The sequence below is a fragment of the Caretta caretta genome, chromosome 1, assembly GCF_965140235.1.
Source record: "Caretta caretta isolate rCarCar2 chromosome 1, rCarCar1.hap1, whole genome shotgun sequence".
NCBI classification, from domain to species: Eukaryota; Metazoa; Chordata; order Testudines; family Cheloniidae; genus Caretta; species Caretta caretta.
Genome location: NC_134206.1, coordinates 58,735,920 through 58,808,008, shown reverse-complemented (window position 1 = coordinate 58,808,008; position 72,089 = coordinate 58,735,920). Strand labels below are relative to the sequence as shown.

Sequence of the window (72,089 nt, the reverse complement as noted above, 5' to 3'; positions counted from 1 at the left end):
AGCAGAGGCGGAGTGGAGGTGAGGTGAGCTGGGGCCGGGTGCGCAGTGCGGAGCTGCCAGTGGGTGCTCTGCACCCATTAAATTTTCCCTGTGGCTGCTCCAGCCCCAGAGCACCCACAGAGTTGGCGTCTAAGGCACCACTTTTGATGTGATCAGCCGCTCCCCCCACTATGCTCCCCCACCCCTAGGAGCCAGAGGGACCTGCCAGATGCTTCCTGGGAGCTGCCCCAGGTAAGCACCGCTGGGACTCCCCAGCTTGCCCCCCGGCAGGTCCCTCTGGCTCTTAGGGGTGGGGTGGGCACCCTCTATGGTGGCCCATGAGACCCTTCTGCCCGGTTCTGGTGGCAGTCAGGGGACAGGGGAGGGGGATGGGTGGGGCAGGGGTCCTGGGGCGGGGGCGTCAAGGAACACTGGGGGTTGGATGGGGCAGGAGTCCCGGGGGACAGGGGTGGGCAATCGGCTCCATGTCACTTTGGCACCTCCTCCAGGGGATTGGTATGCCGCCCTCAACTTAAAAGGTGCATACTTCCACATAGCAGTCTTTCAAGGTCATAGAAGATCCCTGAGGTTCGTGGCGAACCAAGGACATTACCAGTTTGCAGCCCTACCATTTGGCCTCTTGGCAGCCCTGAGAGTCTTCACCAAATGTATGCCAGCGATAGCGGCCTTTCTCAGGAGAAAAGGAGTTCATATATTCCTTTACCTCGATGACTGGCTCATCAAGGGCAGGTCTCAAGTGGAAGTGCAGTTGGACATCGCCCTCTTCCAGTCAACCTTCCGAGCATTCAGAAATTGGCCCTGATACCCAATGAGAGAATAGAATTAATTGGGGTGGTCCTCGACTCCCAGCTGGTGAAAGCTCTTTTCCAAGTGATTACAGAGTCAATACATCACGTTCAGTATCAACCAATCACCACAGTCAGGTGAACACAGGTGAATAGGCTCTGCTTGAGCCTTCTTGGCCATATGGCTTTGTGCAAGTATGTTGTTTGTCACACAAGGCTGAGACTCAGACCTCTCCAAGCCTGTCTGGCTATGGTATATTCCCCTTCAAGGCACCACCTGGACAAGGCCGTCACAGTGCATCCTCATATCCTCGGTTCCCTGTCATGGTGGTTGGATTTCCAAGTGGTCTGTGAAGGGATTCTCTTCACAAAACCTCAGCCAGCAGCACACTTGGTCTCCGACGCCTCAGAACTGGACTGGGGAGTCCACCTAGTGATGCTCAAGAGCCAGGGTCATTGGTCCGCAGAGGACTTATCGCCAGTGTTTCCTCTAATTTTTCCCATGCGTGTGCGGAATGAATTTTGTTATGTGCACCAATATGGAGGTGATGTGTGCCATAAACTGATGGAGAGACAGATGAATCCTGGAGGTGAACGCCTGGCTGCGAGGATGGTGTCGCCAGGAGGGCCTCGGCTTCTTTGACCACGGGATGCTGTTCCAGGAAGGAGGACTGCTAAACAGAGATGGGGTCCACCTATCAAGGAAGGGGAAGAGCATATTTGGCTACAGACTGCTTAACATAGTGAGGAGGGCTTTACCGGGTTCAATGGGGGCAGGTGACCAAAGCCCACAGGTAAGTCAAAAACATGGAGACCAGGGAGAAGGGTTGGAATCTGCGGGGAGCATGGGCTGTTATAGCAGGAATAAGGGAGAGATCAGACAGAACTGTGTGTGTCGGGGGATGTTTAATCAGTATCTTGATGTCTATATACTGATGCAAGAAGTATGGGGAATAAGCAAGAAGAACTCAAAATGCTTGGTCTGAGGTTGAGATACAAATAAGAGACTTATTGAAAGTCTCTGGGTAAGGATAAAAGGGGTAAAACAAAGGTGATGTCATGGTAGGGGTCTACCACAGACCAACTAACCAAGAAGAAGAGGTGGATGAGGCTTTTTTTAAACAACTAACAAAATCATCCAAAGCACAGGACTCGGTGGTGATTGGGGAATTCAACTACCCAGACATCTGTTGGAAAAGTAACACAGCAGGGCATAGATTATCCAACAAGTTTTTTGAAATGTATTGGAAATATTTTTTTATTTCAGAAGGTGGAGAAAGCTACTAGGTGGGAGGCTGTTCTAGATTTGATTTTGACAAATAGGGAGGAACTGGTTGAGAATTTGAAAGTTGAAGGCAACTTGGGTGAAAGTGATCATGAAATGGTAGAGTTCATGATTCTAAGGAATGGTAGGAGGGAGAACAGCAAAATAAAGACAATGGATTTCAAGAAGACAGACTTTAGCAAACTCGGGGAGTTGGTAGGTAAAATCCTATGGGAAGCAAGTGTAAGGGGAAAAACAACTGAAGACTGTTGGAGTTTTTCAAAGAGACATATTAAGAGCACAAGAGCAAACTATCCCACTGCACAGGAAAGATAGGAAGTATGGCAAGAGACCACCCTGGCTTAACCAGGAGATCTTCAATGATCTAAAAATTAAAAAAGAGCCCCACAAAAAGTGGAAACTCAGTCAAATTACAAAGGATGAATATAAACAAATAACACAAGTATGTAGGTCCAAAATTTGAAAAGCCAAGGCACAAAACGAGATCAAACTAGCCAGGGGCATAAAAGGAAACAAGAAAACATTCTACAAATACGTTAGAAGCAAGAGAAAAACCAAGGACAGCGTAGGTCTGTTACTCAATGAGGGGGATGCAGTTTCGCATGACCCTCTCATAAACAAACTAGGGAAATACAACCTAGATGGAGCTACTATAAGGTGGGTGCATAACTGGTTGGAAAATCATTCCCAGAGAATAGTTACCGTGGTTCACAGTCATACTGGAAGGGCATAATGAGTGGGGTCCCACAGGGATTGGTTCTGGGTCCGGTTCTGTTCAATATCTTCATCAATGATACAGATAATGGTATAGAGAATACACTTAAAGTTTACGGATGATACCAAGCTGGGAGGGGTTGCAAGTGCTTTGGAGGATAGGATTAAAATTCAAAATGATCTGGAGAAACTAGAGAAATGGTCTGAAGTAAATAGGATGAAATTCAATACGGATAAATGCAAAGTATTTCACATCGGAAGGAACAATCAGTTAAGGTATGTCTACACTACGAAATTAGGTCAAATTTATAGAAGTCGGTTTTGTAGAAAGCGTTTTTGTACAGTCAATTGTGTGTGTCCGCACACAAATGCTCTAACCGCATGTAGTCAGCGGAGTGTGTCCACAGTACTGAGGCAACCGTCGACTTCCAGAGCGTTGCACTATGGGTAGCTATCCCACAGTTCTCGCAGTCTCTGCCACCCATCTGAATTCTGGGTAGAAATCCCAGTGCCTGATGGGGTAAAACATTGTCGCGGGTGGTTCTGGGTACATATCGTCAGGCCCCCCTTCCCTCCCTCCTTCCATGAAAGCAAGGGCAGACAATCGTTTTGCACCTTTTTTCTTGAGTTACCTGTGCAGACGCCATACTACGGCAAACATGGAGCCCGCTCAGCTAACCGTCACCGTATGTCTCCTGGGTGCTGGCAGACGTGGTACTGCATTGCTACAAAGCAGCAGTTAATTGCCTTTTGGCAGCAGACAGTGCAGTATAACTGGTAGCCGACGTCGACATAGTCCTGGGTGCTCTTTTAACCAACCTCGATGAGGTCAGGGGCGCCTGGGCAAACATGGGCGTGACTCAGCCAGGTCATTTCCCTTTTAAATTTCGTCTCATGGCGATTGAGTCCTACCGGCAGTGCACTGTCTTTTAATCAGCAGCCAGCAGAAGATGCTGGCCAGCAGTCATACTGCACCGTCTTCTGTCGAGCACCCAGAAGATGATGATGGCTAGCGGTCATACTTCACAGTCTGCTGCCAGCAAGATGTATAAAGATAGATGAAGTGGCTCAAAACAAGAAATAGACGAGATTTGTTTTGTATTCATTTTCTCCTCCCTCCCTCCGTGAAATCAATGGCCTGCTAAACACAGTTTTGAGTTCTATCCTTGAGATTTTGAGTTCTATCCTTGAGGGGGCCATTCAGTTTCTCGCAAAGCCACCCCCTTTGTTGATTTTAATTCCCTGTAAGCCAACCCTGTAAGCCATGTCGTCAGTCGCCCCTCCCTCCGTCAGGGCAATGGCAGACAATTGTTCCGCGCCTTTTTTCTGTGCAGACGCCATACCACGGCAAGCGTGGAGCCCACTCAGATCAGTTTGGCAATTAGGAGCACATTAAACACCACACGCATTATCCAGCAGTATATGCAGCACCAGAACCTGGCAAAGCAAAACCGGGCAAGTAGGCGACGTCAGCATGGTGACGAGAGTGATGAGGACATGGACACAGACTTCTCTCAAAGCACGGGACCTGGCAATGTGGGCATCATGGTGCTAATGGGGTAGGTTCATGCGGTGGAACGCCAATTCTGGGATCGGCAAACAAGCACAGACTGGTGGGACGGCATAGTGTTGCAGGTCTGGGACAATTCCCAGTGGCTGCAAAACTTTCGCATGCATAAGGGCACTTTCATGGAACTTTGTGACTTGCTTTCCCCTGCCCTGAGGTGCAAGAATACCAAGATGAGAGCAGCCCGCACAGTTGAGAAGCAAGTGGCAATAGCCCTGTGGAAGCTTGCAACGCCAGACAGCTATCGGTCAGTCAGGAATCAATTTGGAGTGGGCAAATCTACTGTGGGGGCTGCTGTGATGCAAGTAGCCCACGCAATCAAAGATCTGCTGATATCAAGGGTAGTGACCCTGGGAAATGTGCAGGTCATAGTGGATGGCTTTGCTGCAATGGGATTCCCTAACTGTGGTGGGGCCATAGACCGAATCCATATCCCTATCTTGGCACCAGAGCACCAAGCCAGCGAGTATATAAACCGCAAGGGGTACTTTTCAATAGTGCTGCAAGCTCTGGTGGATCACAAGGGATGTTTCACCAGATCAATGTGGGATGGCCGGGAAAGATACATGACGCTCGCATCTTCAGGAACTCTGGTCTGTTTCAAAAGCTGCAGGAAGGGACTTTATTCCCAGACCAGAAAATAACCATTGGGGATTTTGAAATGCCTGTAGTAATCCTTGGGGACCCAGCCTACCCCTTAATGCCATGGCTCATGAAGCCATACACAGGCAGCCTGGACAGTAGTCAGGAGCTGTTCAACTACAGGCTGAGCAAGTGCAGAATGGTGGTAGAATGTGCATTTGGACTTTAAAAGCACGTTGGTGCAGTTTACTGACTCGGTTAGACCTCAACAAAACCAGTATTCCCACTGTTATTACTGCTTGCTGTGCGCTCCACAATATCTGTGAGAGTAACGGGGAGGCATTTATGGCGGGGTGGGAGGTTGAGGCAAATCGCCTGGCTGCTGGTTACATACAGCCAGACACCAGGGCGGTTAGAAGAGCACAGGAGGGCGCGGTACGCATCAGAGAAGCTTTGAAAACCAGTTTCAGGAATGGCCAGGCTATGGTGTGAAAGTTCTGTTTGTTTCTCCTTGATGAAACCCCCCGCCCCTTGGTTCACTCTACTTCCCTGTAAGCTAATCACCCTCCCCTCCTCCCTTCGATCACCGCTTGCAGAGGCAATAAAGTCACTGTTGCTTCACATTCATGCATTCTTTATTAATTCATCACACAAATAGGGGGATAACTACCAAGGTAGCCCGGGAGGGGTGGTGGAGGAGGGAAGGACAAGGCCACACAGCACTTTAAAAGTTTAAAACTTATTGAATGCCAGCCTTCTGTTTTTTGGGCAATCCTCTGGGGTGGAGTGGCTGGGTGGCCAGAGGGACCCCCCCCATTCTTGGGCGTCTGGGTGAGGAGGCTATGGACCTTGGAGGGAGGAGGGCGGTTGATTACACAGAGGCTGTAGGGGTGATCTGTGCTCCTGCTGCCTTTCCTGCAACTCAACCATATGTTGGAGCATATTAGTTTGATCCTCCAGCAGCCTCAGCATTGAATCCTGCCTCCTCTCATCACGCTGCCGCCATCTTTCAGCTTCAGCCCTCTCTTCAGCCCACCACCTCTCCTCCCGGTCATTTTGTGCTTTCCTACACTCTGATATTGTCTGCCTCCCCGCATTCGTCTGTGCTTTGTCAGTGTGGGAGGACAGCATGAGCTCAGAGAACATTTCATGGCGAGTGTGGTTTTTTTTCACCTTCTAATCTTCGCTAGCCTCTGGGAAGGAGAAGATTCTGTGATCCTCGAAACACATGCAGCTGGTGGAGAAAAAAAAAGACACATTTTATAGAACAATGGGTACACTCTTTCACGGTAAACCTTGCTGTTAACATTACATACATAGCACATGTGCTTTCGTTACAAGGTCGCATTTTGCCTCCCCACAGCGCGTGGCTAGCCCCTCCACCCTCCCCCCTCCCCGTGGCTAACAGTAGGGAACATTTCTGTTCAGCCACAGGCAAACAGCCCAGCAGGAATGGGCACCTCTGAATGTCCCTTTAAGAAAAGCACCCTATTTCAACCAGATGACCATGAATGATATCACTCTCCTGAGGATAACACAGAGAGATAAAGAATGGATGATGTTTGAATGCCAGCAAACATACACTGCAATGCTTTGTTCTACAATGATTCCTGAGTATATGCTACTGGCCTGGAGTGGTAAAGTGTCCTACCATGGTGGATGGAATAAGGCTGCCCTCCCCAGAAACCTTTTGCAAAGGCTTTGGGAGTACATTCAGAAGAGCCGCGAATGCCAGGGCAAATTAATCATTAAACATGCTTGCTTTTAAATCATGTATAGTATTTTAAAAGGTACGCTCACCAGAAGTCCCTTCTCTGCCTGGCGGATCCGGGAGGCAGCCTTGGGTGGGTTCAGGGGATACTGGCTCCAGGTCCAGGGTGAGAAACAGTTCCTGGCTGTCAGGAAAACCGGTTTCTCTGCTTGCTTGCTGTGAGCTACAACTTCATCATCATCATCTTCCTTGTCCCCAAAACCTGCTTTCGTGTTGCCTCCATCTCCATTGAAGAAGATTGCCTTCTATGATGAGATTACTGGTTCTGTGGATGAAGGGAAAGCAGTGGATGTATTGTTTCTTGACTTTAGCAAAGCTTTTGACACGGTCTCCCACAGTATTCTTGTCAGCAAGTTAAGGAAGTATGGGCTGGATGAATGCACTACAAGGTGGGTAGAAAGCTGGCTAGATTGTCGGGCTCAACGGGTAGTTATCAATGGCTCCATGTCTAGTTGGCAGCCGGTATCAAGTGGAGTGCCCCAAGGGTCGGTCCTGGGGCCGGTTTTGTTCAATATCTTCATAAATGATCTGGAGGATGGTGTGGATTGCACTCTCAGCAAATTTGCGGATGATACTAAACTGGGAGGAGTGGTAGATACACTGGAGGGGAGGGATAGGATACAGAAGGACCTAGACAAATTGGAGGATTGGGCCAAAAGAAATCTGATGAGGTTCAATAAGGATAAGTGCAGGGTCCTGCACTTAGGACGGAAGAACCCAATGCACAGCTACAGACTAGGGACCGAATGGCTAGGCAGCAGTTCTGCGGAAAAGGACCTAGGGGTGACAGTGGACGAGAAGCTGGATATGAGTCAGCAGTGTGCCCTTGTTGCCAAGAAGGCCAATGGCATTTTGGGATGTATAAGTAGGGGCATAGCGAGCAGATCGAGGGACGTGATCGTTCCCCCTCTATTCGACATTAGTGAGGCCTCATCTGGAGTACTGTGTCCAGTTTTGAGCCCCACACTTCAAGAAGGATGTGGATAAATTGGAGAGAGTCCAGCGAAGGGCAACAAAAATGATTAGGGGTCTGGAACACATGAGTTATGAGGAGAGGCTGAGGGAGCTGGGATTGTTTAGCTTGCAGAAAAGAAGAATGAGGGGGGATTTGATAGCTGCTTTCAACTACCTGAAAGGGGGTTCCAAAGAATCATAGAATCATAGAATATAAGGGTTGGAAGGGACCCCAGAAGGTCATCTAGTCCAACCCCCTGCTCAAAGCAGGACCAATTCCCAGTTAAATCATCCCAGCCAGGGCTTTGTCAAGCCTGACCTTAAAAACCTCTAAGGAAGGAGATTCTACCACCTCCCTAGGTAACGCATTCCAGTGTTTCACCACCCTCATAGTGAAAAAGTTTTTCCTAATATCCAATCTAAACCTCCCCCACTGTAACTTGAGACCATTACTCCTCGTTCTGTCATCTGATACCATTGAGAACAGTCTAGAGCCATCCTCTTTGGAACCCCCTTTCAGGTAGTTGAAAACAGCTATCAAATCCCCCCTCATTCTTCTCTTCTGCAGGCTAAACAATCCCAGCTCCCTCAGCCTCTCCTCATAACTCATATGTTCCAGACCCCTAATCATTTTTGTTGCCCTTCGCTGGACTCTCTCCAAATTATCCACATCCTTCTTGAAGTGTGGGGCCCAAAACTGGACACAGTACTCCAGATGAGGCCTCACCAATGTCGAATAGAGGGGAACGATCACGTCCCTCGATCTGCTCGCTATGCCCCTACTTATACATCCCAAAATGCCATTGGCCTTCTTGGCAACAAGGGCACACTGCTGACTCATATCCAGCTTCTCGTCCACTGTCACCCCTAGGTCCTTTTCCGCAGAACTGCTGCCTAGCCATTCGGTCCCTAGTCTGTAGCTGTGCATTGGGTTCTTCCGTCCTAAGTGCAGGACCCTGCACTTATCCTTATTGAACCTCATCAGATTTCTTTTGGCCCAATCCTCCAATTTGTCTAGGTCCTTCTGTATCCTATCCCTCCCCTCCAGTGTATCTACCACTCCTCCCAGTTTAGTATCATCCGCAAATTTGCTGAGAGTGCAATCCACACCATCCTCCAGATCATTTATGAAGATATTGAACAAAACCGGCCCCAGGACCGACCCTTGGGGCACTCCACTTGATACCGGCTGCCAACTAGACATGGAGCCATTGATCACTACCCGTTGAGCCCGACAATCTAGCCAGCTTTCTACCCACCTTGTAGTGCATTCATCCAGCCCATACTTCCTCAACTTGCTGACAAGAATACTGTGGGAGACCGTGTCAAAAGCTTTGCTAAAGTCAAGAAACAATACATCCATTGCTTTCCCTTCATCCACAGAACCAGTAATCTCATCATAGAAGGCGATTAGATTAGTCAGGCGTGACCTTCCCTTGGTGAATCCATGCTGGCTGTTCCTGATCACTTTCCTCTCATGCAAGTGCTTCAGGATTGATTCTTTGAGGACCTGCTCCATGATTTTTCCAGGGACTGAAGTGAGGCTGACTGGCCTGTAGTTCCCAGGATCCTCCTTCTTCCCTTTTTTAAAGATTGGCACTACATTAGCCTTTTTCCAGTCATCCGGGACTTCCCCGGTTCGCCACGAGTTTTCAAAGATAATGGCCAATGGCTCTGCAATCACAGCCGCCAGTTCCTTCAGCACTCTCGGATGCAACTCGTCCGGCCCCATGGACTTGTGCACGTCCAGCTTTTCTAAAAAGTCCCTAACCACCTCTATCTCCACAGAGGGCTGGCCATCTCTTCCCCATTTTGTGATGCCCAGCGTAGCAGTCTGGGAGCTGACCTTGTTAGTGAAAACAGAGGCAAAAAAAGCATTGAGTACATTAGCTTTTTCCACATCCTCTGTCACTAGTTTGCCTCCCTCATTCAGTAAGGGGCCCACACATTCCTTGGCTTTCTTCTTGTTGCCAACATACCTGAAGAAACCCTTCTTGTTACTCTTGACATCTCTGGCTAGCTGCAGCTCCAGGTGCGATTTGGCCCTCCTGATAACATTCCTACATGCCCTAGCAATATTTTTATACTCTTCCCTGGTCATATGTCCAACCTTCCACTTCTTGTAAGCTTCTTTTTTATGTTTAAGATCCGCTAAGATTTCACCATTAAGCCAAGCTGGTCGCCTGCCATATTTACTATTCTTTCGACTCATCGGGATGGTTTGTCCCTGTAACCTCAACAGGGATTCCTTGAAATACAGCCAGCTCTCCTGGACTCCTTTCCCCTTCAAGTTAGTCCCCCAGGGGGTCCTGGCCATCCGTTCCCTGAGGGAGTCGAAGTCTGCTTTCCTGAAGTCCAGGGTCCGTATCGTGCTGCTTACCTTTCTTCCCTGGGTCAGGATCCTGAACTCAACCAACTCATGGTCACTGCCCCCCAGATTCCCATCCACTTTTGCTTCCCCCACTAATTCTACCCGGTTTGTGAGCAGCAGGTCAAGAAAAGCGCCCCCCCCCTAGTTGGCTCCTCGAGCACTTGCGCCAGGAAATTGTCCCCTACGCTTTCCAAAAACTTCCTGGATTGTCTATGCACCGCTGTATTGCTCTCCCAGCAGATATCAGGAAAATTAAAGTCACCCATGGGATGATGGCTCTAGACTGTTCTCAATGGTATCAGATGACAGAACGAGGAGTAATGGTCTCAAGCTGCAGTGGGGGAGGTTTAGATTGGATATTAGGAAAAACTTTTTCACTAAGAGGGTGGTGAAACACTGGAATGCGTTACCTAGGGAGGTGGTAGAATCTCCTTCCTTAGACGTTTTTAAGGTCAGGCTTGACAAAGCCCTGGCTGGGATGATTTAACTGGGAATTGGTCCTGCTTCGAGCAGGGGGTTGGACTAGATGACCTTCTGGGGTCCCTTCCAACCCTTATATTCTATGATTCTATGAGTGAAACAACACAGCTGGGGTAGTGGTGGCTGAACCCCCTAAAATGGCTTGCAGCTCATCATAGAAGCGGCATGTTTTGGGCTCTGACCTGGAGCAGCCATTCACCTCTCTGGTGTTCTGGTAGGCTTGCCTCAGCTTCGTAAGTTTCACGTGGTGCTGCTTCAGGTCCCTGTTATGGCCTCTGTCCTTCATGCCCTGGGAGATTTTGACAAATGTTTTGGCATTTTGAAAACTGGAACATAGTTCTGATAGCACGGATTCCTCTCCCCATACAGCGATCAGATCCCGTACCTCCCGTTCAGTCCATGCTGGAGCTCTTTTGCGATTCTGGGACTCCATCACGATTACCTCTGCTGATGAGCTCTGCATGGTCACTTGCAGCTTGTCATGCTGGCCAAACAGGAAATTGAAATTCAAAAGTTCGCGGGCCTTTTCCTGTCTACCTGGCCAGTGCATCTGAGTTGAGAGTGCTGTCCGCAGTCACAATGGAGCACTCTGGGATAGCTCCCAGAGGCCAATACCTTCTAATTGTGTCCACAGTACCCCAAATTCGACCCAGCAAGGCCGATTTCGGCGCTAATCCCCTTGTCGGAGGTGGAGTAAGGAAATAGATTTTAAGAGCCCTTTAAGTCGAAAAAAAGGGCTTCGTCGTGTGGACGGGTGCAGGGTTAAATCGATTTAACGCTGCTAAATTCGACCTCAACTCTTAGTGTAGACCAGGGCTAACATACATACAAAACGGGAAATGACTGCCTAGGAAGGAGTACTGTGGAAAGGGATCTGGGGCTCAGTGGATCACAAATATGAGTCAAGCTAAATATGAGTCAAGAGTGTAACACTGTTGCAAGAAAAGCAAACATTCTGGGATGGATTAGCAGGAGTATTGTAAGCAAGACATGAGAAGTAATTCTTCTGCTGTACTCCGCACTGATTAGGCCTCAACTGGAGTATTGTGTCTAGTTTTGGGTGCCATAATTCAGGAAAGATGTGGACAAATTGGAGAAAGTCCAGAGAAGAGCAACAAAAATGATTAAAGTTCTAAAAAACATGACCTATGAGGGAAGATTGAAAAAATTGAGTTTGTTTAGCCTGGAGAAGGGAAGACTGAGAGGGGACATAACAGTTTTCAAGTACATAAAAGGTCGTTACAAGGAGGAGGGAGAAAAATGGTTCTTCTTAACCTCTGAGGATATTACAAGAAGCAATGGGCTTAAGTTGTACCAAAGGAGGTTTAGGTTGGACATTAGGAAAAACTTCCTAACTGTCAGAGTGGTTAAGCACTGGAATAAATTGCCTAGGGAGGTTGTGAAATCTCCATCATTGGGGATTTTTAAGAGCAGGTTGGACAAACACCTGTCAGGGATGGTCTAGATAATACTTAGTCCTGACTTGAGTGCAGGGGACTGGACTAGATGACCTCTCGAGGTCCCTCCCAGTTCTATAATTCTATATTGCTGCACATAACAAAATTCATGTGGAAGGGATGGGGATGAGGGGTTCAGAGTGTAGGAGGGGGCTCAGGGCTGGGGCAGAGTGTTTGGGTGTGGAGGGGGTGAGGGTTCTGGCTAGGCGCGGGCTCTGGGGTGGGGCCGGGATGAGCGGTTTGGGGTTCAGGCTGCCCTGGGTTACAGCAGGGAGAGAGGGGACCCCCCAGCTTTATCTCCCCGCGGCAGCTCCAGGATTGGGGCATGCCTCTCCCTCAGCAGGTCTGGGTTGGGGGCGGGGGAGGGGCACCTCTCCCTACCGCCGCAGCCACGCAGCTTAGAGGGAACGTATCTTATTGCTCCATTTCAACATCAGGGAGCTCAGGTCAGTCCAATTGACATGTCAGGCATTCTACTCCACATTGCGAAAACAACACTCTCAGTCCTCATGGACAATATATCTGCCATGCACTACATCAATAGACAGGGAGGGGCTCATCCTCCACCCCCGTGTCGAGAAGCAGTCCATCTATAGGAATTCTGCACTGCACACTCGATCGAGATTGAGGCCTCATACCTGCCAGGGGTGCAGAAGCAGCTCACGGGTTGGCTCAGCTGGTCCTTCTCAACTCATCATGAGTGGTCCCTATGCCTGAATATCACGATGAACATCTTCCACAGGTGGGGCTTTTCCCGCATACACCTGTTCACCACACGGTCCAACAGGAAGTGCCAGCAGTTCTGCTCCCTGAGGGGTCACAGACCCGGCTCCATGACAGATGCCTTTCTGCTGAAGTGGTCTCATCACCTGTTCTCACCTTCCCTCCCATCCCATTAATCCATAAGGTGCTGACAAAGATCAAGATCAATACTTTAATAAAATATGTGTACTGCTTTCTCTCTCTATTAACATGTATGTAGATGTATAAAGTATGTTTCATCATTGGGCAACAACCAGTGAGATTTACAGTGAGCAACTACTCACTTCCTTGTCACTAGGCAACTTTAATGGTTGTTTAGTTTTAGAATGATATATATCGGTGAACGTAATTGTTGAGCAACTTTGGCTGGGAAAATAAGGAGAATGTAATAAAAAAGAGAGGGGTATGTGAGGAATGGGTAAACCAGTTTTGTTAATGTCCAGTGTGGGCTGTGAAATCAGTGTTCCAAGTAAATGCCACTTTGTGACAATGGCACAGTGAATTTGGTTCTACAAAGGGGTCTTTGTATGGGAAGGCTCGGAGGCCATGTTTCAGTTATTGGCCATTGAATAGGGGATTGTGGCTGCATAGGAGTTGTTGATATTTATGATAAAAATATTGTTAGGGATTCTTGCCTGGTCTGGTATGTTGTAAAAGGCAGCAAAGGAGGATAAGGGTGGAAAGATTGCTGTTTGACTATTGGTTTAAAGATTTATTTGGAGAACCAGACCAGCAGGATATTATCACTGTTCAGGCTGAACCTTTGAAATACAGTAAGCACAAACCACAAAACTTTGTGGGTAGGTGAATTACTGAGAATCCACGTACAAGTGTCAATATGTACAAGCATGTGAGGTTCCCACCCTGTTGCTCTAATATCCTGGAATCGACAGGCTACACTTCACTGCATACAATATATACAAGAAGTAGAGCTGGCCTACTAGTTTGCAGTGCCTACACATGCACCGCCTCTAGGAAATAGCTTAGATTTCCCGTTAGATCTCACAGATTCTGTGTATTAGTCGTCATCTTGATTTGCCGTTGTTCCTACAGCCCTAACCAGAAGTGAAGGGATAAATTCCAAACCCATTCAATGAACATAAGAAGGGGAAAACACACAATATATTGACAGGTTTCAGAGGAGCAGCGTGTTAGTCTGTATTCGCAAAAAGAAAAGGAGTACTTGTGGCACCTTAGAGACTAACCAATTTATTTGAGCATGAGCTTTCGTGAGCTACAGCTCACTTCATCGGATGCATACCGTGGAAACTGCAGAAGACATTATATACACAGAGACCATGAAACAATACCTCCTCCCACCCCACTCTCCTGCTGGTAATAGCTTATCTAAAGTGATCACTCTCCTTACAATGTGTATGATAATCAAGTTGGGCCATTTCCAGCACAAATCCAGGTTCTCTCACCCCCCCCCCTTTTTATTTTTTGTTTTTGGCGGGTGGGGGTGAGAAAACCTGGATTTGTGCTGGAAATGGCCCACCTTGATTTTCATACACATTGTAAGGAGAGTGGTCACTTTGGATGGGCTATTACCAGCAGGAGAGTGAGTTTGTGTGTGTGTGTGGGGGGGGGGGGGCAGAGGGTGAGAAAACCTGGATTTGTGCTGGAAATGGCCCACCTTGATTTTCATACACATTGTAAGGAGAGTGGTCACTTTGGATGGGCTATTACCAGCAGGAGAGTGAGTTTGTGTGTGTGTGGGGGGGGGGGGGCAGAGGGTGAGAAAACCTGGATTTGTGCTGGAAATGGCCCACCTGATGATCACTTTAGATAAGCTATTACAGCAGGAAAGTGGGGTGGGAGGAGGTATTGTTTCATGGTCTCTGTGTATATAATGTCTTCTGCAGTTTCCACAGTATGCATCCGATGAAGTGAGCTGTAGCTCACGAAAGCTTACGCTCATATACAATATATTAAAACTCTTATTGCCCATCTTGTGAAGACAAACTTTTATCTTTACATATAGGTGACTGATCTATTACTTTATTTACAATGCATAATAGTAACCCATGATAACTGTGCTAATATTAGCTTTGTAGGAGAAAATAACTTCTAAAACCAAACAGCAGGGAACAACTGCTTATCTACTTAATTTAATCTGAGTAAAAGCAAGGTATTATACAAACAATATGTCACAGGTGATAGTGTGAGTGTGTAACAATAATAATAAACTTGGTAAAATATCTGCCATTCAAATGTTTCATAGAAAATAGTGGTTGCAGTATTAGATAATACAATTATTTAAAATACTTAATGCAGATACAAAGGCAAGTTGACACTAAGATGTTAGGTGCCTCAGAAATAGATAGGCAGAAGAAAATTTTAAAAGGATAGGCAAGAAAAAAGATAGAATTTTAATAAAAATACCTGTCATATTGCCATGATTGCTGGTGTTACAGGCTGATATGCTTTTAATTAGTTAAACATGTTCTTTTTTATAAGGATCAGTTTTTGAGACAATGTTATTTACGCTGTGATCTAAAGCCTACTGAAGTTAATGGGAATCTTTCCATGGACTTCAATGAGCTTTAGAAGAGGGCCGTAAAGAGTGTTTGAAATATAAAAAGACAGATAGGCAATTTGTTCAGTGTTCACTCACTCACAACTTCCTGTAAAATTTTCCTTTTGGTTTGAATTTATTCTATATTTGGGCTCTTCAGAAGGTGATGAATTTTTTTTGAAAGTTTGAGGAAAATCATCTCCAACCCTTTCTGCGTTCTGCAAAGCTGAAAAAAATTGCATGCTTTCCTCTGTATATTATTATACAGCACCCCTTAGTTTAACTCAAATTAGAAACAGCCGAACTTTGAAATTTGTCATGTAAACTGGTTATTTTGGACTGCATACACAACTAAATTTAATAAACAGCTGGAAGGATAATCAAATTATGATTTATCAGCTGTTAATAATGCTTCTGAGCATGCTCAGTAGGCATCCACTAAGACTGATTTATTTCTAAACACAGCTGAAGAAGCCACTTTCCCACGTTTGAGACAGCACAATGCATATATTCTCTCTGCCTGGCATAACAGGGCTGATGCTCACATGTGCTGCTCACACAAATTAATTGAAGGAGATTCTAAGGTTTAGCCTACACAAGCTTTTGTAGCAGTATGAGTTGTGGTTAGGAGTATGATTTTTTTTTTAACTGAAATATTTATATTAATATATCCCCAGTGTGTGTGAAGTTATACTGGTATAAACATGCCTTATAAGAGTATAACGATTCCCATTCAGGAAGGAGAATAAATTACACTGATAAAAGGCACCTTTATACTGGTATAACTGCATCCTTACTAGGGATTTACTAATATAACTATTTTGGTTGAAAAGAAAAGTCACAGAGGGGCGATTGTATCACCTTCAATAGCATGAAACCTATTGAGGGGGTATAAAGAAAGTGGACACAGATTCACAATGTAAACTATCTAGGCAGCAGAGATATAGTGTAATGAAGACATCCTCCAAAAATGCTCATTAAAATAAAATTTGATCAAATAAAAAAAAATTCAGTTTGCTGAGTTTGTGTATTTTACAGCAGTTTTGTTGGTCAATTCCAGTGTTTTAACCACTATAGACCCAATTCACAGCTGCCCTGCACCTTGTATAGTTATTTACAAGGTAGAGTTAGTAACATTTTAACATACTTCGCACTGGTAGTATGAATAACTACACAAGAGGCCTGATACTCACTTATTCCATTCCTGCGCTTGTGGCTTTAACTCATGTTTCCATTCTCTGTATTCTGGGGTGTGGCAGATAGCCACCTCCTGGGCTGCTGCTAATTGCTGTGCTATTGAGGACTGAGATAAGAAGGCTGCATGAAAAGACAGCTGCCAGGTAGGCTGAGAACTTGTGAGGGGATTCAGAGTAACATCCCTGTTAGTCTGTATTCGCAAAAAGAAAAGGAGTACTTGTGGCACCTTAGAGACTAACCAATTTATTTGAGCGTACGCTTTCGTGAGCTGTAGCTCACTTCATCAGATGCATACTGTGGAAACTGCAGTTTCCACAGTATGCATCCGATGAAGTGAGCTGTAGCTCATGAAAGCTTATGCTCAAATAAATTGGTTAGTCTCTAAGGTGCCACAAGTCCTCCTTTCCTTCTTGTGAGGGGTGTTTCTCAGCAGCACATTGGTAGGAAGCTGCACAAGGAGCTTGCCTTCCCCTGAGAGAGTACTGGCGGAGGTAGTCCTGGGAAAGGACTGTGGACAGGTGGAGATAGAAAGCAACCCAGGGAAGCAGCAAGGAATTGTAAGGAGCAGGTTTTAGCTTCTTAAACACAGAATCCCTGGATTCTGCCAGAAGAGAAGGCAGGTGTGTGTTCTCCTACCCACCTGAGAAAAAGAGATATGAAAGCCTCTCTGAGGAAAAGGGGGCAAGAACTATAAAACTTAGCTTGGGACTGATGACCTGATATAGGGTCACTGGGCTTTTGCCCTGTGGGATTATTCTTTATTACCTGAGGAGGGGTGAGATTATAAATGACCTGTCCGGTGTTGTGAGAAGAAGCTGACTGTCACAGGGACAGACTGCTGGCTGGTGGGGAAACTGAGGTGGAGTCACTGCAACACCATGCCTGGCCATGAGAGAACATGTTGGCAGGTAAGTGACCTGTGACATGGAACCGTGAAGGAGCCTGCCCAACCCCTGAAGTGACTAGGGTTACCAGTTTTGGTTGGATGTTAGTGTTGCCAACTCTAGCTGAAGCTATTCTGGGAGTGACTTGGAGCAGTTTCAGAGCTGTTCCAACTTACATACTGCTTCCAAGGGGCCTTGGAAGTAGAGAATTCCTAGTTATGTCCCCAAATTCCACCCCTTACATGGAGATCTATGAACTGTGTTCACAGGGCCACTACACAGGGAGTATTCTCCAAGGGCCACTCCTGTCCACTCTAAAGCCCACTTCTGGTGCCAGAGCACTGTAATGGAGCCTTAGTAAATGAGAATCAACAACTATGCTACTAGGTAACAGAGAAGAGGGCCACAGCTAGGATTGCCAACATTGTATTTCAAATATAAGGGACTGTTTTTTAGCACCCCCACCCGTCTTTCTAATATCATTATTAATAATAATAAGCAGTACGCCCCCACATTCGCCAGAGGTATTTCATGCTGCTTTTTTGCAGCACTCAGCAACTCCTAATCTTGTTGTACAGGGATGAAGAAATCAGGGCTATCCCTTGTAATAAGGGACTGTTGGCAACCCTATATACAGCACTGAGATTTAAAAGGAGCCTAACAGAGTTAGGTGCTCATCTCCCATTGACATTCAATGGCAATTGGGCACCCCACTCCTTATGGCACCTTTGATAACGCCAGACTAGAACTGTAAGCCAAGCTAGGTGACGCGGTACCAGTGGCAACAGACAGGCCAGCTACATTAGCGCTCTCAGTATTGCTGACACGAGTGGAGCTCATCCCATTTGTCAAAAGTCAAAAGATTTGAAAACCTTCCCTAATATAGACGGTACTGAAATATCCATTTACATTTCCCGAGAACGGTTTCTAATGACTGCCAGTCTAACGTTTCAGACATGTTTGATTACTGAAAGCCCATATTTAGAAATGTGAGTGGCTGGGAGTTGCTGAACCACAGAGCTTTATTCAGCACTTTGTGTGAGAGATGAGATGGAATGCAACGTGAGAACAAATCCCAGTTCCTGAACTGACAAAATATTGTTAAGAAAATAAAAGCTGTACTATTTTGCTTACTTCCTCTTTCTTGCTGTTGGTTTTGTGTAAATGTTTCTGTTTTGTTTTCACCCTCGCTAGCAAGCTGCAAGTTTTGGATAGCTAAAAGCAGAAGAAGGAAGTGTCTTACTGAATTAACTGAAAGGAACAAGAACTGAGGTAGGACAAAGTTAAATTTATATATATATATAAATATATATTACTTTAGTCCTTTCCTTAAAAGTAGATCAAGACTATTCAAAATAAGAGTAGGAGGAATTTTAGTTATCGCCTGTTTCTTGCATGAAGTTTTGTAGTTGCTAGAAAAATTAAGCATCTACTCGATTCACGTATGTTAAAGCTAGTCTAAGGAGTTTTCCTTGAGAAGGGATATCCATGTAAGATTTTGTAATTAAAAATATTTTGGAAGATGAAAGATAATGAACTAATGAGAGATCTGACAAAGTGAATATCCTTTGCTTTGTACTAGCAACCAACTGCAGATTTTGTCAACTGTAATCTTGACAAATGTCCAATTTAATTCAGTACAATGTTAATTACAAATGAAATATAAATGAGTATGTTTTCGTAGTTCTGATCCTGAAAAGATACGTAGTAGGCCAGTGAATGGTGACTTGGTTGGCTGTTTAATGTTATTACATTGGGTTTTCTGACAATGCAATGGCTAATGCAAGTTATATAACGTTAATTAGGCTCCGTCCACACTGCGCACCTTACAACTGTGCTGACACAGCCGTGCCGTTGTAAGGTACACAGGGTAGCTGCTCTTTGTCGCCAGGACAGAGCTCTCCCACCGATGAAGCGCTGTCCACACCAGCACTTTTTGTTGTTAAAACTTTTGTCATTCAGGGGGGTGGGTTTTTTTCACATCCCTGAGCGATGACATAGCCTAAGTACTTGGCATAACTATTCTGATAGTTCTGAGAACTCACCCAAGAGCACATCCTATTCAGACGAAATATTTTTTAGCTAAACAGCAGATCATCTGTACTTCATATTTCATGTTGAGAAATTCATTTAGCAACGTGTACATTGTACTTCTGAAAAATTGAGCTCATGAGCCTACTTTGTAAGCAGCTCCCATTGACTTGTGTTGGAATTGTGGGTGCTCTGCACCTCTGAAAATCAGACCAGAAAACTTTATATTTACACATGTAATATGCATACCACTGTAACATACCCTATTCAGGAGTGTTCATTTCTATTAAAACATGGTGTGAAGTTATTTTCTCTTAAGTTCAGAAGTCTTCATATTGATAGTTATTTTATTGGATGCTTTAAAATCTACTCACCTACTTGAATAGGGGCTCGTGAATGGCTGAAGTCTGGGAAAGAGTTGTTTTAGTTTCTTTGCCTAATTTGTGTGTGTGGTGAGTGGGATCTATCATTGTTCGGTGTTTTTGTTTAGACTAATTCTGGTCTCACTAACATCAGTTTAAATCAGGGAATAACCACTTAAGCTAGTTGAAAATATTTTGGTGAAACATATTTTCACTAAAAAAAAAAAGCAATTTAGAGAACCCTGAAATTTTGCAAAATTGTGACTATTTTACCAAAATCTTTTGACAGAAAAACTTGGTTTGTTCTTATTTTAAATTTATGGTTTCATTCAGGGTTTTCCTGCAGCCTGTAACATGTTGACTGGCTGAGAGTACACTGGTACAGTTTAGCCACTTACCCCTCATGACTGAGGGTTTGTTCACGGCTGTGTCTGCAAGCAGAGAGAGCAGACTGGTTCTCTTTGCGTCAGTGGCTTTTTGGGAGGGTTCCCCAGCACAGCAGGTTACAGGTACTCTTTTTCTCTGAGCCCTACTGCTGTATGATGGAGTAATTATTGATTGCACGTCACCCCCAGAAAGCCTGGCTGCCTTTCCCTGTCCCCCCTGTTTTGTAAGATGAAAGAGGGACTGTATGCAGCAGTTGTCTGTCCCCAGAAAGAGAGAGGATTTTTTTCTGATCCTGCTGAGCAGTCTGAGAGTTGTGTTTGTGGATCTGGGAGATGTCTGCTTGTAGTCTGCAAAGCCGTGTCTTCCATGGAGCACTTCAGGGTGTGAAAAAGAAAGCAATCTTCCAGAAGTGGAATGCAGCATGAAGAGCCGCAGGTGGTGGTAGGGGAACCAGAAAACCACACTTTGCCTGAGGCAGACAACTCTGAAGAGGACTATTTCCATGGGGCACAGTCAACCACTCCGGGTGCAGGAAGAGCTAGTGAGGAGGAGAATGGTGCATCTCCAGTTAGTCCAGCACCACATGAGGTTAAGCCTCAGCAGCAGGGCACTGGCCAGAGACCATCAACATCCTCTGAAACCTTGTTCCACTATGCTGCTTCTGGAATGGATGTGGTCGATGCTGGTACTCACACTCCCAGGTGGGAGGAAAGTCACTGCCTCCATCTCTGCTGGGCATGGTTTCGATGGGAACGCTAAGGGGAAGGCGGTGCTCCCACACTGCATTTCTCTCAGCAGCAAAAGTCACCACCATCTACAATCCCCCACCCCCCTGCCCCCTGACAGCACCGGTGTCATTTGCTAACTCCTGAAAATGGAGGATGAGTCTGGGTGTGACCCAAAAGGATGGGGATATCAGGGATGGTTAAAATCCATCAAGACCAATCACGGCGTGCACATGATGCAACCAGTTAGCCCAGAGCTTACAGAAAAGCAAACAACAGCAAACTCCAGAGCAGAGGCTGACTGCGACACCACCAATGTCTTCCATGACTTTGTCAGCTAAGTCCAGCAGCATCTCTCAACAGTACCTAGCGGATTGTATTCAGAGGGGGCAAAAACATGAATGCAACCACCCTGTGACTGTGAAACCTGACCACAGTGAGCAAGGATGCTGGCTGTGGACATTCTTCCTTTCTCCCATGTGGAGGGAGATGGCTTCAGACACTTTGTGGCTTCAGCTTCCCCCCGGTGGCCGATCCCTAGCTGCACTTCCTGGCGTAAGAGGAAGTGCCAGATCTGTGTGCTGCTATGAGAAGTACAGAATGGTGTAGCCTAGGTGGGCAAGTGCAGCAGAACACTACCGTGTGGACCAGTGGTCAGACAACTTCCTACGTGGCTGTTATGGCCCACTGGGTGAGCAGCAGTAGCAGGGAGACTAGCATCAACCCTGGCACATGTACCCTCACTCGCAGCATGCCATGCTTTTGATGCCCGGGTTTGAGAAGCAGCACACCTTCTGGAACAGTGTGCTGGATGCAGTGTGCTGTCATGGGCGGTGTGCGAACCGCTGGTTCGGGGAGGCTAGCCCCAAGCCCCGCCCCTGCCACCTGAGGCCCTGCCCCTTCTGCATCCCCCAGTGCAAAGCCTCCCCCCAGCTTCTGGCCCCCTCCCCATGCTAGTACCCCCAGACCCCAAGCACCGGGAGGGTAGGTGGCGCGGCTCCAGCCCGAGCCAGGGCCACGGCACAGAGGGGAAGAGCCACAGAGTGGGAAGCAGCTGGAAGAGACACTGGAGGTGGAGCATAGGCGGGGCCACAGTTGGTTGTTTGGGGAGGCTCAGCCTCCCCCAGACTATGATACCCGCCGCCCATGTGTGCTGTCATAGAGGGGTGGCTAAGGCCCCCTCCAACTTCTTTGCTGTGACTGTGGCAATGAACTACGGAGTAAATTATGTGGTGTAGGATGGTGACTTCCAGCATGTCCCTTGCCTCACTTGCTGCTGCAGTCTGATAGAGGGAATTTCTGGAGGAGGGATGCAGAGTTGCAGGCACTGTCTCAGTGGCCAGTAAGCTATGTGGTCACTTCAGACAGTCCTATGAAGTGTGCCACAACCTTAAAGACCAGCAGGAGTCACTAAAACTGTCATCCCCCAGTTGGAACACTCCCTTTTACATGCTGGAACAGCTCTACGGGCAGCCTGCAAGCATTCTGCGTCCATAAAGTTGAGGCAAGTGTAACCCACATAACCTCCTGGGTGTGGTGCTCTGTCCCCTCTGGAGGCACTGAGATCACTTAGAGATGAATAGGAGTACTTGTGGCACCTTAGAGACTAACCAATTTATTTGAGCATGAGCTTATGCAGTAGAGGCTCATGCATTTAGCTCAGAAGTCCCAGTTTCAATCCCAACAACCGGGGTCTGTCAGTGTTACACAAGCACAGACACACACTTACCTCCATTTGGCACCATCCTACTGGCAGGTCAGGAAGAAGCTAGCTGACTTCCTACGGCACACTGACCTCACAACTAGACAGTGAGGATGACACAAGAATCAGCCAAGTAATTCCCTCGCTGTGCCTGCTCTGGGGAGAGAACTGAGATGCACGCAGATCTACTTCCAGGAATGGGATGACATCACTGGTGAATCACCAGTGCAGGATATGCTGACTACTCTTCTGGGAAATTATCATCTTCAAGGCATCAGGGAAGAGTGCTGCTGGGTGATAACATCTCTAAACCCCCTGATTCAGGGGTTTCTTCCTGTGAGCAGAGAATGAGGAAAGAATATGGCATTTGAAAAACAGACTGATGGAGATAGCTAAAGTCTGCTCTGCTGAGTTTTTCATTTGCTGGAGCTGGAGAAGTGGTGTTGTGAGGAAACAAGCCTTTCTCTCCAGTTATGTAATTTTTTTCTTCCCAAGTACTATGAAAACCGTAACAAGTTTTGCAGGACACTTGGTTTTACTGTTTCACGTTCACAGAATAAATCCACGTGTAGCTTTTCATAATTCCCCTCACATTGGTCTAGCTCTGGCTTCAGTGTAGAAGCCACACTGTAGGTGGGTGAAATGTGTGTATGTGGCATTTGCATGGATCTTAAGGGGGAATACTGGGAAGAGTTTGGATCAGTTCTACTATACCTGTAAGTGAGCCCACAAATCAATACTAGAAGTTATGCTGTTTGCTGGAATGGCTACCTTTATGCGTTTCTATAACTTAACTCTAGCATGAGGATAGATTATTGACTTACTTCCCAAGCCCCAGTGTGGAGGGCCACACACAAGCAGTGTGTGCTTGTCTGCCCTTTACCCTTTGACTTTCTGGCTTCAGTAACCCTCCCAGGAGCCGAAACTCCCACGGGCATAGCTCTGTGCTGTTGGAGCACAAAAACCTTCCCAATGTCCGCAGGGAAAGGAGTAAAAGTTAGGGATGATAAAAATTCCCATTTGTAGTTATGGAAAACGCTGTCACAAACAAGTTTCAGAGTAAAAGCCGTGTTAGTCTGTATTCGCAAAAAGAAAAGGAGTACTTGTGGCACCTTAGAGATTAACCAATTTATTTGAGCATAAGCTTTCGTGAGCTACAGCTCACTTCATCGCATCTGATGAAGTGAGCTGTAGCTCATGAAAGCTTATGCTCAAATAAATTGGTTAGTCTCTAAGGTGCCACAAGTACTCCTTTTCTTTTTGTTCTAAACAAAACAACCTTTGTTAGGAAATGAGTAAACGACTCCGGAACAGGTTTCAGAGGAACAGCCGTGTTAGTCTGAAATAGCCCGACTTGATTATGTAAAGAGTTGTCACTTTGGATGGGCTAGCACCAGCAGGAGAGTGAATTTGTGTGGGGGGGTGGAGGGTGAGAAAACCTGGCTTTGTGCTGGAAATGGCCCACCTGTTGATCACTTTAGATAAGCTATTACCAGCAGGACAGTGGGGTGGGAGGAGGTATTGTTTCATATTCTCTGTGTGTATATAAAGTCTGCTGCAGTTTCCACGGTATACATCTGATGAAGTGAGCTGTAGCTCACGAAAGCTCATGCTCAAATAAATTGGTTAGTCTCTAAGGTGCCACAAGGACTCCGGAACAGTGACTTTAGAATATCTTTAGGTGCATAGCAAAGAAGTTCTCGAGTACACCCCCAACCAACACTCAAGGCAGAAGGCTGAGGAATTGCATAGCATGATGGTGCCTCCTATAACAGGTGTGTGTGTTTGGGGAGGCCCAGCATTCAGTAGTGGTGTTATGGGCCTGCTCCCCAAGTAACAACACCATAACAAAGCTAATAACTAATGGATAAAGGTTTGAGGGCCCCTTTATTTCCCTTCCTCATTCTGTGGATCTGAAGGCAGGTTGGCCCTGGACTCTAAGGCTGCAGCATGGTCCAGAATCAGGGTGATGGCCCCAGCCTGCCACTGGAAGAACTCCTTCTCCAGCTGGGAATGGAGGTGATCTTGGCCATCCTCTGCCTGCTTCTGTGACACAGCTGCAGTCTGGCCTCAGACTAGAACTGCTGTCAGTCCCAAGCTGCAGTGGAGAGCAGCTCAGCCACGTGCTCCCTTGCTGCTTGCAGGCCCAGCCATGCCCAGTCCCACTCCTCCAAAGTAGGAGCCAGGTGAGGAGTGTGGGCTTCACCAGCAAGGCAGCTGGTGCTGGGGCAGTGGCCCAACTCTGGTGCAGAACAGCATGGGGCTAGCAGCAATGGGTGGGAGGGGTTGGGTTTCACCCCCAGCACCTCCTAGGTGCTGCCACCTCAAATGGGCCTACAAAGCTGTGGTCCCTGATTTCCTCTCCTAGTGCACCAAGGAATCACTGTCATTGTGGTGACAAACAGCCACATGCAGCTGCCCTGAAACACCATGAAATGTAAGATTAAATATCTGAAACTGTGAAATTCAAGATTTTAAAAAAATGCGATGACAGTGAAATGTACCAAAATGGACCATGAATTTGGTAGGGCCCTACCTATCATTGCTTTATGTATGTGAAAGATTTTTAAAGACAGCTCCCTCTCTCTTCCCTTTCCTGTGTGAAATGACTAATTAATATCAAAATAACCACTAGGGCACTTCCTGTTTCAGGTCAAAATGTTTTGGTATTTCCATTCTGCAAGAAATTTTGGGTTTTTGCCCCATTTCAGAACAAAACTTCAGGAAACTGCAAGGTTTATTTATTTATTGTGGAAAAGAAATGCCATTTTTCAGCCAACTCTAATAACTATGATGAAATCAAGTGAGTTACATTGATGTGACTATGGCAGAGTCAGGATCTCTATTTTTAATGACTTTTCAAAGGTTCCTAGAGCCTTGTATAGGCATTTTTATGCATCTAAGTCTAAAGAATTAAAAAGCAGATAAGAGAGGTCCCTGTGCAGACGGTGCACAACCACCAGCAGTGCTGCCTAGTGGTCAGGTGGTAGTTGGCAGAACATCTCCCCATTTAAGCACATTCCTGTCCTTCAGAACCCTTATCCCAAGAGTTTCCAGTCCTCCCCTATAGCCCTGGTGCTTTGAGAGCTGGGTCCTTGAACAGCCAATCTTTTCCAGCTGGCCTCTCGCCAGAGGTGAAGGCTCTTCTTGTTGTATTGTCCACTCAGAGTGGGTAGGGGAACCCAGGTCCACCTTCTTCTCCATGCTCCAGTCCTGGGCACAATGGTGGGCAGATTGTGGTGCCAAGCCACTTCCTACCCCAGTCTCCCCAGACCACTTCCTACCCCAGTCTCCTTCAGCTTCCGAGAGTAAATCACTCAATCAAGGTTCTGACCCTCACACTCCATCCCCTGCTTCTTCTTTGTGGGTGTGCACAGGGCCACTTTGTCAGGTCCTGGGCAATGAGCTCCTGGGTGATCTTTCCTCTCAGATCAGCCATCCACTCCCTACCTCCGAACTGGTCTGCTCCCCTTTTTAAAGCCATGCTTCCAGCTTGTGTGTGGGACCAGAGCTGATTCTTAAACCCTTGCTCTCCAGTGTCAGATTTGTATATCACATCACACCCCCATATTTATTTCAGAAATGCTTTAGTGATATGACTGTGAGTTCATCCAGAGTTTACTAGAGTTTACAGAGTTTACTTGGATTATTAAGGGCCCGGTTCAGCTCTCATTGAAGTCAATGGAATGACTTCAGTGAGAGTTGGATTGAGACCTAAGGAAGGAGAATGTCCCATAATGTGCATAAACCCTAATCTGCACTAGTATTTGTCCCTGAGGCTTTCTTTGACACTTAAAAGCATCAGATAATTAGGTGAGCCTGAGTGCAGAATCACTGCCAGCTCCTACAAGCTGGTTCCATTATTATAGACAATTATCTAGTATCCTAAAAGCCAGCTGGCACAGGAGGGCTCAGCAATGGAAACAAGTCTTTGTGGTCGGGGGGGGGGCTAATTTTGTCCAGACTTGGTACCTGCCCAAAGAGGAGTATTTTGGGAGATGCTGAGCAAAAATACTTCAGCCATCTCAAATACGAAAGGGTGAAGTGACCCATTTCCCCATGACTGATCAACCAACCAAAATATCCCGTAGCTTTTATTTATTTAAAAACACTGCTGTAGTGCCAAATCAGCTGGGGAAAGGAAGCTGCAATTTAATCATAGAATATCAGGGTTGGAAGGGACCTCAGGTGGTCATCTAGTCCAACCCCTGCTCAAAGCAGGACCAATCCCCAACTAAATCATCCCAGCCAGGGCTTTGTCAAGCCTGACCTTAAAAACATTTAAGGAAGGAGATTCTACCACCTCCCTAGGTAACGCATTCCAGTGTTTCATCACCCTCTTAGTGAAAAAGTTTTTCCTAATATCCACCCTAAACCTCCCCCACTGCAACTTGAGACCATTACTCCTCGTTCTGTCATCAGCTACCACTGAGAACAGTCTAGAGACATCCTCTTTGGAACCCCCTTTCAGGTAGTTGAAAGCAGCTATCAAATCACCCTTACTCTTCTCTTCTGCAGACTAAACAATCCTAGTTCCCTCAGCCTCTCCTCATAAATCATGTGTTCCAGTCCCCTAATCATTTTTGTTGCCCTCCGCTGGACGTTCTCCAATTTTTCCATATCCTTCTTGTAGTGTGGGGCCAAAAACTGGACACAGTACTCCAGATGAGGCCTCGCCAATGTTGAATAGAGGGGAACGATCACGTCCCTCAATATGCTGGCAATGCCCCTACGTATACATCCCAAAATGCCATTGGCCTTCTTGGCAACAAGGGCACACTGTTGACTCATATCCAGCTTCTCGTCCACTGTAACCCCTAGGTCCTTTTCTGCAGAACTGTTGCCGAGCCATTCGGTCCCTAGTCTGTAGCAGTGCATGGGGTTCTTCCGTCCTAAGTGCAGGACTCTGCACTTGTCCTTGTTGAACCTCATCAGATTTCTTTTGGCCCAATCCTCTGATTTGTCTAGGTACTTCTGGATCCTATCCCTACCCTCCAGCATATCTACCTCTCCCCCAGTTTAGTGTCATCTGAAAACTTGCTGAGGGTGTAATCCACACCATCCTCCAGATCATTTATGAAGATATTGAACAAAACCGGCCCCAGGACCGACCCTTGGGGCACTCCCCTTGATACCGGCTGCCAACTAGACGTGGAGCCATTGATCACTACCTGTTGAGCCCAACAATCTAGCCAACTTTCTACCCACCTTGTAGTGCATCCATCCAGCTCTTACTTCTTTAACTTGCTGGCAAGAATACTTTGGGAGACCGTGTCAAAAGATTTGCTAAACTCAAGGAACAACACATCCACCGCTTTCCCCTCATCCACAGAGCCAGTTTTCTCGTCATAGAAGGCAATTAGATTAGTCAGGCATGACTTGCCCTTGGTGAATCCATGCTGACTGTTTCTGATCACTTTCCTCTCCTCTAAGTGCTTCAGAATTGATTCCTTGAGGACCTGCTCCATGATTTTTCCAGGGACTGAGGTGAGGCTGACTGGCCTGTAGTTCCCAGGATACTCCTCCTTCCCTTTTTTAAAGATGGAAGGGATGGGATTAGTAGGGAAATAGCCCTTAGTGAGAAACTGTTCCAGTGAACACTGGTTTTTATTTGATTGGATTATGACATATTAAAAAATCACTCTGCACATGTACAATACAAATCCTAATGAGAAAATTCTATAGAACTGTGAAGTGTGCAGCTATGGACAGCCACTCTGTTCACATGTGAGTGGCTGATTTCTGGCAGCTGAGCACTTAATTCTTTGGAGAAGTGAATGAGGCAAGGGCGTCATGTTCACTGTGCTCATTAAGACAATGAAAAATACAGAATAAAGATATATCAGTAACAGGAAGGAGGGAAGGGAAGGAGGCATAAAATCAAGAGAAACTTTTAAAATGATTTAACATGATTTGACAGCAAAATTTCAGTTATTAAAAATACACAAGTTTTGGATACATTGCATAAAAACAAGGCTGGCCATGTTCTACTGGAATTCCTATAGCTAGAACACACACCTCTGCTCACGAGAGGGAAGAAGTGGTAAAATATAAGGGACTACATAAAAGTTAATACAGAAACTGGTTGACAAACTTCAAGTGAAATATGTTCCTGTTGGAAAATGGGATTTTGTCAATTTTCCATGGGGGAAAAATATCAACTTCAGCATAATCTTCTATCAGAAAAATCTCTGTGTAAAACACTTGGGTTTGGGCGAACCCATTATCCACTTGAGCTGATATTACACCTTCTAGGAGTTGTAGTTCTGGCTCCCTCATGTTCTGAATCTTCGATAGGGACCATGCTCCCTGGCAAGACTGCATCTTCCATTATGCACCACAGTCCTTGTCCCTGTGGTTGAATCACTGCAGAGTATCCTGTGAGTCCCATGGGACTCTGCCACAGCGGGAGATTGTGGTGCATTGTGGAAGTAAGCTTCATAGCAGAGAATGGAGCCATGACAGACCTGGAATGGCAAAGCCTATTAAGCACCATGGCAGTAAAAGTGAACACAGAGATTAACATCAACCCCAAACAAAATATTTTGAGATTTAAAAATAGAAATGTTTTGGAACTTTTCATGCCACAGAAAAGTTTTGATATTGACTTTTGCTTTTGTCCTGAATTGGAGTGAAATCTCCAAATATCAGAATTTCCCATGGAATGGAAATTCCATTTTTGATCAGCTCTAGTTATTACCAATGTTGCATCTGCCAGTCTGACTCAAGATCGCCCATCCACAAAATGACCAGTGATCACTTGCTTAGTTTGCATGATCAAAGAAGAGGACAGGATCAGGTGCTGCAGCTGTAGGCCCTGCACTCACCTCCAGAAGACTGAAACTTGAAGCTTTTACTTGAAACTTTAGCTTTTATATTGCCAGGCAGTATGCACTACCCATAAACTGCAATAACAACGATACTTAGCATATATAGCACTTCACATGTTGAAGTTCAATACAAACATTAACTGATCTATATTCACTGGGGCATGGTGAATAGTTATTAATTTAACTAGCTTTTATTTTTCCACTGCTATTTACAGCTTTTAACTTTCAGTCAAATGGTTACAATGCTGAACTTGAGGGATGACATGGTATACATTTCGTAACAGCTTTTTTTATTTTCAGGAAGTCCGAAGACCTCACACTTGATTGAGTTAGTTTCAGAGATGAGACAAATTGGCAGCTTCAACAACATGTCAGACTCGGACAACAACACTGACAACTTCAAGTATGCTGTTTATCCCACAATATATCTCACAATATTTGCCTTGGGTGCCTTTGGAAATGGCCTTTCCGTATATGTTTTCCTGAAGCTTTACAGGAAAAAGATTTCAGTGAATGTTTTCATGCTGAACTTGGCTATTTCAGACCTCCTGTTTGTTTGGACTTTACCCTTCCGGGCCACCTACTACCTGATGAAATCTGATTGGGTATTTGGGGATATATTTTGCAGGATTGTGTCTTATAGCTTGTATGTCAATATGTACTGCAGCATTTACTTTCTAACTGCGCTGAGCATTGTTCGTTTTGTGGCTATTGTTCATCCTTTCAAACATTTGAAACTAACCGCCGTCAAGTATCCTAGAATCATATGTGCGGTGATATGGGGTTCTGTGATGACAGCTAGCAGCGTGCTGCTGTTCAGTGGAAACACCAGTCCGGAGTACCCAGAAAAGTGCCTAGATCTCCAAAGAGAAAGCATTCAGAAACTGCTCACGCTGAACTATGTTGTCCTGGTAGTGGGCTTCATCCTCCCATTTTGCACAATAATTTGCTGCTATGTGCTTGTGATCAAAACTTTGCTTAAGCCCAGGGCTCCAAAAGCAAAGATAAGAGCCTCTCATAAGAAGGCAGTGTCAACGACCGTCATCACTTTATTCATGTTTCTGCTTTGTTTCCTGCCATATCACATACTAAGAACTGTCTACTTGGTTAAAAGCGATGAGGACAACTTGAGCAAGTTGCTGACTAAAGGAGCAGTCATCGCTCATTGCCTCGCTGCAGTGAATAGTTGCCTAGATCCTGTACTCTATTACTTTGCTGGAGAAAACTTCAAAGAGAGACTCAAAAGTATATATAAAAGGTAGCGGATGAAGAATCAAATGGACATTCCTTATTGGGAGTATTTTCTCGTGATCAAACCCCAGGACTGGAGGTGGAAAGATCATGGGTCTTTTAATCTATGCCACTGACTTGCCATGTGACCTGGGGTGAATCACGTAACTCTGTGCCTCTATTTCCCAATCTGTAAAGTGGGGCTATTCAGAGTGGATAGTATCTCAGAACACTTTGTGAATTTTCTTCACAAACGGTTGTAAAGGGGTCCAAGATCCCACCCTGAGATCCTGCCTATTTCTCTTCCACCTAGTAAAAACCAGCTAAACAGAGGCTTTTGTCCTTAAAGAGCCCTCTACTCCAGAGGACTTCATTTATTGGTAACACAAACTGACAAAATAAACCTTTAATTTTGGGAAACAGCCTGGGTCTCTAGTTTTGTCATCTCCAAACTCCTGCTTTTCTCTCCCCAAAAGCACCCACAAGCCCCTTGCATTCTGGATCCACCTGTCCCTCAAAACTGGGATTTCTGGTCTCTCCCTCAGAGTTGCCTCTCCATTGGCTACTCCAACTCCCAGCGCAGAGTCTGAATGCTTTTCAATACCCTGCTCCCTCCCTAGGCATTACCTTTAATTTCAGGCCTCTTTTCTTTAGTAACACCTCTTTTTTTTTTCCCTCTCTTTCTCATCCAGGGAGCATCCTTAGACTGCTCAGACATCCTTTTTATTGGGATCAGGTGCTGCATCACTAACTGGCCAATAAGCCACCACCAGGAATACCTAATTGCTCTCAGGTGGGGTTTAGGGGGCCATGGTAGGTCGGTTAAGCCTTGATTCACTTTGAAGGGCTACTTGCCTCAGGATAAAAGGGTGTGGAGAAACTTGGATGGATGATATTATAGAAATACAAAGTATTTTTCAATAACTACCACTGAGGTAGCTTATCAAAAAAATACAGTGGCTTTCAAATATATACCCATATAAACATTTCTGAATCTTCCTTTATTCCAGACACACTTTCTAAGATTTTCTCTAAGAAACATACTCTTAAAGAGTACCACAACAAACCATTTCTTTGCGACATTATATAAAGTAACGTGACTACTAAAACATAAGAGCAATATTCACACAGACACACACGGTGTTTTGTGATTCTTGTTTACACATGTCACCATTTTAGGTGACCCCTGCAATGTTTTTATGCTTCCCTTTGCTGGAAGTTAGCTGAAGAATTGGCCAGTTTGTGGAAGTTGCTTACCTAAAGATAGGCAGCTGAATCGATATTTAGGAGTCCAGGGCCAGACTTTTAAACTTATTTAAGCACAGATAAGTGCCTAATGGGATTTTCAAAAGCACCCACATGCCTAACTCTCACTTTTGAAAATCCACTAGACATCTATTTGCATCCTTAGGTACCTAAATACCTTTAAAACTTTGGTTTTTACATATGAAAAATTAGGCCTCTTAGAGAGGTTTCAAGTAGTTATAGTGGCCAAATAGAAAGACTTGACCACATGAAAAACAATAATAGATTCTGCTCCTTTTTGAGCAAATATCAGGAATTTTCTGGGTTGAAATTTGCCACATTTGTCATGAAAATAGCCTGTCATGTTTGAGACAAGATTGAAGAAAGTTTTTCCCCCTCTCCTCCAAATCCACCCAAAATACATAATTTCTGGCAGTGTGAATGTTTTCCCCATGTTTTCTCTCCATCCACCCCCCCCCCCCCCACTCTCCTGCTGGTAATAGCTCATCTTAAGTGATCACTCTTCTTACAGTGTATATTTTTTCATGGTCTGTGTGTATATAAAATCTCCTCACTGTACTTTCCACTTTATGCATCCGATAAAGTGATCTGTAGCTCACGAAAGCCTATGCTCAAATAAATTGGTTAGTCTCTAAGGTGCCACAAGTACTCCTTTTCTTTTTCCCAATACTCTATTCTTCACAAGACTAAAGCATTATATAAAAAAAATTTCTAAACAAAAACAGCTGCAATCAGTGAATTTCAGCTCTATCTCGAACACAAGGAAAACAAATCAATACTTGCCAGATGAACAAGTGTATACCATTATAATTGGTAGAGTCATATTTTTCTTAACTACCAATGGTTTAGCTACTCAATAAACAATCTGTTTCCATTATTTTAGTCAACCTTTGGTAACAGTAGAGGGTTTTATCATAATTCTCAATATACTAATTTTTTTTATAGAATATGTATCTCTGTATTTTAAATAAATGTGTTACTCCTAGGGGAATTCTGCGCCACTGTGCATGTGCAGAATTTATGTCCCCCACAGGTTTCTTTGCTTCCCCACAGAAAAATGACTTTCTGATAGGGAAGCAAAGGGAAGCCACAAGTGTGGTCATGTGACCCTTTCCAGCAGTATCTTTTGGGTGCCCAGGGCAGTCAGCAGAGAGGTAAATCACTATGGGGCAGTGGTGGAACTGGGGAAGACCTGGCTGGTGGCTCCTACCCAGCTGCTAGTCCTGGATGGGCTGGGGAGGACGGGGCTTCCTCTTCCTCTTCCCCTGCACGGCATCCGGGGCTGTGTCAGACCCACTCCCAGATTTCTCCCCCCAACTGTAGGAAGCTCTGCAAACGCTCCCCTCTCCCCCAACCCCTCACCAGTGCTTCCTGCACCCATTGCTCCTCAGCTGCAGGGGGAGGGATCACTGTACAGGGAGCTGCTCCCCCAGCTGCCCAACCCCCATGCATCTAGATCCCCTTGCACCCAGACGCTCTGGCCAAGCCTCACCCCCATCCCGCCCCCCAGAACCCCCATAATGAGCTCCACTCCCCTGCACCTGGACCACTCCAATGAGCCACCCACATCTGGATCCCCATGATACCAAGCTCCAACCAGCTGCACTTGGATCCCCACCCCACAGAGCCCCACACCCCCAATGTCTGGACCTCCCCACTGAGGCTCCCACACCCAGACCCCCCTGCCGAGCTCTATCCCACACACACCCAGTCCCCTTCCTGATGAGCCCCAACCACCTTCACCTGGACCCCCCTACATTGTCCCATTACCATTGCACCCAGAACCCCGCAACAAGCCCATGTGCTCCTCCCTGCACCCAAATCCTGCACTGAGCCACCCACATCCAGATTGCCCAACACAGAACCCTCTCAATCCACACCTGGATCCCCCCACACTAAGCACCTCCACGCTTGGATCCTGCCTTGCTGAGCCTGCCTGTCCACATCTGGTGCACCTGGCATGGAGGGACAGGGTCCTGAGGTGTTTCTGGGGCAGGCCCGGTCTTTGCGCTGTGTCAGGGTTGGGTATAGCCTCACCATTGAGTCCATGTCCTTGGGGGGAGCTGCACAGTGATCTCCCACCACTGTGCAGCCAGTGGTCTGTGCTCCCCAATGCTATGCTGGAGCCTCTATATTTATTTGACAAATAAAATTTGCAGAATTTTAAAATATTGTGTGCACAAGTTTTATTTTTTTGGCACAGAATTTTTAATTTTTTGGCGCAGAACACCCTCAGGAGTAATGTGTGTATGTTCTTGTATCCCCAGTGACTGGTATCATATCCCAATCCATTAACTCCCAAGAAGTTCAGTTAGGGCCTGATCTTGTACCATGGAGGGCAAGGAGAATTTTGCTGCACTCGGAACAGGATCAAGACCTTAGATTAGTATATGTGGGGATGGGAAAATCAACAAATATTTTCTGGTCTTTTGGGGTAAATCAAGCTCTTCACTTGTGGATTCCCATTGATTTCAGTGAAAGCTCTGTGGCTGGGTTTACAGGATTGGACCCATAAACTGGCTGGGCATATGTATAATTGAATTCTAAAGTTCCTTGTGAATAATCTGATTTGTGTATAAAGGATTCCCATCTCCATATCAAATGGCCCTTTTATAAGGTGCTATACACCTAATTACAGTAGAATAAAGTGGGGGAATATTCAATAAATTGAGTAGACGGAATGATTGAATCTCTGCTTCTGCCAGTAATCACACTAGGTTTTTACCCCAAATGCACACAGTCATGCTGCAGTTCCTGTGTGTTTTGATAAAGGGGGATAAAAGAAACATTCTTTACATATGGATATGCTATACACTCTCCACATTTTTATTAACTTTTACTGGTTGTTGCTATGATGTTTTTAATGAGAAAGCTATTACACAGGTTGAATAACCATGAGAAATATTTGTAAACTCCTGGGAGAAGGAACAAGTATACACTCAACAGATAGCACATAGGAACACCAGTCCTCTTCCCACAGAAGTTGAAGCAACAGAGAAATGGCTTTTAGAAGCATGACAATGTCACAAAAGCCCACGGGATTTCATTAAGCTGATCAATAAAATGATCAGGAACATTAATCAAAATTTTCAGAACATGTAAATATAAGGAGATTCCTTTTTCTGTGCTTTGGGATTTGTTTGAGTTATAGGAAGGATCAACCTCATTCTTATAGAATGTTGGTTGCAAATTTAATTAAGTAACCACAGCTGCATAATAAACCACACCTACATACATCAAAGCGTTCATCCTTTATTTTCAAAAGCACATGCCTCTTTCACAGGAGATGAAGAAAATTGTTCTTTGCTATCGAAAGACCCTAAGTTGCAGCTGGTCAAAAGAGATCAGTATATTTCCACACATATTGTGCCTTATCTTATTTCTAGTTAAATCAAACCCTTCCATTTATATCAACTGAGCAGGAATCAGACCTCAAACCACCCTCAAGAAAAATTGTTGATAAATGTGCTCAATCCTAACCTATTTTCTTCAAGCACAAAAGGTTCCAGAAGATCTAATGCTAGGGAAAATTTGAAGCCATTATAAGCTAGAGGGGGACAAAAATAATAGACAAATCAAAATTTCAAATTTGGATAATTTTTTTTAAAATGACCTGTGACTTCAAATAAATTGATATGCTGCAACCTTTGAGAAATTTGTCCTTTATCATCACAATAAACCTACCTATTTTCAGACTAAAACTAATTTTCCAAGTCAGCATTATCCAAGGGGCAAATTAGGACTGTATAATTGATGCAGTCTGATTGGTGCATTAACAATGGAGAGGCTAGAGCAGGAGCATAAGGAAATATTGCTCCTCACATTTATCTTTTATTTGCATATCCCCAGAAAGGGAGTGGTCAAAATTATATTTGTACAGAGTGACCACATGAAATAGCAGAACACATTCTAAGGAATGTGGATAAGAAGGCTGCATGAAAAGACAGCTGCCGGGTAGGCTGAGAACTCGTGAGGGGTCTTTCTCAGCAGCAGATTGGTAGGAAGCTGCACAAGGAGCTTGCCTTCCCCTGAGAGAGTACTGGCGGAGGTAGTCCTGGGAAAGGACTGTGGACAGGTGGAGATAGAAAGCAACCCAGGGAAGCAGCAAGGAATTGTAAGGAGCAGGTTTTAGCTTCTTAAACACAGAATCCCTGGATTCTGCCAGAAGAGAAGGCAGGTGTGTGTTCTCCTACCCACCTGAGAAAAAGAGATATGAAAGCCTCTCTGAGGAAAAGGGGACAAGGACTATAAAACTTAGCTTGGGACTGATGACCTGATATAGGGTCACTGGGCTTTTGCCCTGTGGGATTATTCTTTATTACCTGAGGAGGGGTGAGATTATAAATGACCTGTCTGGTGTTGTGAGAAGATGCTGACTGTCACAGGGACAGACTGCTGGCTGGTGGGGAAACTGAGGTGGAGTCACTGCAACACCATGCCTGGCCATGAGAGGACACGTTGGCAGGTAAGTGACCTGTGACATGGAACCGTGAAGGAGCCTGCCCAACCCCTGAAGTGACTAGGGTTACCAGTTTTGGTTGGATGTTAGTGTTGCCAACTCTAGCTGAAGCTATTCTGGGAGATTCCCTTCCCTCCCCCCCACATGACATAGGATATTTTAAGAAAATGACATTATTAAAATCTCCCGGATTGCTTTCAATAGTCATTGGAAGATCAGTGCTGATTCCAGGAGACTCTAGGCCAATCCTGGAGGGTTGGGAACCCTATTGGACGTATTCCTGGAGGTTTCATCACATGACATAACCTTTAATTAAAGATTAAGCTTTAATTCCTGTAGACTCTGGGACAATCCTGGACGGTTGGCAACCCTAGGAGTGACTTAGAGCAGTTTCAGAGCTGTTCCAACTTACATACTGCTTCCAAGGGGCCTTGGAAGTAGAGAATTCCTAGTTATGTCCCCAAATTCCACCCCTTACATGGAGATCTATGAACTGTGTTCACAGGGCCACTACACAGGGAGTATTCTCCAAGGGCCACTCCTGTCCACTCTAAGGCCCACTTCTGGTGCCAGAGCACTGTAATGGAGCCTTAGTAAATGAGAATCAACAACTATGCTACTAGGTAACAGAGAAGAGGGCCACAGCTAGGATTGCCAACATTGTATTTCAAATATAAGGGACTGTTTTTTAGCACCCTCACCCGTCTTTCTAATATCATTATTAATAATAATAAGCAGTACGCCCCCACATTCGCCAGAGGTATTTCATGCTGCTTTTTGCAGCACTCAGCAACTCCTAATCTTGTTGTACAGGGATGAAGAAATCAGGGCTATCCCTTGTAATAAGGGACTGTTGGCAACCCTATATACAGCACTGAGATTTAAAAGGAGCCTAGCAGAGTTAGGTGCTCATCTCCCATGACATTCAATGGCAATTGGGCACCCCACTCCTTATGGCACCTTTGATAACGCCAGACTAGAACTGTAAGCCAAGCTAGGTGACGCGGTACCAGTGGCAACAGACAGGCCAGCTACATTAGCGCTCTCAGTATTGCTGACACGAGTGGAGCTCATCCCATTTGTCAAAAGTCAAAAGATTTGAAAACCTTCCCTAATATAGACGGGACTGAAATATCCATTTACATTTCCCGAGAACGGTTTCTAATGACTGCCAGTCTAACGTTTCAGACATGTTTGATTACTGAAAGCCCATATTTAGAAATGTGAGTGGCTGGGAGTTGCTGAACCACAGAGCTTTATTCAGCACTTTGTGTGAGAGATGAGATGGAATGCAACGTGAGAACAAATCCCAGTTCCTGAACTGACAAAATATTGTTAAGAAAATAAAAGCTGTACTATTTTGTTTACTTCCTCTTTCTTGCTGTTGGTTTTGTGTAAATGTTTCTGTTTTGTTTTCACCCTCGCTAGCAAGCTGCAAGTTTTGGATAGCTAAAAGCAGAAGAAGGAAGTGTCTTACTGAATTAACTGAAAGGAACAAGAACTGAGGTAGGACAAAGTTAAATTTATATATATATATAAATATATATTACTTTAGTCCTTTCCTTAAAAGTAGATCAAGACTATTCAAAATAAGAGTAGGAGGAATTTTAGTTATCGCCTGTTTCTTGCACGAAGTTTTGTAGTTGCTAGAAAAATTAAGCATCTACTCGATTCACGTATGTTAAAGCGAGTCTAGGGTGTTTTCCTTGAGAAGGGATACCATGTAAGATTTTGTAATTAAAATATTTTGGAAGATGAAAGATAATAAACTAATGAGAGAGCTGACAAAGTGAATATCCTTTGCTTTGTACTAGCAGCCAACTGCAGATTTTGTCAACTGTAATCTTTTGAAGGGTGGAGTTTTTGTTTTTGTGTGTACACACACATGTGTGGGAAGAGTGAATAAAATGTCATGCATGTCTTGACAAATGTCCAATTTAATTCAGTACAATGTTAATTACAAATGAAATATAAATGAGTATGTTTTCGTAGTTCTGATCCTGAAAAGATACGTAGTAGGCCAGTGAATGGTGACTTGGTTGGCTGTTTAATGTTATTACATTGGGTTTTCTGACAATGCAATGGCTAATGCAAGTTATATAACGTTAATTAGGCTCCGTCCACACTGCGCACCTTACAACTGTGCTGACACAGCCGTGCCGTTGTAAGGTACACAGGGTAGCTGCTCTTTGTCGCCAGGACAGAGCTCTCCCACCGATGAAGCGCTATCCACACCAGCCCTTTTTGTTGTTAAAACTTTTGTCATTCAGGGGGGTGGGTTTTTTTCACATCCCTGAGCGATGACATAGCCTAAGTACTTGGCATTACTATTCTGATAGTTCTGAGAACTCACCCAAGAGCACATCCTATTCAGACGAAATATTTTTTAGCTAAACAGCAGATCATCTGTACTTCATATTTCATGTTGAGAAATTCATTTAGCAATGTGTACATTGTACTTTTGAAAAATTGAGCTCATGAGCCTACTTTGTAAGCAGCTCCCATTGACTTGTGTTGGAATTGTGGGTGCTCTGCACCTCTGAAAATCAGACCAGAAAACTTTATATTTACACATGTAATATGCATACCACTGTAACATACCCTATTCAGGAGTGTTCATTTCTATTAAAACATGGTGTGAAGTTATTTTCTCTTAAGTTCAGAAGTCTTCATATTGATAGTTATTTTATTGGATGCTTTAAAATCTACTCACCTACTTGAATAGGGGCTCGTGAATGGCTGAAGTCTGGGAAAGAGTTGTTTTAGTTTCTTTGCCTAATTTGTGTGTGTGGTGAGTGGGATCTATCATTGTTCGGTGTTTTTGTTTAGACTAATTCTGGTCTCACTAACATCAGTTTAAATCAGGGAATAACCACTTAAGCTAGTTGAAAATATTTTGGTGAAACATATTTTCACTAAAAAAAAAAAGCAATTTAGAGAACCCTGAAATTTTGCAAAATTGTGACTATTTTACCAAAATCTTTTGACAGAAAAACTTGGTTTGTTCTTATTTTAAATTTATGGTTTCATTCAGGGTTTTCCTGCAGCCTGTAACATGTTGACTGGCTGAGAGTACACTGGTACAGTTTAGCCACTTACCCCTCATGACTGAGGGTTTGTTCACGGCTGTGTCTGCAAGCAGAGAGAGCAGACTGGTTCTCTTTGCGTCAGTGGCTTTTTGGGAGGGTTCCCCAGCACAGCAGGTTACAGGTACTCTTTTTCTCTGAGCCCTACTGCTGTATGATGGAGTAATTATTGATTGCACGTCACCCCCAGAAAGCCTGGCTGCCTTTCCCTGTCCCCCCCTGTTTTGTAAGATGAAAGAGGGACTGTATGCAGCAGTTGTCTGTCCCCAGAAAGAGAGAGGATTTTTTTCTGATCCTGCTGAGCAGTCTGAGAGTTGTGTTTGTGGATCTGGGAGATGTCTGCTTGTAGTCTGCAAAGCCGTGTCTTCCATGGAGCACTTCAGGGTGTGAAAAAGAAAGCAATCTTCCAGAAGTGGAATGCAGCATGAAGAGCCGCAGGTGGTGGTAGGGGAACCAGAAAACCACACTTTGCCTGAGGCAGACAACTCTGAAGAGGACTATTTCCATGGGGCACAGTCAACCACTCCGGGTGCAGGAAGAGCTAGTGAGGAGGAGAATGGTGCATCTCCAGTTAGTCCAGCACCACATGAGGTTAAGCCTCAGCAGCAGGGCACTGGCCAGAGACCATCAACATCCTCTGAAACCTTGTTCCACTATGCTGCTTCTGGAATGGATGTGGTCGATGCTGGTACTCACACTCCCAGGTGGGAGGAAAGTCACTGCCTCCATCTTTGCCTCCATAAAAGTTAGTATGGAATGTGTGCATGTGGCATTTGCATGGATCTTAAGGGGGAATACTGGGAAGAGTTTGGATCAGTTCTACTATACCTGTAAGTGAGCCCACAAATCAATACTAGAAGTTATGCTGTTTGCTGGAATGGCTACCTTTATGCATTTCTATAACTTAACTCTAGCATGAGGATAGGTTATTGACTTACTTCCCAAGCCCCAGTGTGGAGGGCCAGTGGACTGCTTGTCTGCCCTTTACTCTTTGACTTTCTGGCTTTAGTAACCCTCCCAGGAGCCGAAACTCCCATGGGCATAGCTCTGTGTTGTTGGAGCACAAAAACCTTCCCAATGTCCGCAGGGAAAGGAATAAAAGTTAGGGATGATAAAAATTCCCATTTGTAGTTATGGAAAACGCTGTCCTAAACAAAACAACATTTGTTAGGAAATGAGTAAACAACTCTGGAACAGTGACTTTAGAATATCTTTAGGTGCATAGCAAAGAAGTTCTCGTGGACACCACCACCCAACACTCAAGGCAGAAGACTGAAGAATTGCATAGCATGATGGTGCCTCCTATAACATGTGTGTGTGTTTGGGGAGGCCCAGCATTCAGTAGTGGTGTTATGGGCCTGCTCCCCAAGTAACAACACCATAACAAAGCTAATAACTAATGGATAAAGGTTTGAGGGCCCCTTTATTTCCCTTCCTCATTCTGTGGATCTGAAGGCAGGTTGGCCCTAGACTCTAAGGCTGCAGCATGGTCCAGAATCAGGGTGATGGCCCCAGCCTCCCACTAGAAGAACTCCTTCTCCAGCTGGGAATGGAGGTGATCTTGGCCATCCTCTGCCTGCTTCTGTGACACAGCTGCAGTCTGGCCTCAGCCACGTGGAGAGCAGCTCAGCCACGTGCTCCCTTGCTGCTTGCAGGCCCAGCCATGCCCAGTCCCACTCCTCCAAAGTAGGAGCCAGGTGAGGAGTGTGGGCTTCACCAGCAAGGCAGCTGGTGCTGGGGCAGTGGCCCAACTCTGGTGCAGAACAGCATGGGGCTAGCAGCAATGGGTGGGAGGGGTTGGGTTTCACCCCCAGGACCTCCTAGGTGCTGCCACCTCAGATGGGCCTACAAAGCTGTGGTCCCTGATTTCCTCTCCTAGTGCACCAAGGAATCACTGTCATCGTGGTGACAAACAGCCACATGCAGCTGCCCTGAAAAACCATGAAATGTAAGATTAAATATCTGAAACTGTGAAATTCAAGATTTTTAAAAAATGCGATGACAGTGAAATGTACCAAAATGGACCGTGAATTTGGTAGGGCCCTACCTATCATTGCTTTATGTATGTGAAAGATTTTTAAAGACAGCTCCCTCTCTCTTCCCTTTCCTGTGTGAAATGACTAATTAATATCAAAATAACCACTAGGGCACTTCCTGTTACAGGTCAAAATGTTTTGGTATTTCCATTCTGCAAGAAACTTTGGGTTTTTGCCCCATTTCAGAACAAAACTTCAGGAAACTGCAAGGTTTATTTATTTATTGTGGAAAAGAAATGCCATTTTTCAGCCAACTCTAATAACTATGATGAAATCGAGTGAGTTACATTGATGTGACTATGGCAGAGTCAGGATCTCTATTTTTAATGACTTTTCAAAGGTTCCTAGAGCCTTGTATAGGCATTTTTATGCATCTAAGTCTAAAGAATTAAAAAGCAGATAAGAGAGGTCCCTGTGCAGACGGTGCACAACCACCAGCAGTGCTGCCTAGTGGTCAGGTGGTAGTTGGCAGAACATCTCCCCATTTAAGCACATTCCTGTCCTTTAGAACCCTTGTCCCAAGAGTTTCCAGTCCTCCCCTATAGCCCTGGGGCTTTGAGAGCTGGGTCCTTGAACAGCCAATCTTTTCCAGCTGGCCTCTCGCCAGAGGTGAAGGCTCTTCTTGTTGTATTGTCCACTCAGAGTGGGTAGGGGAACCCAGGTCCACCTTCTTCTCCATGCTCCAGTCCTCGGGGCAATGGTGGCAGCTTGTGGTGCCAAGCCATTGCGCCTCCTCCCCAGACCACTTCCTACCCCAGTCTCCTTCAGCTTCCCAGAGTAAATCATTCAATCAAGGTTCTGACCCTCACACTCCATCCCCTGCTTCTTCTTTGTGGGTGTGCACAGAGCCACTTTGTCAGGTCCTGGGCAATGAGCTCCTGGGTAATACTTTCCTCTCAGATCAGCCATCCACTCCCTACCTCCGAACTGGTCTGCTTTCCTTTTTAAAGCCATGCCTCCAGCTTGTGTGTGGGCCCAGAGCTGATTCTTAAACCCTTGCTCTCCAGTGTCAGATTTGTATATCACATCACACCCCCATATTTATTTCAGAAATGCTTTAGTGATATGACTGTGAGTTCATCCAGAGTTTACTAGAGTTTACAGAGTTTACTTGGATTATTAAGGGCCCGGTTCAGCTCTCATTGAAGTCAATGGAATGACTTCAGTGAGAGTTGGATTGAGACCTAAGGAAGGAGAATGTCCCATAATGTGCATAAACCCTAATCTGCACTAGTATTTGTCCCTGAGGCTTTCTTTGACACTTAAAAGCATCAGATAATTAGGTGAGCCTGAGTGCAGAATCACTGCCAGCTCCTACAAGCTGGTTCCATTATTATAGACAATTATCTAGTATCCTAAAAGCCAGCTGGCACAGGAGGGCTCAGCAATGGAAACAAGTCTTTGTGGTCGGGGGGGGGCTAATTTTGTCCAGACTTGGTACCTGCCCAAAGAGGAGTATTTTGGGAGATGCTGAGCAAAAATACTTCAGCCATCTCAAATACGAAAGGGTGAAGTGACCCATTTCCCCATGACTGATCAACCAACCAAAATATCCCGTCGCTTTTATTTATTTAAAAACACTGCTGTAGTGCCAAATCAGCTGGGGAGAGGAAGCTGCAATTTAGTACAGAAATAGCCCTTAGTGAGAAACTGTTCCAGTGAACACTGGTTTTTATTTGATTGGATTATGACGTATTAAAAAATCACTCTGCACATGTACAATACAAATCCTAATGAGAAAATTCTATAGAACTGTGAAGTGTGCAGCTATGGACAGCCACTCTGTTCACATGTGAGTGGCAGATTTATGGCAGCTGAGCACTTAATTCTTTGGAGAAGTGAATGAGGCAAGGGCGTCATGTTCACTGTGCTCATTAAGACAATGAAAAATACAGAATAAAGATATATCAGTGAAGGGAAGGAGGCATAAAATCAAGAGAAACTTTTAAAATGATTTAACATGATTTGACAGCAAAATTTCAGTTATTAAAAATACACAAGTTTTGGATACATTGCATAAAAACAAGGCTGGCCATGTTTTACTGGAATTCCTATAGCTAGAACACACACCTCTGCTCACGAGAGGGAAGAAGTGGTAAAATATAAGGGACTACATAAAAGTTAATACAGAAACTGGTTGACAAACTTCAAGTGAAATATGTTCCTGTTGGAAAATGGGATTTTGTCAATTTTCCATGGGGGAAAAATATCAACTTCAGCATAATCTTCCGTCAGAAAAATCTCTGTGTAAAACACTTGGGTTTGGGCTAACCCATTATCCACATGAGCTGATATTACACCTTCTAGGAGTTGTAGTTCTGGCTCCCTCATGTTCTGAATCTTCGATAGGGACCATGCTCCCTGGCAAGACTGCATCTTCCATTATGCACCACAGTCCTTGTCCCTGTGGTTGAATCACTGCAGAGTATCCTGTGAGTCCCATGGGACTCTGTCACAGCGGGAGATTGTGGTGCATTGTGGAAGTAAGCTTCATAGCAGAGAATGGAGCCATGACAGACCTGGAATGGCAAAGCCTATTAAGCACCATGGCAGTAAAAGTGAACACAGAGATTAACATCAACCCCAAACAAAATATTTTGAGATTTAAAAATAGAAATGTTTTGGAACTTTTCATGCCACAGAAAAGTTTTGATATTGACTTTTGCTTTTGTCCTGAATTGGAGTGAAATCTCCAAATATCAGAATTTCCCGTGGGATGGAAATTCCATTTTTGATCAGCTCTAGTTATTACCAATGTTGCATCTGCCAGTCTGACTCAAGATCGCCCATCCACAAAATGACCATAGAATCATAGAATCATAGAATATCAGGGTTGGAAGGGACCCCAGAAGGTCATCTAGTTCAACCCCCTGCTCGAAGCAGGACCAATTCCCAGTTAAATCATCCCAGCCAGGGCTTTGTCAAGCCTGACCTTAAAAACCTCTAAGGAAGGAGATTCTACCACCTCCCTAGGTAACGCATTCCAGTGTTTCACCACCCTCATAGTGAAAAAGTTTTTCCAAATATCCAACCTAAAGCTCCCCCACTGCAACTTGAGACCATTACTCCTTGTCCTGTCCTCTTCTACCACTGAGAATAGTCTAGAACCATCCTCTCTGGAATCACCTCTCAGGTAGTTGAAAGCAGCTATCAAATCCCCCCTCATTCTTCTCTTCTGCAGGCTAAACAATCCCAGCTCCCTCAGCCTGTCCTCATAAGTCATGTGTTCTAGACCCCTAATCATTTTTGTTGCCCTTCGCTGGACTCTCTCCAATTTATCCACATCCTTCTTGTAGTGTGGGGCCCAAAACTGGACACAGTACTCCAGATGAGGCCTCACCAATGTTGAATAGAGGGGAACGATCACGTCCCTCGATCTGCTCGCTATGCCCCTACTTATACATCCCAAAATGCCATTGACCTTCTTGGCAACAAGGGCACACTGCTGACTCATATCCAGCTTCTCGTCCACTGTCACCCCTAGGTCCTTTTCCTCAGAACTGCTGCCTAGCCATTCGGCCCCTAGTCTGTAGTGGTGCATTGGATTCTTCCGTCCTAAGTGCAGGACCCTGCACTTATTCTTATTGAACCTCATCAGATTTCTTTTGGCCCAATCCTCCAATTTGTCTAGGTCCTTCTGTATCCTATCCCTCCCCTCCAGCATATCTACCACTCCTCCCAGTTTAGTATCATCCACAAATTTGCTGAGAGTGCAATCTACACCATCCTCCAGATCATTTATGAAGATATTGAACAAAACCGGCCCCAGGACCGACCACTGGGGCACTCCACTTGACACCGGCTGCCAACTAGACATGGAGCCATTGATCACTACCCGTTGAGCCCGACAATCTAGCCAGCTTTCTACCCACCTTATAGTGCATTCATCCAGCCCATACTTCCTTAACTTGCTGACAAGAATACTGTGGGAGACCGTGTCAAAAGCTTTGCTAAAGTCAAGAAACAATACATCCACTGCTTTCCCTTCATCCACAGAACCAGTAATCTCATCATAAAAGGTGATTAGATTAGTCAGGCATGACCTTCCTTTGGTGAATCCATGCTGGCTGTTCCTGATCACTTTCCTCTCATGCAAGTGCTTCAGGATTGATTCTTTGAGGACCTGCTCCATGATTTTTCCAGGGACAGAGGTGAGGCTGACTGGCCTGTAGTTCCCAGGATCCTCCTTCTTCCCTTTTTTAAAGATTGGCACTACATTAGCCTTTTTCCAGTCATCCGGGACTTCCCCCGTTCGCCACAAGTTTTCAAAGATAATGGCCAATGGCTCTGCAATCACAGCCGCCAATTCCTTCAGCACTCTCGGATGCAACTCGTCCGGCCCCATGGACTTGTGCACGTCCAGCTTTTCTAAATAGTCCCTAACCACCTCTATCTCCACAGAGGGCTGTCCATCTCTTCCCCATTTTGTGATGCCCAGCGCAGCAGTCTGGGAGCTGACCTTGTTAGTGAAGACAGAGGCAAAAAAAGCATTGAGTACATTAGCTTTTTCCACATCCTCTGTCACTAGGTTGCCTCACTCATTCAGTAAGGGGCCCACACTTTCCTTGGCTTTCTTCTTGTTGCCAACATACCTGAAGAAACCCTTCTTGTTACTCTTGACATCTCTTGCTAGCTGCAGCTCCAGGTGCGATTTGGCCCTCCTGATATCATTCCTACATGCCCGAGCAATATTTTTATACTCTTCCCTGGTCATATGTCCAACCTTCCACTTCTTGTAAGCTTCTTTTTTATGTTTAAGATCCGCTAGGATTTCACCTTTAAGCCAAGCTGGTCGCCTGCCATATTTACTATTCTTTCGACTCATCGGGATGGTTTCTCCCTGTAACCTCAACAGGGATTCCTTGAAATACAGCCAGCTCTCCTGGACTCCTTTCCCCTTCATGTTAGTCCCCCAGGGGATCCTGGCCATCCGTTCCCTGAGGGAGTCGAAGTCTGCTTTCCTGAAGTCCAGGGTCCGTATCCTGCTGCTTACCTTTCTTCCCTGCGTCAGGATCCTGAACTCAACCAACTCATGGTCACTGCCTCCCAGATTCCCATCCACTTTTGCTTCCCCCACTAATTCTACCCAGTTTGTGAGCAGCAGGTCAAGAAAAGCGCCCCCCCTAGTTGGCTCCTCTAGCACTTGCGCCAGGAAATTGTCCCCTACGCTTTCCAAAAACTTCCTGGATTGTCTATGCACTGCTGTATTGCTCTCCCAGCAGATATCAGGAAAATTAAAGTCACCCATGAGAATCAGGGCATGCGATCTAGTAGCTTCCGTGAGCTGCCGGAAGAAAGCCTCATCTACCTCATCCCCCTGGTCCGGTGGTCTATAGCAGACTCCCACCACTACATCACTCTTGTTGCACACACTTCTAAACTTAATCCAGTGATCACTTGCTTAGTTTGCATGATCAAAGAAGAGGACAGGATCAGGTGCTGCAGCTGCAGGCCCTGCACTCACCTCCAGAAGACTGAAACTTGAAGCTTTTACTTGAAACTTTAGCTTTTATATTGCCAGGCAGTATGCACTACCCATAAACTGCAATAACAACGATACTTAGCATATATAGCACTTCACATGTTGAAGTTCAATACAAACATTAACTGATCTATATTCACTGGGGCATGGTGAATAGTTATTAATTTAACTAGCTTTTATTTTTCCACTGCTATTTACAGCTTTTAACTTTCAGTCAAATGGTTACAATGCTGACCTTGAGGGATGACATGGTATACATTTCGTAACAGCTTTTTTTATTTTCAGGAAGTCCGAAGACCTCACACTTGATTGAGTTAGTTTCAGAGATGAGACAAATTGGCAGCTTCAACAACATGTCAGACTCAGACAACGACACTGTTGATGACTTCAAGTATGCTGTTTATCCCACAATATATCTCACAATATTTGCCTTGGGTGCCTTTGGAAATGGCCTTTCCGTATATGTTTTCCTGAAGCTTTACAGGAAAAAGATTTCAGTGAATGTTTTCATGCTGAACTTGGCTATTTCAGACCTCCTGTTTGTTTGGACTTTACCCTTCCGGGCCACCTACTACCTGATGAACTCTGTTTGGGTATTTGGGAATATATTTTGCAGGATTGTGTCTTATAGCTTGTATGTCAATATGTACTGCAGCATTTATTTTCTAACTGCGCTGAGCATTGTTCGTTTTGTGGCTATTGTTCATCCTTTCAAACATTTGAAACTAACCACCGTCAAGTATCCTAGAATCATATGTGCGGTGATATGGGGTTTTGTGATGACAGCTAGCAGTGTGCTGCTGTTCAGTGGAAACACCAGCAAGAAGTACCCAGAAAAGTGCCTAGATCTCCAAAGAGAAAGCATACAGAAAGTGCTCACGTTGAACTATGTTGTCCTGGCAGTGGGCTTCATCCTTCCATTTTGCACAATAATTTGCTGCTATGTGCTTGTGATCAAAACTTTGCTTAAGCCCAGGGCTCCAGAAGCAAAGATAAGAGCCTCTCATAAGAAGGCAGTGTCAACGACCGTCATCACTTTATTCATGTTTCTGCTTTGTTTCCTGCCATATCACATACTAAGAACTGTCTACTTGGTTAAAAGCGATGAGGACAACTTGAGCAAGTTGCTGACTAAAGGAGCAGTCATCGCTCATTGCCTCGCTGCAGTGAATAGTTGCCTAGATCCTGTACTCTATTACTTTGCTGGAGAAAACTTCAAAGAGAGACTCAAAAGTATATATAAAAGGTAGCGGATGAAGAATCAAATGGACATTCCTTATTGGGAGTATTTTCTCGTGATCAAACCCCAGGACTGGAGGTGGAAAGATCATGGGTCTTTTAATCTATGCCACTGACTTGCCATGTGACCTGGGGTGAATCACGTAACTCTGTGCCTCTATTTCCCAATCTGTAAAGTGGGGCTATTCAGAGTGGATAGTATCTCAGAACACTTTGTGAATTTTCTTCACAAACGGTTGTAAAGGGGTCCAAGATCCCACCCTGAGATCCTGCCTATTTCTCTTCCACCTAGTAAAAACCAGCTAAACAGAGGCTTTTGTCCTTAAAGAGCCCTCTACTCCAGAGGACTTCATTTATTGGTAACACAAACTGACAAAATAAACCTTTAATTTTGGGAAACAGCCTGGGTCTCTAGTTTTGTCATCTCCAAACTCCTGCTTTTCTCTCCCCAAAAGCACCCACAAGCCCCTTGCATTCTGGATCCACCTGTCCCTCAAAACTGGGATTTCTGGTCTCTCCCTCAGAGTTGCCTCTCCATTGGCTACTCCAACTCCCAGCGCAGAGTCTGAATGCTTTTCAATACCCTGCTCCCTCCCTAGGCATTACCTTTAATTTCAGGCCTCTTTTCTTTAGTAACACCTCTTTTTTTTTTCCCTCTCTTTCTCATCCAGGGAGCATCCTTAGACTGCTCAGACATCCTTTTTATTGGGATCAGGTGCTGCATCACTAACTGGCCAATAAGCCACCACCAGGAATACCTAATTGCTCTCAGGTGGGGTTTAGGGGGCCATGGTAGGTCGGTTAAGCCTTGATTCACTTTGAAGGGCTACTTGCCTCAGGATAAAAGGGTGTGGAGAAACTTGGATGGATGATATTATAGAAATACAAAGTATTTTTCAATAACTACCACTGAGGTAGCTTATCAAAAAAATACAGTGGCTTTCAAATATATACCCATATAAACATTTCTGAATCTTCCTTTATTCCAGACACACTTTCTAAGATTTTCTCTAAGAAACATACTCTTAAAGAGTACCACAACAAACCATTTCTTTGCGACATTATATAAAGTAACGTGACTACTAAAACATAAGAGCAATATTCACACAGACACACACGGTGTTTTGTGATTCTTGTTTACACATGTCACCATTTTAGGTGACCCCTGCAATGTTTTTATGCTTCCCTTTGCTGGAAGTTAGCTGAAGAATTGGCCAGTTTGTGGAAGTTGCTTACCTAAAGATAGGCAGCTGAATCGATATTTAGGAGTCCAGGGCCAGACTTTTAAACTTATTTAAGCACAGATAAGTGCCTAATGGGATTTTCAAAAGCACCCACATGCCTAACTCTCACTTTTGAAAATCCACTAGACATCTATTTGCATCCTTAGGTACCTAAATACCTTTAAAACTTTGGTTTTTACATATGAAAAATTAGGCCTCTTAGAGAGGTTTCAAGTAGTTATAGTGGCCAAATAGAAAGACTTGACCACATGAAAAACAATAATAGATTCTGCTCCTTTTTGAGCAAATATCAGGAACTTTCTGGGTTGAAATTTGCCACATTTGTCATGAAAATAGCCTGTCATGTTTGAGACAAGATTGAAGAAAGTTTTTCCCCCTCTCCTCCAAATCCACCCAAAATACATAATTTCTGGCAGTGTGAATGTTTTCCCCATGTTTTCTCTCCATCCACCCCCCCCCCCCCACTCTCCTGCTGGTAATAGCTCATCTTAAGTGATCACTCTTCTTACAGTGTATATTTTTTCATGGTCTGTGTGTATATAAAATCTCCTCACTGTACTTTCCACTTTATGCATCCGATAAAGTGATCTGTAGCTCACGAAAGCCTATGCTCAAATAAATTGGTTAGTCTCTAAGGTGCCACAAGTACTCCTTTTCTTTTTCCCAATACTCTATTCTTCACAAGACTAAAGCATTATATAAAAAAAATTTCTAAACAAAAACAGCTGCAATCAGTGAATTTCAGCTCTATCTCGAACACAAGGAAAACAAATCAATACTTGCCAGATGAACAAGTGTATACCATTATAATTGGTAGAGTCATATTTTTCTTAACTACCAATGGTTTAGCTACTCAATAAACAATCTGTTTCCATTATTTTAGTCAACCTTTGGTAACAGTAGAGGGTTTTATCATAATTCTCAATATACTAATTTTTTTTATAGAATATGTATCTCTGTATTTTAAATAAATGTGTTACTCCTAGGGGAATTCTGCGCCACTGTGCATGTGCAGAATTTATGTCCCCCACAGGTTTCTTTGCTTCCCCACAGAAAAATGACTTTCTGATAGGGAAGCAAAGGGAAGCCACAAGTGTGGTCATGTGACCCTTTCCAGCAGTATCTTTTGGGTGCCCAGGGCAGTCAGCAGAGAGGTAAATCACTATGGGGCAGTGGTGGAACTGGGGAAGACCTGGCTGGTGGCTCCTACCCAGCTGCTAGTCCTGGATGGGCTGGGGAGGACGGGGCTTCCTCTTCCTCTTCCCCTGCACGGCATCCGGGGCTGTGTCAGACCCACTCCCAGATTTCTCCCCCCAACTGTAGGAAGCTCTGCAAACGCTCCCCTCTCCCCCAACCCCTCACCAGTGCTTCCTGCACCCATTGCTCCTCAGCTGCAGGGGGAGGGATCACTGTACAGGGAGCTGCTCCCCCAGCTGCCCAACCCCCATGCATCTAGATCCCCTTGCACCCAGACGCTCTGGCCAAGCCTCACCCCCATCCCGCCCCCCAGAACCCCCATAATGAGCTCCACTCCCCTGCACCTGGACCACTCCAATGAGCCACCCACATCTGGATCCCCATGATACCAAGCTCCAACCAGCTGCACTTGGATCCCCACCCCACAGAGCCCCACACCCCCAATGTCTGGACCTCCCCACTGAGGCTCTCACACCCAGACCCCCCTGCCGAGCTCTATCCCACACACACCCAGTCCCCTTCCTGATGAGCCCCAACCACCTTCACCTGGACCCCCCTACATTGTCCCATTACCATTGCACCCAGAACCCCGCAACAAGCCCATGTGCTCCTCCCTGCACCCAAATCCTGCACTGAGCCACCCACATCCAGATTGCCCAACACAGAACCCTCTCAATCCACACCTGGATCCCCCCACACTAAGCACCTCCACGCTTGGATCCTGCCTTGCTGAGCCTGCCTGTCCACATCTGGTGCACCTGGCATGGAGGGACAGGGTCCTGAGGTGTTTCTGGGGCAGGCCCGGTCTTTGCGCTGTGTCAGGGTTGGGTATAGCCTCACCATTGAGTCCATGTCCTTGGGGGGAGCTGCACAGTGATCTCCCACCACTGTGCAGCCAGTGGTCTGTGCTCCCCAATGCTATGCTGGAGCCTCTATATTTATTTGACAAATAAAATTTGCAGAATTTTAAAATATTGTGTGCACAAGTTTTATTTTTTTGGCACAGAATTTTTAATTTTTTGGCGCAGAACACCCTCAGGAGTAATGTGTGTATGTTCTTGTATCCCCAGTGACTGGTATCATATCCCAATCCATTAACTCCCAAGAAGTTCAGTTAGGGCCTGATCTTGTACCATGGAGGGCAAGGAGAATTTTGCTGCACTCGGAACAGGATCAAGACCTTAGATTAGTATATGTGGGGATGGGAAAATCAACAAATATTTTCTGGTCTTTTGGGGTAAATCAAGCTCTTCACTTGTGGATTCCCATTGATTTCAGTGAAAGCTCTGTGGCTGGGTTTACAGGATTGGACCCATAAACTGGCTGGGCATATGTATAATTGAATTCTAAAGTTCCTTGTGAATAATCTGATTTGTGTATAAAGGATTCCCATCTCCATATCAAATGGCCCTTTTATAAGGTGCTATACACCTAATTACAGTAGAATAAAGTGGGGGAATATTCAATAAATTGAGTAGACGGAATGATTGAATCTCTGCTTCTGCCAGTAATCACACTAGGTTTTTACCCCAAATGCACACAGTCATGCTGCAGTTCCTGTGTGTTTTGATAAAGGGGGATAAAAGAAACATTCTTTACATATGGATATGCTATACACTCTCCACATTTTTATTAACTTTTACTGGTTGTTGCTATGATGTTTTTAATGAGAAAGCTATTACACAGGTTGAATAACCATGAGAAATATTTGTAAACTCCTGGGAGAAGGAACAAGTATACACTCAACAGATAGCACATAGGAACACCAGTCCTCTTCCCACAGAAGTTGAAGCAACAGAGAAATGGCTTTTAGAAGCATGACAATGTCACAAAAGCCCACGGGATTTCATTAAGCTGATCAATAAAATGATCAGGAACATTAATCAAAATTTTCAGAACATGTAAATATAAGGAGATTCCTTTTTCTGTGCTTTGGGATTTGTTTGAGTTATAGGAAGGATCAACCTCATTCTTATAGAATGTTGGTTGCAAATTTAATTAAGTAACCACAGCTGCATAATAAACCACACCTACATACATCAAAGCGTTCATCCTTTATTTTCAAAAGCACATGCCTCTTTCACAGGAGATGAAGAAAATTGTTCTTTGCTATCGAAAGACCCTAAGTTGCAGCTGGTCAAAAGAGATCAGTATATTTCCACACATATTGTGCCTTATCTTATTTCTAGTTAAATCAAACCCTTCCATTTATATCAACTGAGCAGGAATCAGACCTCAAACCACCCTCAAGAAAAATTGTTGATAAATGTGCTCAATCCTAACCTATTTTCTTCAAGCACAAAAGATTCCAGAAGATCTAATGCTAGGGAAAATTTGAAGCCATTATAAGCTAGAGGGGGACAAAAATAATAGACAAATCAAAATTTCAAATTTGGATAATTTTTTTTAAAATGACCTGTGACTTCAAATAAATTGATATGCTGCAACCTTTGAGAAATTTGTCCTTTATCATCACAATAAACCTACCTATTTTCAGACTAAAACTAATTTTCCAAGTCAGCATTATCCAAGGGGCAAACTAGGACTGTATAATGCAGTCTGATTGGTACATTAACAATGGAGAGGCTAGAGCAGGAGCACAAGGAAATATTGCTCCTCACATTTATCTTTTATTTGCATATCCCCAGAAAGGGAGTGGTCAAAATTATATTTATACAGAGTGACCACATGAAATAGCAGAACACATTCTCAGGAAATATTTACAGGCCTGTGAGCAGCTTTGTTTGCCTTGTGTCTTCATAAATGGGAAGCATGCTATTGCCTCACTAGAATTACATTACACGCGGTACAGGGTAAATTCTCTTTTTCTGTATTATAAAAAAGGCCTTCTGTATATTTAAAATGGAAATGTTTACAATTTAAAGCAGAGGTGGACAAACTACGGCCCGCGGGCCACATCTGGCCCATGGGACTGTCCTGCCTGGCCCTTGAGCTCCCGGCTGGGGAGGCTAGCCCCCGGCTCCTCCCCTGCTGTCTCCCCTCCCCCGCAGCCTCAGCTCGCTGTGCCACCAGTGCTCAGGGCAGTGGGGCTGCAAGCTCCTGCCAGGCAGCGCGGCTGGCTCCGGCCGGCCGGCACAGCTGCCAGTCCTGGTGGTCTGAGCGGCATGGTAAGGGGGCAGGGAGCGGGGGGGTTGGATAAGGGGCAGAGGGCTCTGGGGGGCAGTTGGGGATGGGGAACGGGGGGGGTTGAATAGGCATGGGAGTCCCGGGGGGGCCTCTCAGGGGACGGGGAGTGTGGATAGGGGTTGGGGCAGTCAGGGGACAGGAGCAGGGGGGGTTGGATGGGGAGTAGGGTCCCAGGGGGGTGGTTAGGGGTGGGGGGTCCTGGGAAGGGGTGGTCAGGGGACAAGGAGTAGGGGCGGTTGGATGGGTTGGGGCTTCTGATGGGGGGCAGTCAGGGGGCGGGAAGTGGGAGGGGGTGGATAGGGGGCCGGGGCCAGGCTGTTTGGGGAGGTACAGCCTTCCTTACCCGGCCCTCCATACAGTTTTGGAACCCCGATGTGGCCCTCAGGCCAAAAAGTTTGCGCACCCCTGGTTTAAAGAATATATTAATTAGCCAAATGCTGACCACCAACTCCAAGAAAGATATGATAAAAAAAAATCTAATAGGAGTTGAAGAACTTAGATTCTCTCATTATGCAAATGATAAAAAAAATCATTCAAAGAGTCACTTTCTTCTAATAGGGCACTTTATTAGAATAAGAAATAGAGGATTTTCTTATTCCATTTCTCTCTCAGCTTCCCTGTACCACCTTTGGCTACAACCTTTCACAGTCTATCTCCAGCTTAGTTTCTGAACTAGCACATTATGATTACTGATTTATCATTTTGGTGGCTGAGTGGAAAAATTAGGCGGAAACATTGTTTCAGGTCAACCTGAAAAGAACATTTTTCAGTGAACTGAAAAAGTAAAAAAAAAAAAAAAATAGTTTAGAGTTGAACAAAATGTTTCATTCAACCCAAAATGAAATGTTTTGTTTCATTTTTGATTTTTTTATCTTTAAAAAAAATAAATAAAATTGAAGTAAAATTTGAAATGAAAAGTCATTTTGAACTGAACAATTGAAACATTTCTAAAATGTAAAAACAAAACATTGAGACTTTTGGGGGGGTATTTTTGTTTTTTAAGCGAACAATTCGACAAATTCAGTGCAAATTTGTGAAATGTTTCAGTTTACCCAAATCTGCATTTTTGGGGGGTGAAAAAAACAATTTCACCCAGGTCTTCTCCCAACACATATCCTCACTCCCTGAGCCCGCTGGCAAGGGTGGGATACCTGCAGTGCTGCTGTCAAGGTTCCTTCCCCACTCTGAACTCTAGGGTACTGATGTGGGGACCTGCATGAAAAAACCTCTATGCTTATTTCTACCAGCTTAGGTTAAAACTTCCCCCAGGTACAAACTATTTTACCTTTTGTCCCTGGACTTTATTGCTGCCACCACCAAGCGTCTAACAAATGTAACAGGGAAAGAGCCCACTTGGAAACGTCTTTCCCCCCAAAATCCCCACACCCCCTTTCCTGGGGAATCATAGAATATCAGGGTTGGAAGGGACCTCAGGAGGTCATCTAGTCCAACCCCCTGTTCAAAGCAGGACCAATCACCAATATTTGCCCCAGATCCCAAACGGCCCACTCAAGGATTAAACTCACAACCCTGGGTTTAGCAAGCCAATGCTCAAACCACTGAGCTATCCCTCCCCCCTCACCAATTTGCATAGGTGAACAAAGACCCAAACCCTTGGATCTTAAGAACAATGAAAAAAGCAATCAGGTTCTTAAAAGAAGAATTTTAATTAAAGAAAAGGTAAAAGAATCACCGCTGTAATCAGGATGGTAAATACCTTACAGGGTAATCAGATTCAAAACATAGAGAATCCCTCTAGGCAAAACCTTAAGTTACAAAAAGACACAAAAACAAGAATGTACATTCCATTCAGCACAACTTATTTTATCAGCCATTTAAACAAAACAGAATCTAACGCATATCTAACTAGATTGCTTATTAACTCTTTACAGGAGTTCTAACCTGCATTCCTGCTCTGGTCCCGGCAAAAACAACACACAGACAGAGAGAACCCTTTGTTTCCCCCCGCTCCAGCTTTGAAAGTATCTTGTCTCCTCATTGGTCATTTTGGTCAGGTGCCAGCGAGGTTATCCTAGCTTCTTAACCCTTTACAGGTGAAAGGGTTTTTCCTCTGGCCAGGAGGGATTTAAAGGTGTTTACCCTTCCCTTTATATTTATGACAGCTGCAATGCAGGACTTTTGAGCACTTGATCCGCATAATCCATGGAACAACTGTCCACAGATCCCTACCCCTCTTGACCCACTTAATGGATCCCTCCACTTAATGGATCTGGGATTCCCCTGAGCAGCTTGGCTATGGTTACCCAGGTAACGCGAAGGCCCACAACCTACTATTTCCACTCTCAGGTCTGCATGGACACAAAACTAAAAAGCCATGTCACTCCAATTCAAGAGAGAGAATACCTCAAGTTCTTGTACACTCCTCTCTTCTTCCCCACTTTAAATTTTTGGAGGGGCATTATTTCCCCTTTCTCCCTTATTACAAAAGCTGTGCTAGCTTTGCAAGTACTCCTTCTTTCCTGCCATTCTCATGTGGGAGCAACTCTTCCTCTACCCTTCCTCAAATGGCTACAGATACTCCCACCCAGCTCCTCTCAGCTCCATCAGGTCCTTTTTCTGATGGGAGAGGATGCACAGGGCTCTCGCTCTGCTTCTTATCTTCCCCATCATCATAAGACAACTGCAACTTCTTTTTACAGCTGTCACTGCAAGCTGCACCTGAAAGGAGTGAAAATCGTCGGCAGCCAGTGCCTAAGAGCTACTGCCAGAAATGCTTTAAAAAGGAACAGAAAAGAGCTATGGCCCATCCAGCTGTGAGGCTTAGAAGCCGGATTAATCAAAATAGCCAGAAACATACACATAAACTCAAAGGCAATGCAAATTTGAAATGTGTAGTATATCAGCTGTAACTTCATGATTGAACTAATGTTTTGACTGCTGATGGTCATTTTCTGAGCCAGACCTGGATGTGCATTAGCCCTTTTAGTCTTTGATTTACATCATAAGTAAAATAGGAGTTTTAAAGGTCCAAATTGTGACAGAGTGGGAATTATCCATAACATTTTGTATGAATATTGTGTGTGCCTCTGTTTCCCCTGTGTGGTGCATGGTTAACTAGGTGGTGGGAAAAGGTTGGTTGCTTTTTGCAGAGACCCAGAGATACAGGCACAACTGATGCCTAGCTTTCTGGGGTTCCAAGCTCATGGAAAGTCCAGGAAGGCCATGGGCACTCCAATGCCTGGACATTTGGCACATAGCACAAACAACCCTGGATGGCCCACCCTCCTTAGGCAGACAGCTGGGTATGAGCTGGAGGACAAAGGACTGGGGAGGGTCGAGATGGGGTTGTTAAGTATGGATTGCTGGAGGCAAGAGACTGGACTGGGACTGAAGTGGGGTCAGAAGGCTCTGGTCTGACCCAGATGGAGTATACTGTAACTTTCTGTTCTCCATGTTAACTAAGGACATGGGTGGCAGGTTAAGGACCTGGGTTAGGTGGTGACACCTCAGAACACAGCATCCCAGAAGGGGCAGTGAGTGTCCAACAGAGGCAGCAAGCAACCAGCAGCAGCAGAGAAGGGCAGCGGCAGCACACGGCTAGCGGCAGCAGAGAAAAGCAGAGGCAAACAGCCAGTTGCAGAGGTGCACAGCAACCACAGGGACGTTGCTCAACCCTTCCCCACCTTTCTGGGGTGGGAGGTGACCCGCTATGAACACACCTCTGAACTCTGGGTCTTTGCTAACCAAGGACAGCCAACTGTGAGTGGGGTGCAGTGAAGGGAGAGGGGAGTGATGTGTTAAAGAGACATTGGTTCATCAGACTTTCCCACCATAAGGTGGGAAATTGAGGCAAAGGACAATTCGCTGTGGGAGTCAGGTTTTTGCTTATGGTTACATGCTTTTGAGTGTAGTTGTGGTGCTCTCCCAAACTAACGCTTAGTTCCCTTTCCTTTTTATTAGAAGTTATGTTTTGTTATACACAGACTCAGTGTTTGCGAGTGGGGAATTACTGCCTCTTAAAGGTGGGTGTCAAATTTTCCCAGATTACTGGGTGTGGGCTTGAGCTGGTTCTGTTTTGTATTGTTAAGAGGAACCCCTAGATACTGAATCTGGCCCTTGTTGTTGTCACCATTGCCCAGCAGAAGGGTTACATTTATATATATTATTTATTTTTATTCCCCATTACTCCAAGGCTCAGTCATTATGAAATGACAACCACCCAAATTTCAAGTGATAAATATTACTTAAACGTCTAAGTAGCTGGCTGCAATTATACATTTCTGTGTGCCTGGAGGCCAGGTTGAGCCAGTCTCCAAGTACGGCTCATGGAAACACAAAAGAGTGCCTTAGATGAGTAACTTCTCTTTTATCTTCACATCTCTCTAAATTTACAGTACCCAAATACCGTATGTTCTTTTTAACCTTTAAAAAAATGTGTGTGCAGGCTGAGACCTTGTATTCTTAGCTTCAGGCCAAAGCATGTTATATGACCAAATTTTAAATTCTGAGAAACAGAAGTTCATAAAATTACCGACAGTTTCTGATCTGTAGCTGCCTATAATACTAGGTTTGGCCTGGAAAAGTCTCTACTGTGCTGTTTCCTTTCTGTATTCTGTTTCTCCTTGAAGCTGGTCTTTCATCGTTTTTGCATTGGCTGGGTGGAATTGTTTGTTAAAAGGAACATTGTTTATTGCTGGTTGGAAATCTCATCTGGGTGTGAGTAAGTGATTCTCTATAAATACTGCTGGTATTCAGGGTGGCAACTTTTCCTGGGAACCACAAAGGAGAATAATCCACAAAAAATGTGAAAAAAAAATAGTCAACCTGAGAGCCATTATGTGCATTCAGAATAGCTTTTTGACTGCCAGCTGAGAAGTCTTTCTGATTGCTCCTTCGCTGCTGGAAGAGAAAATAGTAAACTCTTGTTTGAAAGGAAAATAAACTCTTAAAATTAATACTTTACTTTCACAGGTTTTAAAAAACTTTGTCTATGAACCTAGATTCTCCAGCCCACTCCAGCCACTCAGCATTACATTCTAGCTACAGATGAGAATTCACATAGCGTAGGGGAACTATCTGTTAGTGTAAAACTGACAGAGGTGGCAAAGCTCCCTCCCAGCTCCTTCCCCTCGAGAGATGGAGGGTGTCTGTTAGAGGTGTGACAGATCAGAGCTCTGCTACACATAGCCTTTGCTGGTGTAAGGTCACTGTGACGTTATCTAATTACAATATAACCATATAGATCATTGTTGCAACTACTGTCATATATTTGCAGCAAATATTGTACAAAGGTTGTTGAGTGATGTGTCTATAAAAAGATTATGTTTTGCTGGTTATGATTATTCTATCTGTATGCATGTATCATTTTTGTATGTGAAGTTATAAGTATGGAAATATCCACCAGCTTTATAGGGATTGTCTGCTCCATGCTTTGCAGTTCACCCTAATTGAGTTACCATAGCTATCCCCCACTGGGACACCGGTCACAGCCAGATATACCATGTAAGATATCTGCAAAAAGTTATAATTTGCCAGAGATGATAATTTTGTTTATATGTTTGTATCACCTTTGTATTATGAGTTATAAAGATATGTATATATGTCTGTATTTCAAACTTGTGCTATGCTTCTGGGTGACACCCCCAGACAGTTTGGCATCAGCACTGCCTAGCCTGCTTGATGGCCCATTAAGGACCATCAGCTATACAGCTGACCCATTGAGAGAAGATATATCTTATGACTCAGCAAGGCATGCAGGGACATGCCTATGGAGAGAACTCTAAGGCTTCAAAGCCATGTGCTGGGCAGCTTGTGTTTGAAACAAAGGAAGCATAGGCCGCATGGCAAGAGACTATAAAAGGAAGCTGCATCTTCTCCATTTGGTCTTCAATCCTGCTTCTTATCTGTGGAGGAAATTTGCTACAAACTGAATCTCTGAACAATGGACTGAATGACCCATCCAAGCTGTGGATGTGCTCCAGAGACTTGACTTAAGCCAGCAGTTTATTCCATCACTGCTACAAGCCTGAACCAAGAAGTTTGCCATTACTGTGTGTAATTGATTCCTTTAACCAATTTTAACTCGCCTTTCTTTCTTCCTTTTTATAAATAAACCTTTAGATTTTAGATATTAAAGGATTGGCATCAGCATTATTTTTGGGTAAGATCTAAGTTATATATTGACCTGGGTGTGTGGCTGGCCCTTTGGGATCCGAAGAACCTATTATTTGATGAAGCTGGTTGTAAAGAACCACTCATCTCTGAATCCAGTGTTTTTGGTGGTGATATAAGAACTGGAATGCCTGAGGAAACTGCCTTTATGTTTTCTTGTTAGCCAGTGTGGTGAAACAGGAGTTGATTTTTGTGGCTGGTTTGCTATATCTTATAAAAGAATAACCACCAGTTTTGGGTTGTGTTTGCCCTATTTCTCAGCAGTTTGTCCTGAATTTAGCATTTTCAGTTGTGACTCACTAAGACATGGTTCCAGTCACTTAGGGTCTTTATGCCAGTGTTCTAAATTAGAACAACCCCTTAGCTGTTCTAACTTATGCCACAACTGGATGGCAAAAGATTGGAGAAATACAATGAGCTCCGTGGTGCTCCTCACTCCACCTTATGCCAAGCAGAGTTCAAAGTAGATTTCAACTAGGCTGACCAGATAGCAAGTGTCAAAAATCAGGACAGGAGGTGGGGGTAATAGGTGCCTATGTGACAAAAATCGGGACTGTCCCTATAAAATCGGGACATCTGGTCACTCTAATTTCAACCCCCAGACATCAGCCAATCCCTTACATGCACCATGAAGAACAGAACTAACAAGCTCCAAAAACCACATCTCTATTGCATGAGCTAAAAGAGAATCTCTATTAGCTCTCCATAGTATAGGGCTTATATAGCTACCTTACAGGTCAGCCACTAGGAGCAGAGGTAATTCTTTCTGAAGAGCAGAGGGCAGTGATACTGTAACACTGTGCTGGCTGGGTCTCTGTGTGTGGCACATCCACAGACAGTCCCTAAAGATGGGTCTTCTGCCAGAGGGGACTGCAGTGTTGTCAACTGTAATGATTGTTTTCACCAGTGACGTAATTCTGGTTCTTTGGAGCCAATCTTTGCAATGATGGGAAAAGCTCCAGCCCTCTTGTGAATTTGAGCACTCTGATTGGCTGCGCACCCCACTTGCCTACCTTCTGGGGCAGCATAACCAATCAGAGCTTCTGCAGGCAGGGCCTACAGCACTCTCTCTCTTTCTCTCCTCTGCATCCCCCTCAACCAAAAGCCATCCTCAGGGGAGGGAGCCAAAAAGCCCAGTGGCAAAGAATACTTTGTCCAAGCAAACAGGATGGTATCTTTCTTCCTCCTCCTCTTCCTCCTCTGCATCCCTGCAGCACCTGGACTGGGAAGAAGCAGGGGGAGCAGAGTAAGAGTCCCTGGAGCTGCCCACCCCAACCTGGAAGGGGCAAAGGGGACCCTGCTGCAGCTCCCCCCTGCAGGACTTGGAGAGGGGGGTGAAGAAGCCCAAGGGGAGCACAGGTGAGGCTGAGCTGCAGGGGGTGGAGGGGGGAGGCAGAACTAATGGGATGAGGGTTGGGAGTGAACTGACGGGGAGCTGAACTGATGGGAATGGGTAGGGGGAATTAATTGCTGAGCAGGAGACATGCAGTAGTGGGGGTGAGAGCTCCTTCAGCAGGGGACAAAATCACATGACCCAGTTCATTTGAAAGAGTTGGTAAGACTAATTGGGTCTCTCTCACACACACAGACACACTGGAGATGTGCAGGGGTGGGGTCCAAACATCAAAAGACAGACCTAACAAACCCAATATAGTGCTTTAAAAAAATCTCATGACTGGGAGGCTACAGTCATGATTTTTTTTGGGGGGGGGGGTGTCTGACTCATGATTGTTGAGCTTTTGAGATGAGCAATAATGGGGAAGTAAGTCTCAGGAAGTAACCAGAAGTACCCATGCTTCCTGCCTGGAGAAAAAGCGGAAGTGTTTTGAGGTGAGCAGCACCAGCAGTAGGTGGGGAGGAGCTGCAGTGCTGACTGAGCTGGGTTTAAGTGGCCCTTAGCTGAAGACTGTGGCCTCTGTATATGTATGAGACCATGGATCTTAACTTGCAGAGTCTATGAATAGTTTTGCCCAAATGCTTTACACTAATTTTCTACTAAAAAAGTACTGTTAATTTCTCAATTAAGGATTTTAAAAATAAATTATATACAGAATCCATTGGTCATTCTCCCCTCCCACTCTTGACCCATGGCTAGATTGTAATACCTTTAAGGTAGGTGAAACTGTGGCCCTTAAATTTTGTACTTAAGATTGTGCCTTCAAGATTGAGAAAAATCACCTCTCCTTTATAGTTTGGTAAATTTTATGTAGCATTTGGTTAATGAGCAAAGTCCCACTCTCAGTTTTCCCAGTGCCACACCTTTAGCTATAGGGTGGCACTTGGACATTTTGACCAGCTACTTTTCTTTTTTTAAACAAGCAAAAAATGTGCAAAAAATTTCAAGCAGCTGTAGTGGCATGAGTGAAACTAGAACAGATTTTAGCCGGATATCTATACAATAAAACCTTGCTTCCTGAGGGCAAGCTGAAATTAAGTATGAAATCTGTTGTGTACAAAAAGGTGCCCAAACAGAGATGAAGGTTGAAACTTTGGCTCTTCAAAATCACACACACTCACAGTCGCTCTCTCGCTTCATGACTCCCAGAACATTCAGTTTCACTGCAAGAAGGATAAGATGATTTAACAAAAATTCAGTGACTTCGGTACCATGCTAAGAAAAACAAGAGTTTTAATAAAACATTCAGAACTTTAACCTTCATATACCCACCCCTGACTGCACCAATGTACCCAGTCATAACTGATTTGAAAACACAGGGAAGAGTCAGGGGAATTCCAGTTTCTAAACTAGATTAAAAAGATTAAAATCTAATACCCAAAAGTAAAAAGCACAATAAAATTATACTGAAGACTCAAGAGAAATTGAAATTGATTTCAAGGCAAATATGATCTTCCTCCCATAGAAGACATTAGAGCCTCTTGCCATATACAAATGTGTAAGAAGCAATCATGTTTTATTGTTTCAGAAAAAGATATTCCTTAAATGGAAGAGGTAAGGAATGTAAAAGAATTGTTCTGCTCCTCTCGGGACTTTGGGTCATACATTGTGGAATTGTCCAGATTCTAGCAGCTGTTTTAAAAAAAGGTGTAAACTTCACTGAATATATATATTTTTAAATATATATTTTATTGCCTGTAAAAACCATACAGGCAATAAATGTCAGACGAGTGACACAAAAGAGGATGTTGATAATGTGGTAACTGTTATGTTAGGAGGTGTAATGGGGTCTACAAACCCCATACTGAGCAGAGACAGAACAGGGAGGGCAACCTCTCCTGTCTACAGGCAAGCAGCCTGACCACACCCCCACGCAGCTCCCACAACTGCTAATCATGGAGCCAGGCACCCATAGCTGCAACCAATAGGGGAAACAAGGCCTGCTATAAAAGGAGAGAGCTGAGAGAAGGAATGGTAGAAAGGTCTGGGATAGAGAAGGGGTAACAACCCTGCACCAGGCTGCCTCCAGAAACACAGCCCAAAGGAACTGAAGCAGACCACTAGGCCTAATTAGAGTGAGGTCAAGGACCAAGAACTGTCCTGACTGGGACTAACTAAATAAAGCCACTCGTTGCATCCGAGAGTGCTAAAGGAATTGGCGGATGTGATTGCAGAGCCATTGGCCATTATCTTTGAAAACTCAAGACGATCAGGGGAAGTCCCGGAAGACTGGAAAAAGGCTAATGTAGTGCCAATCTTTAAAAAAGGGAAGGAGGAGGATCCTGGGAACTACAGGCCAGTCAGCCTCACCTCAGTCCCCGGAAAAATCATGGAGCAAGTCCTCAAGGAATCAATTCTGAAGCACTTAGAGGAGAGGAAAGTGATCAGGAACAGTCAGCATGGATTCACCAAGGGAAAGTCATGCCCGACTAATCTAATTGCCTTCTATGATGAGATAACTGGTTCTGTGGATGAAGGGAAAGCAGTGGACGTGTTATTTCTTGACTTTAGCAAGGCTTTTGACACGGTCTCCCACAGTATTCTTGCCAGCAAGTTAAAGAAGTATGGACTGGATGGATGCACTACAAGGTGGGTAGAAAGTTGGCTAGATTGTCGGGCTCATCGGGTAGTGATCAATGGCTCCATGTCTAGTTGGCAGCCGGTATCTAGCGGAGTGCCCCAAGGGTCGGTCCTGGGTTTTGTTCAATATCTTCATTAATGATCTGAAGGATGGTGTGGATTGCACCCTCAGCAAGTTTGCGGATGACACTAAACTGGGAGAAGTGGTAGACACACTGGAGGGTAGGGATAGGATACAGAGGGACCTAGACAAATTGGAGGATTGGGCCAAAAGAAATCTGATGAGGTTCAACAAGGATAAGTGCAGAGTACTGCACTTAGGACAGAAGAATCCCATGCACCGCTCCAGACTAGGGACCGAATGGCTAGGCAGCAGTTCTGCAGAGAAGGACCTAGGTGTTACAGTGTATGAGAAGCTGGATATGAGTCAACAGTGTGCCCTTGTTGCCAAGAAGGCCAATGGCATTTTGGGATGTATAAGTAGGGGCATTGCCAGCAGATCGAGGGACGTGATCGTTCCCCTCTATTCAACATTGGTGAGGCCTCATCTGGAGTACTGTGTCCAGTTTTGGGCCCCACACTACAAGAAGGATGTGGAAAAATTGGGGGGAGTCCAGCAAAGGGCAACAAAAATGATTAGGGGTCTGGAACACATGACTTATGAGGAGAGGCTGAGGGAACTGGGATTGTTTAGTCTACAGAAGAGAAGAATGAGGGGGGATTTGATAGCTGCTTTTAACTACCTGAAAGGTGGATCCAAAGAGGATGGATCTAGACTATTCTCAGTGATAGCAGATGAGAGGACAAGGAGTAATGGTCTCAAGTTGCAGTGGGGGAGATTTAGGTTGGATATTAGGAAAAACTTTTTCACTAGGAGAGTGGTGAAACACTGGAATGCGTTACCTAGGGAGGTGGTGGAATCCCCTTCCTTAGAAGTTTTTAAGGTCAGGCTTGACAAAGCCCTGGCTGGGATGATTTAGTTGGGGATTGGCCCTGCTCTGGGCAGGAGGTTGGACTAGATGACCTCCAGAGGTCCCTTCCAACTCTGATATTCTATGAGTCTATGATTCTAGGGGGCAGTAGAGACTCCTGAAAGACTGCATCCGGAACCAGTGACAGGAGGTAGAATAGGGTTGACAATTTTCTAATCGCAAAAAAACAACCCCCCTAGCCCTGCTGCTTCCCCAAGGCCATGCCCCTACCCCACCCCTTCCTTGAAGCCCTGTCCCCACTCACTACATTCCCCCTCCCTCAGAAACTTGCTCTCCTCACCCTCACTCACTTTCACTGGGCTGGGGCAGGGGGTTGGGGTGTGGGAGGGGGTGAGGGCTCCGGCTGGGGGTGCAGGCTCTGGGGTGGGGCTGGGGATGAGGGGTTTGGGGTGCAGGAGGGGGCTCCAGGTTGGGGGTGAGGCCAAGGGATTTGGAGTGTAGGATGGGGCTGCGGGTTGGGGTGGGGAGGGAGTATGGGCTCTGGGCTGGAGGTCCAGGCTCTGGGATGGGGCCATGGATGAGGGGTTCAAGGTGTGGAAGGGGGCTCTAGGCTGGGGCAGAGGATTGGGGTGTGGGGGGGTGAGGGCTCCAGCTGGGGTGCGGGCTCCAGCTGCAGGCTCTGGGCTGGGGATGAGGAGTTTGGGGTGCAGGTGGGGACTGCAGGTTGGGGAGGGGCTCATGGCAGGGGTTTGGGGTTAGGGCTTGGGCTTACCTTGGTCAGCTCCCGGTCAGCGGTGCAGCGGGGCTAAGGCAGGCTCTCTGCCTGTCTTGGCTCCTCATGCTGCGCCGCACCCTGGAAGCGGCCAGAAGGTCCAGCTGGTAGACGGGGGGGCCAGGAGGCTCTCGCCCACAGACACCGCCCCCGCAGCTCCCATTGGCTGTGGTTCCTGGTTGAGGAAAGCAGTTTCAGAGATTTTAGATCCACTGTAGTGGTTAGGTCAAAGGTGAGGTTCTGTTTGGCTTTGCGGCTAAGGGCCACTATCTTGGAGTGCCTCTGGTTAGGGATCAGCTTTCTTTGCATTTTGTGTTAGTGTCTGATTTCGCTGCGAGTTCTCTTCTGAAATTTAAAAAAAGCTGCTAGGAACACTCCAACACTCCTGTTCTTTTCTATCATGGAGATTGGCTGATGGGCTACTGCATACCAGACTAAAGGATTTAGGAAGTTGTTCATTGGTAGCTTACTCAGAAATGTCTCAGCTGCTACTCTGCACCATGACGTTCCTCTGCCACTTGCTTGTTGCATGACCTTGGACAACTCATTTCACTCTTTGGCACCTCAATTTCCCCATCTGTAAAATGAAGATAATAATAACCACTTCCCTAATTTGCAGGAATGTTGTGAAGACTAACTTTTAAAAAATGGTTTGAGATCCTCAGCTGAGAAGCCAACTATAAGTGTGAATTATTTTGCTCTGTTACAATCGTGTAAATTCAGAGTTGCTCCATTGAAGTCAGTGGGGTTACTCCATATTTCTACAGATGAAACTGAATGCAAAATTTAACTTGCCTTATAGCATTTTGAATAAATATGAGAGAAACTCTGATCCAGTACCTATCTCCATCATTCAGACATTTTAATATACTAACAGTTAATAAAGTAAAGTCTATTTAGAAACATCACATTGCTCATATTTTTAATAGAACAATAAAGTTATTTAAGATACAGCCATCAGATAGCAGCAGACACAGCCAGCTCATAAAGCTAAATTTATGGGTAGAGGTAGCATCTCCAAACTTTCTAAACGCTTATATTTCCTTTGTATTGGCTCAGAAAGCTATCTGGCTTGTCAACCTACAATACTTGGAAATTGCATGTGCTTAAAATACATAGTGAAATACAAATAATAGGGCACTCAAGAAATCTAGATCTTAGCTGACAAATATGGCCCTACAGTGGATGTGAATTATTTAAGACTACTGTAACGAAGTTCTTAGACAGTTAAAAATAACATTACCCTTAAAAAGTCTGAGAGGAGTTTCTGGAAAATGATTGGTGCCTAGACTGGTGGTATTTGATGTGTTTGGTTCAGAAAGTGAATACAATGATATGCTATAGGCTGACATCAAAATGTTTGGGGCCTGATTCACCATTCGGTCACACTGGTGTTACAATGGTGCAAAGCTGAAGTGGCCAAGTGGAGAGTCAGGCTCTTGCTTTTTTGACACAAGAATTTCAAGTCCCAGACACACTACAAAAGAACACCCCCAAGTAACTGCCTTTTTTATTTATCAGAGTTCCGGCACCACAGTGAGAGATGAGGCCAGGCTGAGCTGTGTTAGATAAGATTAAAAAAGCATAACAGCTTCTCTGTATTCGCAAAAAGAAAAGGAGTACTTGTGGCACCTTAGAGACTAACCAATTTATTTGAGCATGAGCTTTCATGAGCTACAGCTCACTTCATCGGATGCATACTGTGGAAACTGCAGAAGACATTATATACACAGAGACCATGAAACAATACCTCCTCCCACCCTACTCTCCTGCTGGGAGGTATTGTTTCATGGTCTCTGTGTATATAATGTCTTCTGCAGTTTCCACAGTATGCATCTGATGAAGTGAGCTGTAGCTCACGAAAGCTCATGCTCAGATAAATTGGTTAGTCTCTTTAAGGTGCCACAAGTACTCCTTTTAAATACAGACTAACACAGCTGTTACTCTGAAATCTGTAATTGAAATGATCCATAAAAAGAAAAATAAGACTCAAAAGTGGCTCAAAGATTATTACAAACTTTTAGAAAAGGATAGAAGAGTCCCTCAAGGTAGCCAGCAGGGAAGAATGTGACGCTATCCAGTCGCCAGGCAGCAGCCCACAAAAGCTCAGCTTTATAAGCCTTTACTTTTAGAAAACTGGTCCACATTCAAGGTCTTAAAAACAATCATGTTGCACTGCAAGTGGCTTGCACAGGGTGGATAAGTTGGTCAGTCCAGTAGTCCTGCTTGACCCTGCTCCAGGGATACCCTAAGGGCATGGCTATACTTGCAGATGTAGAGCACTGGGAGTTAAACCAGCCTTCGGAGACCACAACAGGGAAAACGCTGCCCTGTGTTTACACTGTCAGCTGCAAATGCACTGGCGTGGCCACATTAGCAGCTCTTGCAATGCCACAAAGAACAATGCATTGTGGTAGCTATCCCAGCATGCAAGTGGCTGCAACGTGCTTTTCAAATGGGGGTATGGGGTGGAGTGTGACAGGGAGTGTGTTGTGTGTATGTGGGGGGAGAGAGAGAGTGGGTTTTGGGGGGGCTGAGAGTGTGTCAGCATGCTGTCTTGTAAGTTCAGACACCACCCCCGCCTCTCTCTCACACACTCACAGCAAGCAGCATTCCACAGTAATGGTCGCTTTGTCCCGGAGCAGATAACCATGCCAGCTGTCAGAAACGGAACTTTGAAAGGGCATATCCGCATTCCTACAGCCGATTCCAAAACAATGAGAAGAGTGGCCACTTGACTTCAAGGATTTATGGGATGTTTCCAGAGGTCAATCACAGCGCAGTAATGCAACACCTCGTCCACACTGATGCCCGGGCGTTTCAGCCAGGGCACAACAAGCTTTATGCTTCTCGTGGAGGTGGATTACCAGGAGCGCTCCAGCTGCAGAGTCCAGGCGCTCTACGTGCCTTGCCAGTGTGGATGCATTGGGAGTTAGAGCACCTGGGGCTGCTTTAATGTGCTCTAACTTGCAAATGTAGCCAAGCCCGAAGAAAAAGTTTTCCAAAGCAGACAAGGTGTGGAGTTTTATTAGGTTAAATCCCAGCAGGGGTGTTTGGAGTCCCAGCTGGCAGTGCCTGCCAGAGCAGAGGCAGTCCAGGTGCAGCTGAGCCTAAGACTAAAATAGGCTTGGGCTAATCTCATGAGAGCAAGCACCATGGGACTGTAGAGATTTAAAAGGCGGGACTGTAGAGATTTAAAAGGCTGCCCTGTGTGTTCTCTCCATGGTTGTTTAAAGTTGACAGACTCAAACTGCCTGAAGGGAATGTGGCCAGAGCCTCTACTTGTTTGTTATTTTGGTTAAACAAGAACCTTGTGACTAAACAGCAACATTTATTTTTAATGCTTAATCTTGACCTCCTGTGACCTTTCCAGTTTCTCAGCACTTGGCCCTACCATACATGGAGATATACAGGGAGTCAGACTTAACAACACATTTGGTATCTTTAAAATCGTGTCTTAAGTCAAAACATCATCGTAAATCGGAACAGATTTTTCCAGAGGAACAATATTATAAATGTGGGATTGGTTCCTGAACCAAGGCCCAACACACTATTTTCACCAAAATAACCCAGATTTTTGTACTCAATCAATTATAGACAAGTAATATAGCTACATTAATGTATTTATATTGTAAATAGCAATCATATTGACATTAAAATTACCTAATAAGTGTGACAAAGCTCTGTCCTTGCTTCTGTGGGTCCCACGTTTCCTAGCAGATTTTGCTAGCCTCAGAGGCTCACTGTAACCCTCCGCGTAACCCTTCTTTCTCTAGGGACAAGGGTCACAGTCTACTGAGCCATTTTCATCATAAGCCAGCAAGGTTGGTGAGGAGAAGTTACCCTTCCTTGCACAGTCTCTGTTGTCTCCCAGTCTCAGTGATTAATCAGGGGGCAAAGGTCAGGGGGGGGAGCCCAGGCCCACCCTCTACTCCGGGCTCCAGCCCAGGGACCCTAATAGTATCAGCTATGGTAGCTGACCTTTTAGAAACATGACATGTACAATTCCCTGGGCTACTTCCCCCTCAGCAGCCCTCACCTCACTTCCTCAAGCTCCACTTCACCCTTACCTCAGGGCCTCCTTCCTTGTGCCTGATATGGTGTGTACTACTCAGCCCCTTCAACAGCACAACTTCCTTCCACAGCTCCTGACATGGACACCCACCTGACTGACTGGGAGGCTTTTAACTAGTTTCAGCCAGCCCCTGATTGGCTTCAGGTGTCCCAATCAACCTAGCATTCTCCCTGCCTTCTGGAAAGTTCTTAATTGGCCCCAGGTGTCTTAACTGATCTGGAGCAGCTTCCATTTTACTTAACCTGGTACCAGGGATTTGTTTAGCCTGGAGCTAATATATCTATCTCCTACTACTTTTCTATAGCCATCTGGCCTTGCCCCGTCACATAAGCTAAACATACATAAAGAAATATAGTACAGTACATTACCCCTCCTACAAATGATCTAAAAAGCGTAGACAAATTTTAAAGCCTTAAACATTTTTTTACATACCTTGTCTTCATCATTCCTGGGTGTTGGGTTTAATTGGGTCAGGATTTCAGGGGGTTTTGAGGTGATTTGGAAGGACTTCTTTGAGGTGACTTTGCTGGACTTTTTGAAGGGCTCTTGTTTGGACTTTTTGAAGGGTTCTTGGCTGGAGTCTTCTCAGGAGTCTTGGCTGCAGGTTTTGCTGGAGTCTTGTCTGCTTTCTTAAAAAAAGTGTCTAAGGAAGTTTGGACAGATGTTTTCATCTTTTCCTTGTAAATTTCTCTGTAGCAGCTGTGCATGTTGGATATGCCCCTATTCACAGATGCACTGTGTTCAATGTTGAGGTCATGTTCATCAAACAGGGACATGGCAGCTTCCAAATATTGAAATGCCTCAGCCAACACTTTTATTGTCAAGACTTTATAAGAAGAAGTCTCTTCAACAGTGTGTGCATCATCTTCTTCCACTTTTTGCTGTTCCAATTCAATGAGGTCCTCATTTGTTAATTCTTCAGAATGTGATGCCAGCAACTCATCAACATCCTATGGTACAAGGTCTAAGTTGAGTTCTTTGCCCATTTCAGCAACATTTTTGGTCACCTCTTCAACAGTGTGTGTGAAGCCTTGGAAGTCTGACACAAACTCAGGACACAATTTTCTCCACACACCATTCAAATTTGATTGATTGACTTCATTCCATGCCTCAGCAATGTTCTTAACTGCATGGTAAATCTTGATGCCCTTCCAGAAATCCTTCAGAGTTGGTCCACCTTCCTTGTCAGTTGCCCTGATGGCCTGGGCGAATGTGCTCCTAAGATGGTTGTCCTTGAAGGATGCAATTACCCCCTGGTCCATGGGTTGCAACAATGAGATGGTGATGGGGGGCAGAAACACCACTTTGATGTCAGGATGCAATTAATCAAGGATGGTTGGATGATCAGGAGCATTGTTGAGGATTAGCAAGTCTTTAAATGCAAGACTGTTTTTGCTGCAATAATCCCTGACACTTGGCACAAAATGATGATTAAACCAAACCTCAAAAACGTTATTGGCCCATGCCTTAGGACTGGATTTCCATATCACTGGGAGAAATGCCTTGGAATATCGCTTGAAAGCCCTGGGGTTTTCCAAATGATATACAAGCAAAGTTTTAAGTTTAAAGTCTCCTGCAGCATTTGCACTGAGCAAAAGAGTGAGCTATCTTTAGCAGCTTTGTACCCTGGCATGGATTTTTCCTTTAGCAATGTAGGTTCTCGATGTCATTTGTTTCCAAAAGAGCCCAGTTTCATCAACATTAAAAACTTGCTGAGCACAATACCCACCCTCTTCAATGATTTCAGCCAATGTCTCAGGAAAAGCACAAGCTGCCTCCTCATCAGCACTGGCAGCTTCACCTGAGACCTTGATGTTATACAAATTGGCCCTGGCTTTAAAACGCATAAACCACCCCCTACTTGCATTAAAAGGCTAAGCATTAGAATTCTCCCCCAGTTCTTTCTTTAAATTACTATAAAGACTCCTAGTCTTTTCCTGAATTATGCCTAAAGTCACAGGAGCAGGGCATTGATTTTGATTCTCCAGCCAAATGATTAATAGTTTCTCAACCTGAGCTATAAGTCCAACACGCTGCTTAGTTATCTCAGGTGGATAGGTAGGAGCCAAGCCCTTAATATGTTCCTGAATTCTTATCTTGTCATTCATGATGGTCACGATAGTTGTTCAGGGGATATCCAAAGCTCTACCAATTTCAATTGATGTCTCACCTTTTTCGGACCTCTTAATTATTCCATTTTTGTTTCCATAGTAATTGGTCTACATTTCTTAGAAGAAGAAACATCACTTGCACCAGATTTATGCTTTTCTGATGTTATTATGGGCAAAGAAACACTAAATTTTAAGAAAAAAATTGGAAACACAAAGATTCACCACGTAAAAATGGCATCAGAATGGCAACTGAACATCTTGAGTCAGGGAGATGGGAGGTGCAGAACGTCGATACGCACATATGAACTTGTTCGCTGGTGTGGCGTTATGTTGGATTGAGC

General features: G+C 44.9%; 2 protein-coding genes across 2 annotated transcripts; both read left to right on the top strand.

Moving 5' to 3' along the window:
- Nucleotides 1-18,385: 18,385 nt before the first annotated feature.
- Nucleotides 18,386-31,014, top strand: LOC125636674 (cysteinyl leukotriene receptor 2). Its single transcript, XM_048850179.2, has 2 exons — nucleotides 18,386-18,599; nucleotides 29,665-31,014. The coding sequence occupies exon 2, from the start codon at nucleotides 29,706-29,708 to the stop codon at nucleotides 30,624-30,626; it is 921 nt and encodes a 306-aa protein (XP_048706136.2). The 5' UTR covers nucleotides 18,386-18,599; nucleotides 29,665-29,705; the 3' UTR covers nucleotides 30,627-31,014.
- A 6,591-nt stretch (nucleotides 31,015-37,605) lies between these two features.
- LOC142072112 (cysteinyl leukotriene receptor 2-like) lies at nucleotides 37,606-48,561 on the top strand. Its single transcript, XM_075128453.1, has 2 exons — nucleotides 37,606-37,825; nucleotides 47,209-48,561. The coding sequence occupies exon 2, from the start codon at nucleotides 47,250-47,252 to the stop codon at nucleotides 48,171-48,173; it is 924 nt and encodes a 307-aa protein (XP_074984554.1). The 5' UTR covers nucleotides 37,606-37,825; nucleotides 47,209-47,249; the 3' UTR covers nucleotides 48,174-48,561.
- The last annotated feature ends 23,528 nt before the right edge of the window (nucleotides 48,562-72,089 follow it).

Coding starts and splice junctions, on each gene's coding strand:
- LOC142072112 (XM_075128453.1), top strand. CDS start 47,250: ATGAGACAAATTGGCAGCTTCAACAACATGTCAGACTCAGACAACGAC.
- LOC125636674 (XM_048850179.2), top strand. CDS start 29,706: ATGAGACAAATTGGCAGCTTCAACAACATGTCAGACTCGGACAACAAC.